Source organism: Humulus lupulus, chromosome 6, assembly GCF_963169125.1.
Source record: "Humulus lupulus chromosome 6, drHumLupu1.1, whole genome shotgun sequence".
Lineage (NCBI taxonomy): Eukaryota > Viridiplantae > Streptophyta > Magnoliopsida > Rosales > Cannabaceae > Humulus > Humulus lupulus.
The window spans coordinates 213,233,494-213,305,582 of record NC_084798.1 but is presented as its reverse complement, the minus strand read 5'-3'; the positions used below and the strand labels follow the sequence as shown (position 1 = coordinate 213,305,582).

At 31.7% G+C, this 72,089-nt stretch overlaps 4 protein-coding genes and 1 long non-coding RNA gene across 5 annotated transcripts in view; 4 read left to right on the top strand and 1 right to left on the bottom strand.

Moving 5' to 3' along the window:
• The window catches only part of LOC133785995 (receptor-like protein 50), a 2,991-nt gene extending 2,019 nt beyond the window's left edge, over positions 1-972 (top strand). The window contains exon 2 of the mRNA XM_062225205.1: positions 1-972. This exon is cut by the window's left edge and continues 1,171 nt beyond it. Coding sequence (XP_062081189.1) covers positions 1-972 — 972 coding nt within the window.
• Positions 973-3,866: 2,894 nt separating this feature from the next.
• Positions 3,867-7,372, bottom strand: LOC133783177 (uncharacterized). The gene is made up of 5 exons (XR_009870793.1): positions 6,979-7,372; positions 6,384-6,447; positions 6,125-6,233; positions 4,300-4,386; positions 3,867-4,195 (listed from the first exon to the last, which is right to left on the bottom strand). It is a non-coding gene; the product is annotated as an uncharacterized LOC133783177 (long non-coding RNA).
• A 30,484-nt stretch (positions 7,373-37,856) lies between these two features.
• LOC133783175 (receptor-like protein 6) lies at positions 37,857-41,441 on the top strand. The gene has a single exon (XM_062222721.1). The coding sequence runs from the start codon at positions 38,251-38,253 to the stop codon at positions 41,203-41,205; it is 2,955 nt and encodes a 984-aa protein (XP_062078705.1). The 5' UTR covers positions 37,857-38,250; the 3' UTR covers positions 41,206-41,441.
• Positions 41,442-54,334: 12,893 nt separating this feature from the next.
• On the top strand, positions 54,335-58,594 carry LOC133785993 (UPF0481 protein At3g47200-like). The gene is made up of 4 exons (XM_062225204.1): positions 54,335-54,667; positions 54,714-54,746; positions 55,153-55,268; positions 56,024-58,594. The coding sequence occupies exons 1-4, from the start codon at positions 54,335-54,337 to the stop codon at positions 56,556-56,558; spliced, it is 1,017 nt and encodes a 338-aa protein (XP_062081188.1). The 3' UTR covers positions 56,559-58,594.
• Positions 58,595-59,632: 1,038 nt separating this feature from the next.
• On the top strand, positions 59,633-61,693 carry LOC133785992 (receptor-like protein 32). Its single transcript, XM_062225203.1, has one exon. The coding sequence runs from the start codon at positions 59,633-59,635 to the stop codon at positions 61,691-61,693; it is 2,061 nt and encodes a 686-aa protein (XP_062081187.1).
• The last annotated feature ends 10,396 nt before the right edge of the window (positions 61,694-72,089 follow it).

Below are 72,089 nucleotides of genomic sequence, written 5' to 3'. Positions count from 1 at the left end.
AAGAAAATTGCTTTGAGGAATTTAAACCTCAATGGAAATCAATTGGAAGGTTCCCTTCCTTTGTCATTGTTCAACTGTAAAAAGTTGGAAATTTTGGATGTTGGGAACAACAAGATACATGGATCATTTCCCCATTGGTTGGAATCTCTCCCAAACTTACAAGTGCTTATCTTAAGATCCAATAGATTTCATGGTCCAATAAGTAAACCAAGTGTTAGATTTCCCTTTCAACGGTTGAGAATCATGGATGTATCTAACAATGAATTCATGGGCCTCTTGCCAAAAGAATATTTTGAGAATTTTGTGGGCGTGATGAATGCCTATTCAAAAGACTTGCAATACATGGGAAGGTTCATAGGACCATCCTATTATCATGATTTTGTTTCGGTGGCAGTAAAAGGTTTCTATGTTGAGTTGGTGAAAATTCAATCCATGTTTATAACCATTGATTTCTCAAGAAATAACTTCATAGGGGAGATTCCAAACATGATTATTGGAAAGCTATATTCACTCAAAGGGCTTAATCTTTCGCACAACAAGCTATCTGGTAATATTCCACCATCATTGGGAAATTTGAGCAATCTCGAATGGTTAGATCTCTCCTCGAACGAGTTTGTTGGGACGATTCCATGGCAATTGGCAACAAATCTAAATCAACTTGAATTTCTAAAACTTTCCATGAACAAATTGGAGGGACAAATACCTTGCGGCTCCCAATTCAACATATTCAATGATGATTCGTATAATGGAAATTTGGGGTTATGTGGATTTCCACTTTCTAAATCATGCAACGATGGCAAGATAAACAAAACATCTTCTCCGGAGGATCAAGGGAATGGTGTTTTCTGGAAAGTTGTGCTGATGGGATATGGAACTGGAATAGTGATTGGAAGTTTAATAGGATATGTTGTCCTTACAAATAAAGATGTTGATCAGATAAAGAAAAGCTTTAGAAGCTACAGTGGCATCTAAAACTATTTCGTGAAAATGGTGGAATTTGAAGAAGATAGTAGTTGATATGATGATCAGCGTTTTGTGGAGTCTATTGCATGTTTCGAAATAAGTCATATGTTGCTTAGCTTGTACCAATATATAATCCATGCAATAAGTTCTTGTTAAATTAATTTTACTCAACATTGTAGATTGATATATTATGTTATGAATAAAGAGAATTTTTGTGATGCGTTTTTGATAGAATAGAGGACAGAGGCAAAGAATAACGCGTATGAAAGAAGACTATAAAGAAAGTAAACTGAGAAGAAATGAATGTGAAATATCTGGAAGAGTTGTAGAGGAAATGAGTGAATGATAACAAGCTCAAAATGTTCAGAGGTCAGAGTCTTGCTTTTATATATTGATTAGAAAAGTTTGTTGCAAAGCATATCAACACTACTAACAGAAAAGTAAAGTTGTTACAAAAGACTGAGAGACAAACATTACTTAACTATTAATACAACTAACTAGGGGTTTGGTGTATAGTTAACATCCCCCTCAAGTGGCACGAGGAACTTGAAGGGTCAATTTGGAACATAAACTTTGAAACTGAGCAATTTGCAATGGTTTAGTTAGCTAATCAGCAAACTGAAGATGCGAAGGAACATAACGAACTTCTAGTGCTTTGGCCAGACTTTGATCACACACAAAATGGATATCAATCTCTATATGTTTGGTTCTTGCGTGAAAAACTGGATTAGAGGCAAGGGAGCTTGCACCTAAATTATCACACCTAAGAATAGGACATTGAGTTGCTGAAATTTGAAGCTCAGAAAGTAACGACTAAAGCCACATGATTTCAGCAGTTGCCAAAGCAAGTGAGCGATACTCAGATTTGGTGCTAGAGCGAGACACCACATGTTGTTTCTTTGAAGACCACCTGACAAGATTGCCACCAAAAAATATACAATAACCAGAGGTAGAGCGACGATCATCAATAGAACTAGCCCACTTAGCATCTGTGAAGCCTTGGATCTCTAAATACTTTGTTGGTGCAAAGCAAAGACCCCATGTTGGTGTTCCAGCAAGATATCGTAGCACTCTCTAGCAAGCACTCCGATGATTTGTAGTAGGAGCTTTTAGAAATTGGCTCAACTTGTTTACCATAAATGTTATGTCTGGTCGAGTCATAGTAAGGTACTGAAGAGCACCAATCACACTCCTGTAAATAAAAGGGTCAGCAAGAGGGGCACCTTGTTCTAGTGAAAGTTGCACATTTTGACACATAGGAGTAGGAGTTGAGTTGGCTGTGATCATGTTTGTCTTGTTCAATAGATCCCTTGTATATTTACTTTGAGTAAGATACAACCCGGAGTCATTTCGGAATACTTCAAAACCCAAAATATAGCTCACAGGACCAAGAACTTTGAGAGCAAATTGTAGATGTCTATGAATGGAGGCAGCATCTTCTCGTGATATTAGAATATCATCAACGTAAACTAGGAGAAGAATAAGTTAACCATTCTTGCGAGTGTAAAAAAGAGAAGTATCTGATTTAGAATAAGTAAAACCCCATTGCAAGAGAGAGGACTGGAGCTTGTCATACCAAGCTCTTAGCGCTTGTTTGAGCCCATATAAGTCTTTGTTGAGCTTGCACACATGTGATGGATATTGCTCATTTTCAAATCCTTGTGGCCGGTGCATATATATTGTTTCTTGAAGTTCACCATTGAGGAAGGCATTATTGACATCTACTTGTTGAACTTCCCTTCCAAAAGTGACGACAATAGTAAACATAATTCAAATAGTAGAAGGCTTCACCACAGGACTATAAGTTTCAAATAAATCAATACCTGTAGTTTTTTGGAAGCCTTTCGCCACAAAGCATGCTTTGTAACGCTCCACAGCCCCATATGCTCTATATTAAACCTGGAAGAATCACTTGTTGCTCACAATAGGCATGTAACTAGGACATGGAGGAACGAAAGTCCATAAAGTTGTCTTGGCTTTAATTTAATTTGGGTCCCATAATTAGATCCACTCCTCAGTCATGGCTTTAATCTAATTTGGGTCCCGTAAAGTTGTCTCGACAGATCTTGGTTCTAGTGATATATCACAAATTGAAGTTGTCAAAGCTTTTGGCTTAAAAATTCTTGCTTTAGATCTTGTGACCATTGAGTGTTTATTTGTGGGTTGTGAATGAGGTGGAGGAGCAGGAAGGTCAAGTGGAATTTGAGCAACAGGTACTAGGGGTGGAGAGTCGTCTGAGACTTAGGGATGGTGAAAATTGGTCAGGGATAGACTGGGAAAGACCACGGCTGGAGTTGGTATCATTTGCTAGAGGTGAGGTGTTATTAGATGACCTAGTCCTTCCGTTAGGTTACGTTCCATTTTGTCGTTTAAACACTGACGTGCCATTGTATATTTTTGATAAATTAGCATTTCCCCCCTGAATTTCAACAACTACCAAATCGTGCTCATTTTATTAGAAAAACGAATTAAATTTTTTTTTAAAAAATCTACTTCTTGTATTAATTAATTAAAACATAATAATTTTTTTAAAAAAATTCAAAAATTAAAATCAAAATAAAATAAAAGTAAAACAGCACTACTACAAAAACAGGATTTCCCGACAGTTTTTAACTATCGCTATTGAGCAACGACAACAGTCGACTAACTGTCGTATTTGCCTATGGCGTAGGGATAGCTACGCCGACAATTATTAAGTATCATCGTTACTACACCGACAATTATTAGGTGTCGCCGTTACTGGCAACGCCGACAGTTATTAAGTGTCGCCATTGCTGACAACGCCGACAGTTATTAGGTGTCGTCGTTGCTGGCAACGCCGACAGTTTTTAGGTGTCGTAATTGCTTGCAAAAAAAATTATTTATTTTTATTTTAAATTAAAAATTACGATTTAAATGAAATATTTATATACAAATCTAAAAATTTTAGATTAAAATAACAAAACTTATACAAAATATTTATCTAATAAAACAAATTTTGGACAAATATAACACTACTACTTAACTTAAAAATCAGTCATATTTATATACATAATAATCCTTACCTTCAAAAATATATAACTAGACTTACAAAATAAATAATTAACCACTAAAAAAAAAAAAATTTATTCTAATAAAAATTACAAATAAAATAAAACACAAAATTCATTGTCTAACAACATATATTTCTTCTTGTCCTTGTACTTAACCTCGTTACCAATAGTCTTTTCAAAGTAAGAATTGGTACTACTTCCTACAACAATTTAAAAAAAAAAGAGTTAGTATTCTCAATAGTTCAGACTATAATTAGTTTGACAGTCATAGCTGCGAGAAAGACAAAAAGAAATAGAGATATACCTTTGCCCTATGTTGTAAAAACAAACTTGTTTCAACAGTCTCACGCATCCCTGAGGTGCTACTTGTTACCTTCTGCCGTGAACTTACCTGGAAGCAAAAAAAATCAATAAATAGTCACCCTACAGGATACTAGATGAACCATAAGTCACGAGATAAAAAAACTAAAACAGAACCACAGAAAGGCAACAACAAGCACCCTCAGCTCACCACCACAGACGCAGAGAAAGGTTAATAGTTTCAACAGAACATATATACTCTAATTCAACATAATTGAATACATTAATTCATTATTAAAAGATTCAAGAATTCATGTATATTTAAGTAGTGTTGTTAATATCTTGTCTGTTTTGTAGAGCCAGAGATATCACAATATATTGGGGTGCAAAATCACAACACATTCTATATTTCTATTCCTCTACCATTCACACTTGGGTCCTGCCAAACAATGTATTCAGGCTAATCTTCTAGCTTATTTTAGGAAATCATAAATCTTAGTTCATACAAAAACCTATATTAATTATACTTTGTATATTTCAGATGAATAAAACTAATTGAGTTAAAAAAAAACTGTACATATATATATCATGAATGAGCGCTATTAGATTTAATGACCCAAAAGATAAAAAATTGCGAAAACACAAGAGATGGTATTGTACCATTGGTTTTACATTTATTGGTTGGTTCCTAAAACTATAATCACAACAGAGTTAAACATTAAGTAGAGTCTAATGAGAAAGAAAAAAGAAAATATAAACAACAATATGAATAATAGAGTGAAGCAAAACTAAATAAAGTTTCAACAGCCAATGCCAATGAGAAACCCCAATTAAATAAAGTTTACTCATCACAACTCAGTTAACAATTCTCGTATCTTGGATACAGGAAAAAAAATTGAATCACATGATCAGTAGTAGAGTTTAGATATCTTTTTTTTTTTAATAACTGGTGCCAAACATAGCAACCAAATAGATTAATAACACAACAGAGATATCTGAACCAGCCAACAAGAACTAGAACAGAAAAAATACACCAGGACCTACACCTGGGAATTACACTGAAAAGAAAGTGAACTAACAGAATACAAAGACTAACGGAACAGAGAAATAAACAACAATACAAAGACATAGTGCAAACACTTAACACCCTACCACACCAGACATAGTTATAGCTCCTTGAAATGTACTGAACTTCCACCATAGTATATGCCATAAGTTCATAACAATACATTTCATAGTAAATTTTGTAGAAATTTACAGAAAAAAGTAGGCTTCCAATGACAATTAATCTCCATGACCATCAATCTACAACAATGAGTTAATGGAGGGAAAAAATGGTTCAAGAATCATAATAAATGCAAGTTGATACAGTACCTTAATTCAGGGATTACTTGTGTGATTGTGTGTCCTAAATATATACAACAATCAATATATATATATATATAAATATATTCTGTGATCCCTCTTATATGATGTAACAATTAATTATGTTGGTTAGCCAATTGTAGATGTGACTGGTGGGTCATTTCTTGTACTATAGATAACCAAGATTAAATGGTTATAGGGTGTGCCTATAATTAAAGGTCTTGGGTTGATAGGGTGAAGCTTTGGGTGTGCCTAGTAGTAATCTTAGATGGTTCAAATTTATCTGAATAGAACACATGCCTATATTTATGTATAATATATTTATATATATATGTATATATATTAAGATATATATGAGAGAACACTTTTCAAAAGGAGATCTTTCCTAATAATCAAAACACATTCACAAATAAAAGTCATAATAAGAGCAGCCACAACAATGATGGCTGCAAAAAGAATAATACCATCCTTAGTAACTCGAGTCCTTCTAAATCTAGATTGGTCAACTGTCGTTAATTATATGGAACCATAAGTAATTGGTTTCATAGCTCCACTGGCCTCATTTGAATGGAACTGTCAAAAGGGAAAACAAATAGAAGATAACTAACATGTAAGAGAAACAAAATAGATAAGCAGAAAATAAATTAACCCAAAAAATAGACAGTGAATTGGAAGGAGCTTTCAGTTCCCCAAATTTTGAGACTAGACTGGAAGCTCACTCACATATATAGGGTGGAAATCAACTATACCCCTCTCATGTGGATGAACATGACATTTAGAACCTGGTCTGCAACAGGGAATAATAAGGTAATGAGAATGAATCTTTTGTTATTTTTGATGTAGAGAATGAATCTAGTATAGAGTATATTCCTTACTAGTTTTGACTGATTATATATACCCCAATTGTGTAAGGAAACACACATAACTGAATAAGTGAAAAAAAAAAAAACCAAAACCCCCTTTGTTTTCTTTCTTTTTATTAAGCATGAATTAGAAGTAATTAATTTAGAGACCTAATAGATATTGGATATAACAAGTACTGCAATAGTTTTATTCTTACTTTATATTTATTTGAACCGGGAAACATCTAATTCTACAAAAATTGAGTACTCAGAACTATAGCAATTGGTACTCAAGATAGATTTGAGCAGACTTTGTAGTAGCAAATCACAGACCTAATTATTTGAGCTATTCCCATTGAGTACACTCCTTTTATTTTCAGCTCTTCAAAATGTTTACATATGGAAAGAGTCCTAAATCATAAACCCGCCATAAAATCAGTTAGAAAAGGCAACATTAGAGACAAACAAGAACTCACCTTAAGAAGAAGACTACGAGCAGCAAATGGAGAGCTGATTCCGTCTCCTTCGGTCACTTAAAAGCCCGATCCTTGCCTGGGCTTTGTTCGTCTTGATACACTGAGTTCACCCATGCTACCCTTCGCCTGAGACGATGTTAGAGGAGGCCAGAAATTGGCCTTGAAGCCACGGCAGTGACGTACGAGCCTGGAGGCTTCTGCTCGCGGCGGAGAACGGCAACGAAGGGCTCGCGAGGCTGGAGTTTCGGCGGTGTCTGGTACTCCTGATCCGGTGTCTACACGGCGGCGACCATCGGAGGGCAGCCGTTCGGGTCTAGCAGAGAGCATGCGGGAGAGAGAGAGAGGGAGAAGGGAAAGTGTGGATCGGGTAGGGTGGGAGTGAGAAATGGATTTGGCACTTATATTTTTTTTATTTTTTCTTTTATAAATAAAAATCAGATTATATTATTTTAGATAAAAAAAAATATGTGACTATAAAACTCCAATTTTATACTTCAAATACTATAAAAAATAATTTTAAAAATTACAACTATACAAATTCTCTTAAAACTTATAATAATTATTATTTGTAACTTAAACTGACTAGGTAAAAGTGCACTTTAGTTAAGTTTATTTTAAAAATATATTAATTTATTTTTATTAATATTTTTTTAATTTTCATATAAAATTTAAATAAATAGACAATATCATATATTATAAAAATTATAACTAATAAATTTATATATTAAAATTATTTTACAATATTTTTCCAATTAATAAAACAACTCATTTTTAACTAATACTAATTTTATAAATATGCTAAACAATAATATAGTTAAATTAAATTAAAGTATTGTTATTCTTAATATCATAATTAATTTAAATTTTGATATAAAAATTATTATAAATACAAAATTTAATAATATGAAAAATTTAGAAACAAAAAAATATAGTTTTAAAAGTTTTTAATAAATACATAATTTTTATAATTTAATTTATTTTTAAAATTATACTATTCATTAATTATAATTTTAGATTTTTTATTTGAATTTTAGAAACATTTTATGACTGTCAGCATTTGACTTTTATTAACTATCGGCGTTGGGGTCAATAGTGACACCTTTTAACTGTCGGCATTGGTCTCGAATTAACTGTCGGTGTTGGAGTCAATAGCAACACATTTTAACTGTCGACATTGGTCTCGAATTAACTGTCAGCGTTGGGGTCAATAGCGACAGTTAAAAGCAACGGTAACAGTTATTAGCAGTCGGCGTTGGTCTTTATGCCTGCAGTTTTTAACTGTCAGCGTAGAGTCCCGCTCGTGGTTGGGTGTTGGGAAAGCCCAGTTTTGTAGTAGTGCAGTACCATTAAAAAGAAAACTGTTAAATCTTTGAAAAAAAATCTTAGTATTATTTCGAACTTATAATAATTTAATATATAAAATTCAAAGTTAAATGAAACTAAAACCTAAATAACAAACTAAATGTACAATTTTTGTCCAAAAAAAATATAAATATACATTCAAATTCAAATCACACTATATATATCTTCTTTCTTTTTTTTTTTTTTAAAAAAAGAAAAATTATAAGAAAATGAAACAGTTGGAGTCGCGCAACTCAAAACCCAGGATGGAGGAATCGTTTCTTTTTAATTTATAACAAAAATAAATAGGTTACTAATATAGGTCTACTGAATTAGTTAAGATTTAATTTGTATTTAATTTGTTTATTTCATTCATATTTGATTTTTTAATAACTAGAGTGAATTTTAATTTAATATTTGATTTTTTATTTAATTCATATTTGTTAGATATTTGATTTTTTTGTTTAAATCTAGAGTGAATTTTAAAGATTTTATTAGAGTTTAAATGACTTTTATTTAATTTTTTAAGATTTTAATTAATATTTGAATTATTTTTATAAGAATTAATAAAAAATATTTTTTTTCTAATTTTAATTTATTTTTTTAATAAAAAATGGCACAATTTGGTAGTAATCAAAGTTCAGGGACAAAAATGTTAATTTTCCACATACAGGATTGACATGACAATGTCGGGAGAGTGTTAATTATTCTAAATATAAATATATGAAAATATGTGGTTCTTCTCATTTATTTGTTGTTTTTCTCATATAATTTAATTTTAATAATATTGAATTTGTCAAAAATAGAGAATAATTAACATTAGTTTAGAAGTTGGTCATTACTCCTCTACTTTGGTCAAAGTTAATATGTATGATAATTTGACTGTACTATTACTTATGATTTTCAACATTGCTACAACAACTGCTAAATTCCCTTCAATTATCATATTTATTTTGCATGAAAACTTATATGTACATTCATATCTCCTTTATATTATCGGTTGAATATTGATCTCGACGTTTGTAGTTTAAAATGATTTTTTAATACTTTTGCAAGAATTGATTACTTTGAAAAATGATTCTACATTGCTTAAATAGGGAGGAATATAGGTATTGATTATTTAAGAAAATTGATTATCTTTATAGTTTTGATTGTAATTAAACTTTTTTTCTAGAATGCCTTTCTTTGTGATGCCAAAAGTCTTTCTTTATGTGATTCCTAATTCTTTGCTTGTAAGTTGTATCCATTGTTAGGTAAACAAATCTAGAAAACCACGAGACCACCACCTCCACCACCACAACCACAACCACCTCCACCATCGCGACCACCACCTCCTCCACCTCCGCGACCAACCCATTCAAGACACCATCAATCGGGTCCACCAAAGCAAATGCGGTCACGCCCACCATCACAACCGCCATTGAAACTAAGTGGGAGCTTTGGAAAGATTTGAAATATTTGAGACATCACAAAAGGTTTGTTAAGATTTTGCTCTTGCCTATTTTCTAATAACTAGTTATATTGTGTTTGATATAATGCCCTTATAAGAGAATTAAATGTACTGTGATAAGTTGTTTTAATAGCGGAGATTAGTATTTTTGTTGCACTGCATTTGCTTCCTAGTCATATCATCATATATAAATGCTCTTTTTGATGCTGATTGTTTCTCTGCATAATTATTTAAAACTTATAAATTTTCTTCATATGATTTTGGTTGTTTTCAGTTTTGCAAAAATATGATGGAAGCAAAATTGCTCTATTTCTCATATACTTGGTCAAATTTTGCATCTCTACCTTGGCTGATTTTTCTTTATCTAGGCACCTATGATTGCAAAATTAGATTATGTGATTTGATTAGTGTGAATGTTGTGTACAATGTTGCTTGCTAGCTTGTTTTCAAAATAATATTGGAAGTTATATGTTAAAATGTTTTGTTGTAAATGTTCCCTGTGTAGATGGAAAATATTGAAGAGACATAAATCAATTTGTCGATTGGCACTAAAAAATTCTTAAATGGACTGATGATATGGATGATTTTTTGGTCCATTCATTAACTGACCAAATGCACAAAGGCCAAATAAAATAGAAGGAGCTTTTACAAAGACGACTTTAGCAACTGTTTCTCATCTGGTTAGCAAACAGTTTCAGCAATTTTGCATTCTAATCATGTCAATAATAGAATGAAGACTTTGAAGATGAATTTATCTCGTTGTAGCCAAAGAATTATTGAACACCATTGGATTTAGTTTAAACTATTCTACACAAATGATTGAAGCAGTTGTCAATGTTTGGGAAACTTATATTAAGGTAAAATTATTAAATATTATTTTATTGATAAATTTCATATAATAATATAATGTGTTCTTATATTTATTTTTCTTGGTCAAAATAGGCACATCCAAAAGAGTCTCAATTTTGGTACAAACCCATTATGAATTATGAAAACTTGACAAACTAATTAATATAAATAAATAATATTAAATCAATTTTCAAATTATAATGAGTTAATTTGAATAAGGATTTAGTAAATTAATTGATTGAGAGCTAAATAAATAAATAAAAAGATTTTGAATTTGGGCCCATTTGGGATTTAAATTCAAAGCAAAGAGATTGAGCCCAAATCCATTTGTGGGAGCCCAAGACTTTGATTTTTTGTTGAGAAAATTACATTTTATATGAGATTATTATTAGAGTGTGCAAAAATATGGCTTTTTTAAAAAAAAAATTAGTTTATGACTTTTTTTAAGAATTTTTACTTTTATGGATTTATTTTCTCATATTTTTGTATAAAAGTTGGTTTATGTCATAGTTTTACTCTTAATCAAATTTTATTAATTTGGAATGGTATGTTTGTAGTTTGATTATTACTTTTTTTAGCTTATTTGTTTTTTTTTATATATTATTTTTGTATAACTAATTTTATATTAAATTTTTCTTTGGTTGCTTTGCAAATTTTTTTTTTTAATATCAATTGTGTTTAAATTTATTTTTATTTATTATAAACACTTTTTCTTTTTTTTTTAGATTGTACGTTTTTTTTTTTCAAATCCTGGGTAAGGTAACCAATTACTTGATTGATCTTTGACAGTTATGTAAAAAAAATCATAGAGCTAGTTAAATAACATGTACCAGGAGGGGTAACCAGTTATCCTAAGAGGAGTAAATTTTTTCCATAAGAGGGGTAACCAGTAACCATAAGGGGGGTGACATGTTACTATATTAAATATGAAAAGAAGCATCAAATTTGAAGGAAAAAAAGGAAGAACACTTCATTAAAAAATGAAGAAGTAATTATGATTTTAGTAACATGGGTAACCAGTTACCATAAAAAACCTAGATATATACACATATCAGAACATGAAGGTAACCAATTACCCCCATAAATATATAGACAAAGAACGTGAAGGTAACCAGTTACCCTCAGAAATATACACACAAAGAACGGGAAGGTAACCAGTTACCACGAATCTAAAGATAGAAAAAAAATCAGATCCACTCCCTTTTTTTCTCTTCCATCTTCTTCATATAATTTTTTTTCTAGATTTAAATGTTCCCATCAGGGTAACTGGTTACTCATTCACGTTTTCATATTTTTATTAGTTTTCTTTCCAAATTTTGGTATTCCTATAAGGGTTACAGTAAAAAGAAAATGCTAAAAAAATTGATTTGAATTTTTTTACATAGTGGAAAAAACTATAAAAAAAATTACAATAATAAAAGATAATAAATAAAAAAAATAGTAAAATAATTATGTAATGTTAACATATGTGTGAAAAAAAAGGAAAAAAAATGGAATGAGAAAAGAATAAGTACAAAAATGAAAAAAAAAACTTAAGAAAGAAAACTTAAAAAATATGAAGAAAAAAAAAACAGAAGAAAAGAAATGATGAAGGAAAAAAAATAGATGAATGAATAAAAATAAAAAGAAGAAGGAGAAGAAAAAGAAAAACAATGGAAAATGGAAAGAAAAAAATATGAACGAAAAAATTTGTATAAAAATTTGTTAAAAAAAAAATAAAAATTGAAGAAGAAAAAAGAAAGAAAAAAAGCTCATATGTGTAAAAAGAAAAAAAATGGAAAGAGAAAATATTAAATACAAAAATGAAGGAAAAAATAGAAGGAAAAAAAATAAAAAGGAAAAGGAAAGAAAATTGAACAAATATGAAAAAAAAAACAATATAAATGAAAAAAAAATAGATAAATGAATGAAATTGAAAAGAAGAAGAATGAAAAAATGGAAAGAAAAAAAATGAAGGAAAAAATTGGTAAAAAACATGGAAAATAAAATAAGTAAGGAAAAAAATAACGGAAAAAATAATTTAAAAGTGAAAGAAAAATTTTAAAATTGAAAAAAAAATAAAAAAAAATAACCTTTAAAATCAAAGATAACAAAAATATGATAAAAAAATATGGCATTTCCATATTTTTGTTAGCTACTAATTATATATCTCATACTTTAATTTTTCTTTAATAAATTTTCCCATACAAATTAAGAAAAGTATAATTCTCATATTTTTACACAATGATGGTATAAAATCAATATTTTTTAAAAATCCCCCCTTAAATATGAATATGTGATTCCATTGTACAAATGTCACTTCTATTTTTTGGGCTTCTTTCCCTAAAAATGTCATTTTTCTGTGGGCTTTTAATTTTAAAAAATGTCAATTTCTCTTTCAAAGCTTGCATCTTTATTGCTTTTTAATTTATTTCTTTATATTTGCCACAATGCATTATTATTTATGCAAAATAAACATAAATTCAAATCAAATCAAATATTTTCAATAATAAAATATATTATATTAATTTCATAAAAATATTAATTAAAACTTAATTATTTTAACACTTAAGAACATTAAAAATACATTTTCAAGAACTAATCAAGAACCTTCACAGCTATCAAATTGATTATGTAAAATCAAAGACAATCACAAAATAGGCAATATTTCAAGAAAACATGATTTGCCTGAGCAACTCACTCAGTTGACCCAGCAAACCAATCACCAACTTAGTTCAACACATGAACCATATTCATTTTCAAAAATTTTAATTCTTGCATTGATTAGTGAGATATATGAAATATGCATATCAGATAATTAATCACACAGTAAGATTATTTTGCAATATTTAAAGGAATCATGATTGATGCATTTGCAAAAGTTATTTAACTCACAAGATCACACAAGTTAATAAATAGATAAAATTGTGTTCCGTGATTGTTGTAACATGATGCAATCCTGTCGGAGCAACTTGAACTTTTAATGAAAACTCAAATTCTTCTAAAAGAATGTTAATTCATAGTTTTACATATTCTTTTACTTTATTTACTCAATTAAGATAATTTATTATGATTAATTATTCATCATTCAATTTTCGTTTGTCAAATAGTATAGATATAAGGATATTGGTGATTAGTAAACAATCTCTTTGAAAAATGATAATTTTACTTCATTATTTGATTACAATTGTATATACTTGCATGTATATTTTCATAACAATTAGTAAATAGTGAATATATATGTAATAGTGGTGTACCACGGAACTAACGTTGGAAAGTCCTTTAGATATTTAAAATGTATGTGGAGGCCAGTTTCATTACTTCTACACCACATAATATACCTCGGGCTCTGGGATTTACTTCTCGAAAATGTGCAAGCAAATCCCTCGGGTTCTGAGATTTACTTCTCGAAAAGAAAAATATATGATTTCATGTATTAAATGTAATGATCAATTAGTAATTAAGAGAATATATTGTAATTATGGGTAGTTGCATTTTGATAGTATACAAGGAGTTGTAATGGAGCCCAGAAGCAAAGAATCCATTGACATTTTGCTTGAACCATAGAACTTTCTCAGTTCATTTATACCCAATAAAAGAAAAAGATGGTGATGGTGATGATGATTCTAAGTCTCATTTGATGAATCTGAGTTCTGGTTTTTTCAAAGATTTAATTTTGGACAGGTGGAGTGAGTGAAATGTGTGTGAAAGAGTGAAGTTATAGTGAGAGTAACTTCTCTTCTAAATGATCGAGCCTCTGTATTTAGACAGTCTCATTGACCCAATATTTTTGTTTGTTATTCCCTTTAAATATTCAATTTTTTGTTAGATTTTAATAATTAATAAATAAATAAATAAAACTAAATCCAATAGTTGAAAGACCAAAAACAAACTATTAAAAAATAAATAAAGTTTTATTTGTATGTTCATTAATTATTTATGTTTGAGAATATATTATTCAATGGAATATATAGGAATCAACATACAACTCAAAGAATCAAATACAATAGATAAGATGCTTGATTAAAACAAATGTTACAATTCAATTGCTAAAAATACAAATAAATAGAAAGGATGTAGAAGAAGTAGAGGAAAAGAAAATTACAAACTCATAACAAAATAGTACATGTCAATATAAAGAACGAAGAAGAGAACTTGAAGAAAAAAAAATAAGAATAATAGGAAATAGAAAACAAAGTAAAAATAACAAGAACACTCTAACACTCACACAACCAAAGTGTAGAGTAGTGGGGATCATTAAAGTGTCAAAAAACTTATTACCCCCTATTCGCTAAGCACTAAGAGACTCTCAAGTTTGGAAAAAACTATCTGGAATTGTCAAGCATTTTGGTGTATTTTCCAGCCAAGTCTTTTGTAGATAGAAAATTGTGTGTCATACAAGTGAGCATTATTATGCTCCTATTTATAGAGTTTTAAGACATCCCTTAAATTTCAAATTCCACCAACCCCTTGGTTGTTACCAATGTTTAATTGGATGTTTATGGAATTAAAATGAAGATTTATGAGTTACTTGAGATGTTAAAACTTTTCAAAATTGAAAAACGAAAAATTGGGATTTGGCTGTCAGCACACCTGGCTGCGGCCTAGGACCAGCGTGCTATTTCAGGTTGCGGTCTGGGATGCTGGTAGGCGCGACTGATGGACCCAACACGGGTATGTTTTAAATATTTATACTCGCAAGCGCACGAATCGTATTTATAGAATAGTGTTCGTGTAAACACGAGATCGAACCCAAATGAGTTGTCTAAAATTGAAAAGAAAACTATTTTAAACCAAAATTAATAAATTCTAACCTAGTTCTAAAGATTGATGAGAATTTTGAATAATGAAAATAAAATAAAAGACAATAATATAGAAATTAAAGACAATATATATTACTAAATTGATAATAGAAATCAAGATAGTAAAATAATATTATTAAGGATTAGAATCCATAAAATATAAGTTCAATAATATTTATAAGTACATTGACTCCCAAATTTTAGTGATAGTTAAAATAATTCAAACTATCATTTTCCAAATATATTTATAATTTTAAGCACAAATTACTTCTAAAAAGATAGGATTTTTCTTCACTTTTCAAAATTATAATTTCAAAGCATTTAGTATAAATCAATCTAATGAAATAACAAATAAATCAATGAACATTATTTATAAGGCAAAACATAATATTTTTGTTCTAAGCATGGATGTGTACAATTTAATGACACATCTTACACAAAGAATATTATGTTTTTGCACTAATGAAGAACAAAGTGTAAATATGTGCTAATAATCCAAAATACATGATATTTAAGATGAAAGAAGATATTTGAAGAAGAAAATTTCATAAACTTTGTTGCACAAAATGGGAAATCAACATACAAAATAAACACTATCTAGTTACAAATTGCTTCATCTTCACCTTAATAATCTTAAAAAGATTAGAAACACATAACTAGAATAGCAAATACAAACTAAAAATTACAAACATAAATAGGAAAATTTGGAGGATGAACCCCCAAATTTTTCCTCTAAAAATACATAGAAAATAACCAAAAAGAAGAAGAAGATGAAGAGAATAGAGAGGTTTGAAAGTGGTAAGAATTTTTTGTATGGCAACCTCCCCTTAAAATGGACACCAAACTCCCTTATTTATAGCCAAAAAATGATAATTAAAATAATCAATTTAAATTAATTAAATTTATTAAATTAATTTAATTAATTATAATAAAGCAAATAGGGGTAAATTATAGGGTGTAATAATGATGTTTTGGGAGTAAAATGTGTAGAAAGTAGGGTAAAAAGTGGTATTTTTGAATATAGGGAACAAGAGTACAAATTGTGGGCTCAAGGAATTTGAAGCATGCATGTGGGTGGCTGTTGGAGGCTCATGGAAGTAGGCGTGGGTGCATCAAGTGGCAGCTGGAGTGTATCAGGTGATTGGGCCGAAATGGGGCAGGAGGCAAGTGCTGAAGGAGAAATGGGCTGGCCTTGACTTGTTGGTGTAAGGTTGGAGTCAGGCGGCTAAGATTGAAGCAGCTTAAGGCAATGTGGTGCTTTGGTTGAAGAGGGCAGCTGGTAGGCGTGAGGTAGGAGTGAGCATCGGTCGGTTTGGGCGGTTTTTTCATAACACAAAATCCAGAATTCGGTTTTCGATCCGGATTGGTGCAATTCAAAAACCGACCGACCAAACTAGTTAAAAGAAAAAACCAACCATTTTGGACCGCAGTTTGGTCGGTTAAACCGACCAAATCGAATTTTTTTTTATTTTTTTTTTAAAGTTTTAGTTAAAATACTAAAATTTTTGGATTGTTGGAATCCATTTTTGTGCATTTTTAAAACATAAATATATAGAACATAATTTCATATATTTTTTATTTTTATTTAATAATTTTAATAATTAATAATTATATAATATTATATTATTATATATTATATTGTTCGGTCGGTTTCGGTTTCGCCGGTCGGTCCGAACAAAATTTTCAAACCAACCGAACAGTGGCGGTTTGCGCCGTTGGCGGTTTTTTCGGTGTTCGGTTTAATCGGTTTCAGTTTTTTCGGTGTTCGGAAGGTCGGTGTATACGGTTTTTTCGATTTTTCGGATTTTATGCTCAGCCCTAGCGTGAGGTGGCAGCAGCTGGAAGTGCTGAAGGAGGTGGAGGAAATGGGCCTGGCACGGGCCCAGGAAGTGGCTGCAAGGAGCTGGAGCTTCGGGCCTAAAGGCTGGGCAGGCCCACAGCTGGGAAAATGTCAATTTCCTTTGCTATTCTTCACAAAAATGCCATTTTTTTCATCATTTTCATTGCTTTTCAAGAGCATAAATTCCCTACAAAATAAATATAAAATAAATCATAATACAATATTTTCAATTATAAAATAAATCAATTTAATTCTTTGAAAATATTAATTATAACTTAATTATATTTTACATTTAAGTTTGTTGACGCCGCTTTTCGTCAACAGTGAAAGGAGAGCACGTAAACAATAACTGATAATGGCCAATTAAAACATGACAACACAAACACACGATTTTTACATGGTTCAGCAGTTAAATCTGCCTAGTCCACGAGTCTCTGTTATTAAACTTAAGATTATCTCTGAAAATTCTTAAGCATGAATTCTTTAGAGTTTTCTCTCAAGGTTCAGAATTTCGATCCATTACAATGGTGCATGACCTCTCTATTTATAGAGAAGGTTGCAGAATACTATCCCACATATTTTGGATGGTTACTCTTTTTGTATAAATAAAATAAATGGCTTTAAATGCCTATAATCAGATATAAAAGGAAACGTCCCCTAATGACCAGGGGGCGTATAACTAACCAAATAATATCCCACGATTTTAGGGGATTTACAGTAATAAATGTAGACTGCGTCTCTTGTGGATAACACTTGTAGATATTCAAAGTTATTATCATATATCTCCGGGGCTTTATTCTCCCAGGTCTCACATCATCGTTCGAGCTAACGACATCTACCGAGGCCACATGTCTTTCAAGACCGTATGCGCGTCAGGCTCGGAACCCCTGATCCGAGGTCATCCCTGAGGATAGATGCGTCTCGGAAGCTACCTTTCGAGATCGTGAATATTTCGAGGTCACCACAATCGAGGTCGTCTCAGTTTTGCAGGCTCGATGTTTAATCCTGGAACATACTTCAAACTGTACGAGTTCATTCGCTGCGAATCCAGCTTTCGAGGTCACATTTAACATGGCTCGAAAACTGGGTACAACATCTTGCCCCCTCAAAAGTATTTGTTCGAATCCTAAGAGAAGGAAACTTTTGAACTACTTTCCTCGGGAACCATACCGTCATACACTTTTTGAAAATGGACACGCGTCAGCCAGGTATTGCTCATTTTTGGTACTTGAGTACCTTGGAAACATGCCCACGATCATCCGTCTGCCACCTTTTCGGCGCCATCTTGTCGTTGACCCCTGACCGTTGGATTTTACAAGGATTTCGTTCAACGCCCCATATTAATCCCCTTTTTCCATCTATATATGTGAGACCCCATTCATCATCTTCTTTTTTATTTTCGTTCATCAGGAGCAACAGAAGAAAAGGACGAAACCAGAGGCCATCCTATAAAACTTCTATCCCGTGCATGTTCTCTCAGCCGAAGAAGCAAAGAAACCCTGGTTTGTTCGAGTCCGTGAGCTCTTACTTGCAGCCTCTCCTTCAGTCAATGATCTCTCTGCAATCGTCATTATTGTGTAAGTGTGCAATCTTTGTTTTCCCTTTTGCCAGTTTGGTTCATATTGTTCTTGCTGTGTCTTTGTAGGTACTAGTTTACTTTCTTAGCATAATACGACAGGAGATTTCTATCCGATAGGCTCTTATGTTTTTTTTTTTAGATTTCCATACTGAATTAGCATCACTGGTTCACACCCAGTTGTGATGTTTGAGCAAGATTCCTGTTTTCTGGGGTTTTTTTTTTTTTTTTTTAAATTTTAAGAGACGTTTCTTGTACACCAAGATTTCGGGTAAAAAACATTGGCTTTGATAAATGCACGAAACCCAAGGCTGCCCTATCTGGTTATCCGCCACTCTTTTTTCCCTTGATTTTCGGGATTTTCAAAAAATTATCCACTCTCCTCTCTTTTTCGTGGAATGCACGCCCTGACTCTTTAACAAGGGTCTTAACATATAGCTTGTTTTGTTCCTAAACTCCGAGCTCGTTCTATCGAACTCGTAATTCTTGCATGCATGGCCCTCACCATTTTTTCTTTCTCGCTAGATGTCACAGAATCTGGAAAGACGGTGGGGGTCGTTGCTGGCAATCCCTTACGAGCCAAAAACCCCGAGCCCAGAAACGCTGTTCGCTCGGAATCAACGTTCGATACGGGAGTACGAGCTTGCGCGCGAGCAGAAGGATATTTGAGCTCATTATCGCCGTCAGATAGACGAGGTTATAGAGAAGAAGAGGAGAACTCTTCGGGAGGCCCTCTATCCAAAATCCAATTTGGGGCCTAGTAAAGGTGATGACTTTTGAGTATCTCTGGAATCAAGAATAAGACAATGAATTGGTCATTGTAATCTGGGCAGACCCTGAGGTTTCAGCAGGGTTGCGGTGTAAACAAGAAGCTATCAAGGTATGGCTATTAGACGAGATCTTGCGGGGCAAGATTGTTACTTCTGAAAGAGTGTTGTTGGGAACTAAAGTAAGGCAATGGACCTTGGAGATTATGGTCAGATTGCGGGTTGCTGACTGATGTGTTTGGGTAAATTTCGAGGATGAAATTTTTATGAGGAGGGGATAGTTGTAACGACCCAAAATCGCTAATAAGGCTTAAGGGCCTTGATTAGTGTGCCTGGAGGGCATAATGGAATTTATGTGTGATTTTATGAGTTAAATGCATGGTTATGATTTTAAGCATGTTATATGACTAATTGAACATTTGAGATGCATGACTACGTGGTTAGTATGCATGTTAGGTGAAATAAATATGCATGTGGACCCCGTTTGCATGATAGGGGTAAATTGGCAATTTTAGCCCGCTGAGGGCATATATGTGATAATTGTATTCTGTGGATTGTACCACGTGAGTGTGGTGTTATTATTGTGATGCACGTGCCGAGACGGTCCTAGAGAGCAAATTAACTTAAGAGTCACAACGGGATTTCTATACCCGGCTCGGGAGGAGCCTAGGGGTACCTCGGGAATTTTATGGTTAAGTTGAGATTTAGCGGGTAATGGTTATTGGAGATTTAGTAACCTGGGTAACCATTAGTTACTGCTGAGAGTAACAAGTTAGGTGAAAGAAATGGTAGAATTACAATATAGGAGAAAGGACTAGAGTGCCCTTGAGGTGTAGTTAGCAAAGGGTTTTGATGAAGGGGTAATATGGTCATTTGGCTAGGAAATTGATATATTGCAGCTGGGTATTAAGGGGTACACGGTTTGGGGGCTTGGTCATTTGATGCTTTGATAAATTGAAGAGAAGAAAAAGGAGAAGGAAAAGCTAGGGCATGAAGAAGAAGAAGATGAGTGGAGGAGCTGAAATTGGAGACTTAGGAGATGAAGGAAGCTTAGGGTTGGATTCTCTACTTAAGGTAAGGAATTTATGCATAATTAAGTTTGATTTATGTTTTGATTTGTGAAATTTGAAGCATGGTTTAAGCTTTTCAAGCTTTGGTTTATGTTTTTGGTTTATGGGTTTAGATTTCTTAAGTTGAGATCAAATGGGTGGATTTTGAGTATGATTGTGTTATTGAGTTGGGTTATGATGTTTATGGGTTGATGTATGGTCTATTTGAAGTTTGAAATTGATTTTGGGGCTTAGGTGTGAGGTTGGGATGATTTGGGAGTGTTTTGGATGATGAAATGCAGAGGAAAAACCCAGTTTTTCTGGGTTCGCGAAGGAGCGCCGCGGCCCTGTTCTTGGGCGCCGCGGCACGAGGCTGTTTTCAGTCAGGGGAGCTTTCTGACTTCGCTGGGCGCCGCGGCCCTTGCGGGTAGCGCCACGGCGCTACGCCTTTTTCAGGATGGGAAATTTTGCATTTTTGGGCATTTGTTCCAAGGGCTCGGGGGATGTTTCCGATGAATTGTTTTAGGAATTTGGGAGTCCCGAGAGTGTGGGATTGGTCCCGGGAAGTGGTTATGAATTGATTAGTATTAAAGGATGTTTCATGTGTGTTGTGACTAGGATATTGGAGAGGCTCGTGCTAGAGGACCGTGCTCGCGGCTTGAGTGCATCAGGAGGCTCGGAATACAGGTAAGAAAACTATAACACCGGTAGGATATGGCATGGGCCCATAGTGTGATTGCGGGGCACGGCCCTATATTGCACGATGAGATGATTGCAGGGCACGGCCCTATATTGCATTACATGTTAGGGTGCAGAGTTAAATAAATTGGTATTTGTTTGAATGTTGCTTGATTTATGCTATATATGTTTATAATGAAATGAACGGCTATGGCCGAGGGCGGCAAGGCCGAGAACGGCAGCGGGGCCGGAAGTAACACTTAACACATGGGATGCTTATAGTCAGGGTAGGGCCCGGTGGATACATGTGATATCCTTACGGTGAGGACCGAGACCCCAGGCTTCGGTAAGGCTTCTGGGGCGGCATGGCCGTGTTTGCTTAGTCTAATGGTTGACTTGTTTATCTGTGGACTATCTGATATGATTAACTGTATATTTGCATATGTTATGTTTTGCATGAGTTTTCTTGCTGGGCTTCGGCTCACGGGTGCTCCGTGTTGCAGGTAAGGGCAAAGACTGAGTCAACCAACCATGAGTACGGAGAGCGTGAAGCGACGCGTACATGTTTGGCCTGCCCGACTGCTTTGGTTGGGGGTTTATTCGAAAATGGCTGTAATAATCTATGATTTTTAGTACTGATCAACTGTAAACTTATTTCAAGATGTAAATAGTTTTCAACCTTATTTTGGGATCCCAAATGTTTATTACTAAAAGTTTTTATTGAAACAACGCATTTTCAAAGGTTACAGCCTTAACTTTTAATTAGTCACACTTTCGTTTCAAAACCTCGGTTAGCGAGATCATTGCACACTGTTATGTCTTAAAACTCACTTAGTAACGGCTCTAAGGAAGTAGGGCGTTGCAACTTGGTATCATAGCGAGCCAAGGTTTATTGGTTCTGGAGATTGACCGAACATGTACGCTCGCTGTCAGTGACAAGCTCGACTCAGGGTTGGTTGGTATGAATGATTAATATGCTTGAATATATGTTTGATTGCCCTGTTTGCCTGCTTATCTATATGGAGCATGAGGAATAAGTTGACATATGCAGGAGATACTGTTGGGCTGGGCCCTTGACTATTGCATGTTGAGATTAATGCATGCTGAATGACATTATTATGTATGTGGATGAATATTGGCATAATGGTTCGTGTTTTGAGTGTATGTGATTAATTTTCTGAATTTAAATTCATAAGTAATATCCATTTATTTGCTTGTGTGAAGCATGTTGAGACCTGGGTATACTTAGTGATGATAAATCTGGTAGCTAAATGTATATCATCGTGGATTTGGCCTATGTATGCTTTGTGTGTGCATGATAACTGTGGCCAGTTGGATCTAGTCGTGGTTTGGTTCAGGGTATGAACCACAGAGTTCAGGAGTTTGGTTAGTTTTGACAGATGAACTCGTGTTGGTTGTTCCTAGAAGGGTTTTGTGGACCTGATATTGTGTTGAAAGGGGGATTCTAGATATAAGTTGGAGTTGAGATCTCTAGTTATTCCTGAAAGCAGCAGCAAAGGGTCACTAGTGTGTGAGTAAGCTGTGGAGTTTGTTAGTTGAGATGGGATAGAAGAACAGCGGATTTCTCTGGGGAAATAGTTGATTTCGATGTTTTAACAGTAAGGTTACCAGTGTTGGTTTACTGTGAGGGTATGGACAGATAAGGGTATTACATGAAAGGTTTAAAGGGTGTTATCCTCGGGTTTTGAGGAGAGTTCGAGTTGACAAAGAATTTATCAATAGATGAGCAGAGTTAATTCCACCCTTGGTTAAGAGGATGAGAGATCCTGATTAGAGGGTTGTGTTAAATGTTGAGGCAGAGAGATGCCCGGATTTGGTACTCGGGCTGAGGTACTGGCTTATTGGGTTGGAAAGAACCTAGATGATGAATGGTTAGAAGAGACTTTTTAGACATGGTTAGAACTGTGGAGATTGGTGGGCTCATAAGTTTGGTTTGGACTGATAGGGTAACAACAGTGTAAATCAGTGGGTTTGGTGAATTGGGTAATTCATTTCAGAAATTTATACTGATGGATGTATCTGGAATTGACGGCGACCCATTCAAGGATATGAGATCTGGAATAGTCTAAGGTATTTGGGCCGCTTTGATGTAAGGACTTATCGTCTGTATGTAGATGGCGGAGAGGGCCATGCTGTTCGAGGAACTGATGGTTGATGTATAGAGTATGAGTGCTAGAGCCACATTGGCAGTGCTTCCTTTGATGGAGCTAGTAAAGATAGATTCGTGATAATCGAGTTAAAAGAACCCCGGATAGTTCTGTGGCTTCTGGTCTTGCCAGAAAGGGGGAAAAGTCTGATTGATAAGATGGTACTTTTATTGATAGAGCGCAGCAAGGTCAGACTCTCAATTTTGAGGTAGAAGGACCCCAGATAGTGCTAGGGCACCTAATTGTGATTGGAAAGAAGCCGATTGAAAAGGCAGTTATCAAGATGGTGACAGGAACCAAGGAGGTTATTTGGTATGTACATGAGGGAGAGGATGCCACCTGAGAGGAGGTCAGGTGAGGGCATGACTTCTACATAGGATGACTCGATATGTTAGGATGGATTTCCCATGGAGGGGTTCTCCGTGGCAGGCTTTAGAGCTGCTGGGTCAGCCGAGGTTGAGGCAGAGTTGATGTTTATCGTTGTAGTTTCGGACTGGGAAGTCGCTTTGAGCGTCGACCTCGCTTCCTCTACATTGACAAACCTCTGCGCTCGTCTGTTAAACTCGGTTATTGACCTTACCGGTTTCCCTTGCATGTTGTCCCAAAGGGCACTTCCCGGTAATACACCAGCTCGGATAGCCATTAGGTGCCCACTGTCATCCACGTCCCGAGCTTGGGCGACTTCCAGATTAAATCTTGTTAGGTAACTTTTTAGTGTTTCGCCCGGCTGTTGTCGGACGTTAGTTAAGGTGGATGCCTCTGGTCTAACCCCCATCATTGCTCTGAACTGCTTCTTAAAGTCTTTAGACAACTGTTCCCAAGAAGTTATTGAGTGTCTCTTATACTTTTCGAACCAACTTTTGGCAGGTCCTGCCAATGATGTTGGAAACAACATGCACCTGAGCTCGTAACCCACGTTACTGGCTCTCATGATAGTGTTGAACGTGCTCAGGTGACTACACGAGTCGGTCTTTCCTTCAAACGTTGGGACGTGAGGAATCCGAAACCCTTGAGGAAATTGAGTGTTGGAAATATGGGGAGCAGACGGCTTGAGCTCCTTGTCAGAGTCCTCATATCGACTATTTCCTCGTTCATTCTTCAAAAGCCTAAAGGCTTTTTCAAGCTGATCGATTCTTTCTTGGACTGGGTCCGCAGAAGGTACTGTCTGGAATCGATTGTCATTGATCGTGATTCCAGGCTCGCGTCTCCGCAGGGGATCTCTACGCCTATTCAAGCGATCCCTCAAGTCCGGATTTGTTTGATCTCCATTACCCCGACTCTGATTCAGGTGATTTCGCAGGTCGGGACGATTCTTGCGGCTTCCAGTATTCTTACGACCTCGGTCATGCTTACTGACCGACCTGGTATCTCCAGAATTTTCACTGGTAAAACTCGTTGCTTGGTTATTTCGTGATGGATTCTTCCCTCGTCGCCTCGTCTCCGCAATGCGAGACCGAGACGTCTGACTTTTCTCAGATGGGGCGCCTCTCTGCTCCTAGAAAGTCTCTTCATTTCCTTGCCTTCCCCCCACACGCCCTTCATCCTGACCTCGAACGGGTTGAGCGTTTCTGCGGGTGGGGGGGGGGGGGGGGGGGCGAAGGATATCTTATGGGTGATGGAGGGAACCGTATAGGCGATGGTGGCTACCACCCTTGTCGCAGCCTGGAGGGTCCAGAATTTGCCCGAGATGGGTCGGTCGCATTTGGTGCGCTCCCAGGTATCTGAGTTCGAGCCTCTGCAGGGGTTCGGTTATTCTCAGTTCCTGCAGGCACTTCCACAGGCGGGTTAGCTGGAGCCCGAGCCCGAGTACTTCTCTGGGGCCTAGGTGGAGCGGATGGCTCTGCTGGTGCCGGAGGTTGAGCCGGCCTCCTTGTGGCAGCATCTTTTCGTGGACGCCCACGGAGTCTACGGGGAGGAACATGCACGTCCCTTGGAGGAGGGACTTGGTTTTCGCGCGGAGGCGGGGGCTGAGCCACCTGCGCCTCTGCGGCTATCCTTGCCAACTCCTCATTCCATTTGTTGGCCTCTGCCAATAGCTGTTTCAACTGCCGGTTTTCAAGTTCCACAATAGGAACGTACCGCTCAGGATTGTAGTACATATCCTCATCTCTTGGTGGAGGAGGTGGTCCCTGGGAATCAGAAGACCCACTTCTCTCTTCAACATCCGGGTTCTCCATTGGCTGTTTTCCAGGACGTCTTGGGTAATTTTCTTCAGGTGTGTTCTGATTGTTAGTGGCCATGATTTTTTCAGGGATGAATGCTTAAGGCTCTCAATGAAAGTACCAAACTGTTGACGCCATTTTTCGTCAACAGTGAAAGGAGAGCACGTAAACAATAACTGATAATGGCCAATTAAAACATGACAACACAAACACACGATTTTTACGTGGTTCAGCAGTTAAATCTGCCTAGTCCACGAGTCTCTGTTATTAAACTTAAGATTATCTCTGAAAATTCTTAAGCATGAATTCTTCAGAGTTTTCTCTCAAGGTTCAGAATTTCGGTCCATTACAATGGTGCATGACCTCTCTATTTATAGAGAAGGTTACAGAATATTATCCCACATATTTTGGGTAGTTACTCTTTTTGTATAAATAAAATAAATGGTTTTAAATGCCTATAATCAGATATAAAAGGAAACGTCCCCAGATGACCAGGGGCGTATAACTAACCAAATAATATCCCATGATTTTAGGGGATTTACAGTAATAAATGTAGACTGCGTCTCTTGTGTATAACACTTGTAGATATTCAAAGTTATTATCATATATCTCCGAGGCTTTATTCTCCCAGGTCTCACATCATCGTTCGAGCTAACAACATCTCCCGAGGTCACATGTCTTTCAAGACCGTATGCGCGTCAGGCTCGGAACCCCTGATCCGAGGTCATCCCTGAGGATAGATGCATCTCGGAAGCTACCTTTCGAGATCGTGAATATTTCGAGGTCACCACAATCGAGGTCGTCTCAGTTTTGCAGGCTCGATGTTTAATCCTGGAACATACTTCAAACTGTACGAGTTCATTCGCTGCGAATCCAGCTTTCGAGGTCACATTTAACATGGCTCGAAAACTGGGTACAACAAAGTTCAATAATACAACATTTTTTTACCACTAATAATTCAAATAATTAACTACAACATTTTACAACAAAATAATTATAAAAACACACAAAAGTATATAAAATCATGATAAGACTAATAAATTCAAAATTACTTAAAAACTTAATAAATTATTTAAAAACTCAAGAATTAAGCAACAATTAGCAAATAAAAAGTGGTAAAATAACTCTATTTTGTAGAGTTATCAGCGACCAACGTGCTATTTCAGCCTCCCAAATTTTCCACTTTTTCCAAAACGCGAAAAAACTTAATTGGGATGTTAAAACTTTTCAAAATTGAAAAACGGAAAATTGGGATTTGGCACACCCGACTGCGGCTTGGGACCAGCGTGCTATTTCTGCCTCCCAAATTTTCCACTTTTTCAAAAACGTGAAAAACTCTTTCCCACTTGAATTTGTAACCTCCTACACATAATGAGAGTTAGAATCATATTTTCAACAACCATATCACCTTATGGCTTTTCGAAATTCAAACAACATGTGTAACTCTCAATCTATACATTATTGGGTAATATTTAGAAGTTACAAATTTGTAACTGATTTTGTAACTCCAAATATATTACACTTGGACACACACATATGTCCAATTTTGTAACTCTCAATATTATATTACAAGGTATGACAAATCATATCTGTGTGACAAATCATATTTTATCATATTATTTAATCTAACATTATATTATATAAAATAATATAACAATTTATACCGATTTACTCATAACAAGAGGTTCTCATGATATGAGTAAGTAACTAATCACCATTTACGTTAAAAACTTTGTTTTCTTTTTTATTTAATGAATTTTTTTATATTTCTTTTTCTTTTTCTTTTTTTCTTTTTCGAAAAGATTTATATTTCATTTTCATGCATATCAAAAAGGTAAAAAAAAAATACTATCCCAATAAAGGGAAAAAATTACATTTAAAACTTTTAAAAGAACCGTAACCAACAAATACATATATTGATTTAGTTTTGATAGAAAATATCATTTATTGTAATTTTAGAAATACGCCACTAAATCATTTAAGAGCTTTTTTTTTTAAAAAAAGTTAAAAAATAAATTTTAAAGAGAAATTATAAGAAATGACTCAAAAAAATAGCACCAAAAAGTTAATGTCCTCATTTTTAAAATTGTAGAGAAATGACTTTTTTACATTGTTGATTACCTAAATTGTCATTTTATATAATTTTATTTATTTATTTAAGAGCGTATGACTTTAATATAGTAGTATATGTATATTAATTTTATTTAATTAGTTTTTATTTTTAAGTTATATTAATTTTTTAAGTTTTTTATGGGTTGTTTGTATATTATTTTCCAACTAGTGTATATATTTTTTATAGTTTAGTATTTTTTTTTTTATGATATATAGTTTCTATCTTATTATACATAATAGTAGTATATAATTTTGTATTATGGTATATACAATTTAATAGTAGTATATACTTTTGTTAGTATAGTATATATATTTTTGAGTAATAATTTTGTAAGTTTTGTTGGTATATTATTTTTCAACTCAGTATATGTATTTTGTGGTATGGTATATCATTCAACAACTCATAAAAAAAGAAAAAAAAAATCCAAATAACTTTAAAATAAAAACTAATTAAACAAAACTAATATACATATACCATAATATTAAAATATTTAGAATAAAATAGTAATTTGCTAAAGGGCATATTTGGTAATATATAATATTAAAAAGGTGGTTAGGCTATTTTACTACAAAATTAAAAACATGGACATTTACTTACTTCCACATACCATTAAATGTTATTTTGCACCAAGACCCAATTTTAAAAGCATTAAATATTAAAACAACTCTAAGTTTTGAAATTCATGCCAAACTGGCCTTAAATATAGATATGGGGATCCATTGTACAAATGCCACTTCTATTTTTTGAGCTTCTTTCCCTAAAAATGCCAATTCTTCTGTGGGCTTTTAATTTTCAAAAATACCAAAATCTCTTTCAAAGCTTGCATCTTTATTTCTTTCTTTATATTTTCCACAATGCATTATTATTTATGCAAAATAAACATAAATTCAATTCAAATCAAATCAAATATTTTCAATAATAAAATATATTACACTAATTTCATAAAAATATTGATTAAAACTTAATTATTTTAACACTTAAGAACATTAAACATAGATTTTTAAGAACTAATCAAGAACTTTCACAACTATCAAATTGATTATGTAAAATCAAAGGCAATCACAAAATAGGCAATATTTCAAGAAAACATGATTTGCCTAAGCAACTCACTCAGCTGACTCAGCAAACCAATCACGAACCTAGTTCACCACATGAACAATATTCATTTTTGAAAATTTTAATTCCTGGGTGTATATTTTCCATAACAATTAGTAAATAGTGAAATAGGTAAAGTGAATCTTATATATATATATACTATGTAGAAACAATGTGTAATGCACGTTTGCTTAGTTTTAAATTTGTAAACATAGTCTATAATTTTAATAGAAACTGGTTCACTGTTTTTTTAAATATATATATATATATAATAGAATTAATTATAATTCTATAGTATATATAAATATTCATATTAATAATCTCTACATATATGACATCTAAACACAATGTTGACATAAATATATATATATATTTACATGACATATATATAAAATACAATAATATTAAAAAAAATTAATAATAGAAATAAAATAAGAATAGAAAAAATCATAGTGTACGTAGACACTAATATAAATGCATCAACTATTTTTAGTTTCTAATGTATCTCACAATGTCCTTTGGTGAATTTGATGAAAAAAAAGAGCTTCAATCACTTGATAAAAAATAAACTATCACACAAATTTATAAGATAAAATAAAATTATGTATGACTTTATTATTTTTAAATAAATATGATTTAATTATTTAAATTATTATAAAATATTTTTAAAATATCATTTTTCAATTAATTAATTAATTTATTTTTGTGTAAGTTTATATTTCTTCTAGTTTAAGTTTAATATAATATTAAGTTTAAATTTAATTAAATTTTATTTAAGTTATAAAATATATTGTTTTATTATTTTTAAATAATCATTATTGTAAAATATCTAAAAAAAATATCATATTTTGATTTGTTTAATTAATTAGTTTTTTATTTTATTTTATTTAAATTTAAGTCATGTTTACAATCTACCATTAAATATAAGAATATTATGTTAAATATAATAATATTCCGTTAAAGTTAACGGAAAAAAAATAAAAAACTGTTGAAAACAAGAATTTCCATTATCTACACACTTATTATATAGGAGATATATATATATATATATATTTATAGGGGAATTCTCCTATAGGGGCTTCACTTTAAGTCCTACTGGTGGGGCCCTCAGTGTTCTCGACTCGTGAACAGTTTTCGGCGCAATTTTTTTATGACTGTGTACATTGTAGCTATTTAGGGAATCCTGTAAATTTTCAGAAAATTCCGAATAGTTTACAGTACCGAAAACTAGGTTCAAACATGTGGTTGCACGCGTGACTAATTTTTTTTATGCGCGTGGAAAGCAACATGTTTGAACCTAGTTTTTGGTACTGTAAACTATTCAGAATTTTCTAAAATTTTGCAGGATGCTCTAAATAGCTACAGTATACACGGTCATAAAAAAAATACCGCGCCAAAAATTGTTCAGAGGTCAAGAAACAGTGAGAGCCCTACCGGTAGGGCTTAAAACGAAGCCCCTATAGGAGAATTGTCATATATATATATGCAACAAGGGTGCACCATGAAACTAACTTTGGAAAGTCCTTTAGACATTTAAAATGTATGTGGAGGTCAGTTTTATTATTTCTACACCACATAATACTCGTCCAAATTAGCATTCAGACACAAGAATTTTCCAACCCAAAATATAAGGCTAGAAGATTCATATAATTGATGAGATGATCAAGTCATATTGTTATGTCCCGATGGACAATGATAATACTTTTGTTTTACTTGAAAAGACTTTGACAAATTCATAACTAATTAATATGGAATGAAAATTCAAAGCCAAAAAGTAAATGTTGAAAGAGCTAAGTAATAGATGTGTGCATATTATGCCAAAAAGAGTGGTCATTTGAAGCAAATACTTCGTTGGATGAGCCTTATCATTTCTAGCATAAATTATAAAATTGTTAGGTTTGAAGTAGCGTAAGCAAATTCAATCCTTATTAATTATATTTGTAATAATTTTCTATAATAACACACATAAATAAAAAAAAATTAAAAACTGACCGAGTCCTTTGTGGTTAGAAAATGGTATGTCATGCAAGTGAACATTATGCTCATATTTATAGAGTTTTGAGACATCCTTTGAATTTCAAATTCCACCAACCCCTTGGTTGTTACCAATGTTTAATTTGATATTTATGAAATTAAAATGAAGATTTGAAAGTTACTTTGGATGTTAAAATCATTCAAAATTGAAAAACAGAAAATTGGGATTTGGCTATCAACACACCCGGCTGCGACCAAGGACATTCACGGCCACGGCCGCTAGTCCCCGACTCTCAGGGCGCGGTCTGGGATGCTGGTGGCCGCGGCCAGCATGCTATTTCAGCCTCCCAAATTTTCCACTTTTTAAAAAACGTCTCAAACTCTTTTTCACTTGATTTTGTAACCTCTAACACATAGTGAAAGTTAGAATCATCTCTTCAACAACCATATCACCGACTTTGTGAAATTCAAACAAAATGTGTAACTCTCAATCTACACATCATTGGATAATATTTTAGAGTTACAAACTTTTAACTGATTTTGTAACTCCAAATATGTTATACTTGGACACACACATATGTCCAATTTTGTAACTCTCAATATTATGTTACAAGGTGTGACAAATCATATTTGTATGAAAAATCACATTTTATCATATTGTTTAATCTAACGTTATATTATATAAAATAATATAACAATTTATATCGTGTTTTGCTCATAAGGTTCTCGTGATATGAGTAAGTAACTAATCACCATTTACATTAAAAAAAAAAAATTCTTTTTTATTTAATGAATTTTTTTTATATTTCTTTTTCTTTTTTGGAAAGACTTATATTTTATTTTCATGCATATCAAAAAGGTAACAAGAAAATACTATCCCAATAAAGGGAAAAAAATTACATTTAAAACTTATAAAAGAACCGTAACCAACAAAAACATATATTGATTTAGTTTTGATAGAAAATATGTAATTTTAGAAATACGCCACTAAATCATTTAAGAGCTTTTTTTTTTAAAAAAAAAAGTTAAAAAAGAAATTTCAAAAGCATTAAATATTAAAACAACTCTAAGTTTTGAAATTCATGCCAAACTTGCCTTAAATATGAATATGGGGATCCATTGTACAAATGTCACTTCTATTTTTTAGCCTTCTTTCCCTAAAAATATCATTTTTCTGTGGGCTTTTAATTTTCAAAATGTCAATTTCTCTTTCAAAGCTTACGTCTTTATTTCTTTCTTTATATTTGCCACAATGCATTATTATTTATGCAAAATAAACATAAATTCAAATCAAATCAAATATTTTCAATAATAAAATATATTACATTAATTTCATAAAAATATTGATTAAAACTTAATTATTTTAACACTTAAGAACATTAAATATACATTTTCAAGAACTAATCAAGAAACTTCACAGCTATCAAATTGTTTATATAAAATCAAAGACAATCACAAAATAAGCAATATTTCAAGAAAACATGATTTGCCTGAGCAACTCACTCAGTTGACTCAGCACGAACAATTTTAATTCATGAATGTATATATATATATATTGATATAATAATGGTGTACCATTGAGGTTAATTTCATTACTTCTACACTACATAATACTCATCCAAATTAGCATTCATATACAAGAATTTTCCAACCCAAAATATAAGCTTACGAGATTCATATAATTGATGATATGATCAAGTAATATTGTTATATCCCAATCAACAATGATAATTATTTTGTTTTACTTGAAAAGACTTTGACAAATTCATAACTAATTATTATGGAATGAAAATTCAAAGTATCCAAAAAGTAAATGTTGAAAAGTCAAGTAATAGTTGTGCATATTATGCCAAAAGAGTCACCTTTTTTAAGCAAATACTTCTTTAGATGAGCCTTATCATTTCTAGCATAAATTATTAAATTGTTAGGTTTGAAGTAGCATAAACAAATTCAATCCTTATGTAGAGTCCAATAACTTTACTTAGCTAATTGTTTAGTAGTATTATAGTATGTTTAGTGTTATCATTGTTACTTTGGATTTTTGGTTCAGACCGGGAGTTATTTGGACACTCATAGTAGTACTTATAGATTTTCTAAGTTTAACCTATAGTTTAAGAATATTAAGTATAACCTAAGGTTTGATTAATGTGTCTGATATTAAGGAATATATTATTATATTATAAGGTTTAGACATCAACCAATAGGATTTTAAGCACATGTTTTGAATGGTAATTAAGGATTTAGTATTTTTGAGGATTAAATTAAATAAGGGTAAAAGTTTGAATGTATAGGGTCAGTCAGCAGCTTTGAGCACGTTGAGGGCTTAGTCAAGGCTGTTTACTCCATTCAAACTCAGCTAAAAATGTGTAAATTCGTGTTTAAATATTCAGCGTATGCCGATATATCGCAGCTATAGGGGGCGATATGTCGCAGCACGTAGATACGGAAAACACGAATCGATGCACGGTCGCCTCGGGAACAAAGGTCCAGGCGATATATCGCCTATAGGGGGCGATATATCGCCTCCACCAGCATGAATTCAAATACATTTGAATTCTTTTCCCTTCAGCCATTCAAACTCCTTCAACAGTCCAGCATCTTCTGAACGAGTCTTCAGCCTCTGCTGAACGATTATTCAAATGATTTTCACCTAAAAAGCCATTATTTTTATTCAAGTAAAATCAAGATATTTTCATTCCCAAACTCTATAAATAGGACCTAGTACCCAGCCATTATTCACCATTTGCTCTAAGTTCAGAGGCTGCTAGTGTTAAGTGAGTGAGAGAGTGTAAACACTTGGTTTGGGGAAAAACTATAAGCTTAAACATCATAAGCTTATCAAACACTTGGGAAGTAAGTGAGTGCTATAGTATTTCGGTGGATGTTAGATTGATCTTGCAATCTTTGAGGTAAACCCAAAACTCTAGTCCTTTCTGTATTCTATGTTATTTCTTTTCTCAAAACCTTCTACTCAGTCCCCTAACCTTATTCTTATTTTTGGTTAGGGAATCCAAGTTCTTAAGCACTTAAGTGGTGGTAAGCATATTTTCGTTTAATGGTTTAGTCTTCCTATTCTCTTTCATTTCATCTCCTTTCTTTAGACTCACCCTTGTTCATTGTGGTTTTAGGAGTGTTCCAAAAGTCCTAACTCAGTCCATTTTATCCCGGTAACTTTGGTAAGGAAAATAGGCTAGAATTAATATGTTATGTGCTTATGTTATCTATATGTTTATGTTATTAAAAGTGTTATGATATGTATATGTGTATGTAGGCTTGGGCATATGACCCATATGACTAACAAGACCCCAAATGGGTTATGGGCATATGACCTACTTAGCTAGTAGGACCCCATTAACCCCATGGGCATATGCTTGTTTAGTCTATGGGACCCCAAGTAATAATGGCCATTATAATAAGTGTATGTTATATGTATTATGTTAAGTCTTTATGTTTTCTTATGAAATTGTGTATATGACTATGTGTTAGGTTTTTCCTTGCTGGGCATTAGGCTCACTCCTTTCTGTTTATGTGCAGGAAAATAAGCTTAGAGGCGGTAAGATTCGTGATGCTTGGGAGGATGTGTATCGATGATGAATGGAGTCAAGGGGCCGAGCGTTATCGATTCGAGGATGTAGTCTCCTTTTATGTTTTTTATGGTTTTACATGTATTTTCCGCATTATTATGTAATGTCTTTTATTTTAAATCTTATTTTGTTTTAAAGACAATGGGATCCCAAAATCCTTCTTAGTATTCGTTTTTTTGTAAATAACTCTTATTTTCAAGTTACTCAATAAATTATGGTATTTTCGTAAAATGTAAGTTTTTATGTATAGTTTCGATAATGGTCCAATTAGTCTAGATTAGTGGGTCATTACACCTTAATAATTATACTTGTAATAAGTTTCTTTATAACACATTTAAATAAAATAAAAATAAAAAAGCTGACCAAATTCTTTCAGCAAAAAATAGTTATGGAGAATAGTGATTACTAATTGAAGTGATCATGATATCAAAATATCAATGGTAAGAAACTTTTTGAAAACAATTCATGCTTTTTTTTATATATATAAATTCATTTAAAAAATACAGAAAACAAAAAACTTATCTATATATATATATGTCCTTGCAATGGAACTGGAAAGTAAAATTTTATGTAAAAATTAAAAAATCTTATTAAACAAAGTGTTTAACCAATTGGAAAATCAGTAGCTACAGCAAAAAGTAAAGAACTTACTTCAAAGGTAATTTTATAATTTTTTTTGTTAATCTTTTATTCTATGTGACTGCCAAATTTTAACATGTTTACTCCAAATTTTATATATAAATCAATACTTACTTAACAAGAACATGCACAAATTAAAATGATGACAACCCTATTTCTCATTCGATTTTTATTTAATAAAAAAGTGCTAATTAGAGGTAAAAAAAAAAAATCCATTCAAATAATTTTGATCAAGTAAACAGTGAGATCGATGGATAGAGTGAAAGTAACTATCGCAAACTAAGAAAATTTAGATAACAAAACTTCATACAGTCAAGTTTGGAAAGAAAAAACTATACATCAAAGTCTTTAATGCAAGTCACGTCTCAGACCATAGCAATATTTATACAATCAATAAATGTGTTAAAAAATCTAGGATAGAAGATAGGATGAATCCAGATTTCCAAACCCCAAAAAAAAGTTTAGAAGATCAATTATTAAAGTAGTTATGTTATGTATACTTTTGTTTTACATGGAAGACTTTGAGATGTTTAATAATGAGGTACATAGTGTCTAATAAATACATTGCAGATCATCCATTCTTATTCAAGTTTTTACACTTATTTTTTTAAAAAAAAAGTAATTAAATCACCATAAATAGAATTGTAGAGAACAAACTAAATGGGTGTATCATTTCCATCCAATTAGCTTATTATCTAGCCAAAAGACATATAAACAAATCTATTTGCTACTTTTTAATAAAGCAACCAACAAAAGAGAGAATTATCCCAAGAAAATTAGACAAAATAATTACACAATTGAGAAAACAAAAACATAAATATGTAAAAAGCCGAGAAACTTGAGTCCCAAAAAAGTCTCTCTAATACGGCAAGAGCTTCCACTTGACACAATCAATCACTTGAGTCCCATAAAATAAAAGTCCTAGAAAAGCACAATCGATCAAAAAATTGGCTTATAGACCACATAAAAGACAAATAAGATTAAAGGTAAATTTTCTTATACAAGTTAAATAAAAAAACCAACAAACTCTTTCAACCGAGATTATAAGTCAAAAAAATATAGCAAAAAAATCAAACCATAAATAGTCACTAAACTTATAACATCAATTTTTTTTAAAAAAATACTAAAAACATAACAAAGTCAAATAAATATGGACACAAGACAAAATCAAAAATAAAGTTGACACAAAGATAAAACTAAGTTAAAATTGGCACAAGACAAAGCTAAAACCAAAATAGCACCAAGATTTCGATTTTATTTATTTTACTTGAAAGACTTTGAGATTTCTTCTTTTATCTATTTTATCATTATAATTTTGTTTATTTCTTATTGTGCAGTTAGTCCTTATAGGTAATTAATTGTGAAATGAAGAAAAAGTTTGTTAAATAAAAAAAGTCTTCTTTTATAGAGAAATTTTGTTTGAGCTACTTTCTTTTATTACAATTACGAGATATATTATTTTAAGTTTATAATTTATATTACCATTGAAAAGCTTCCCATGTTAACTCCTCACAATTAGATAGATTTCATTCAAAATTCATATACTATTAATGTAGCGAAAAATGAGACTATTAATGTAGCGAAAAATGAGTTCTGACAATGTCTTAATTAAACAAAAATAACAATAAAGTTCTATAAACTACTGATGTGGCAAAATAAGTGTAGGAACTTGCATGAGTAACCTTAAAGTACGAGCACTCCTAATAGTGATCTATTATATCCTTTAAATTACATTATTAAAATTTACTTTTATATTTTATCTCAAATTTTTACATTACATTATATATCAGTTTCTTTATATTTTTTCTTTAAATTATTTAAATATTATATTTTTAAATATCTTTATTAATTGAAATAATAAAAAAAAAAAGATAAAAAATAAACAACTAATTAATTTAGAAAGAGAGAATAAAAATGACTAAAATAATAATAAAAAATATTTGAAAGAGAAGTAAACCTTAATTACATGTGGAGTTGAAAATATAGTGAGCTAGCTAAAATAGATGAGTAATTTAACTCATCTATATATATTTTAAAAGATTGTATTACTTGGATTCGAGATAATTAGTATATATATATATATATATATAACGAAAATAAAATTACAAGATTTCCAACCCAAAACATAAGTTAATAGCCTGAATCATACACATTCCCACTTGCTGAAATAGAATTGTGAATTGTAGAAAATTTGTTGACTTGGAATAATTATTCAATTAATTATTACTTTTATTCTATACCACACACACTATAAGTATATGACCAACCCAAAATACAAGTTGAGGTGACCTATTATTATTATTGAAGTTGAGGTTTTTTTTTTTTTGAAATTTTATTGAAATTGAGATTCCTTTTCTGTCTATTTTTTGTATTATTATTGTGATATAGGTCATGTTTAGAATGTAAAATATATAGCATTAGATTGTTGAATTATATGAATTTTGTGTGAGTTATTATTTAATAAATTAAATAGTATGGGATTGTTTTAAAGAGAAATTTGTTACAATTTTATAATTGTGTAGTGTAAATACCTCTTAAATTTTATTTTATACTTTTTTGTTATTTGGAAACCTTATCCCTAAAAAATTTTATGTTGCAATTAAGAGTGAGTTTTACAAAGTGTAATAATTATGTTTTAATAATTTAAAATTTTTAACATTAAGTAGATTTCTTTTTTTTTTAAATCACGTCATTGATTATATTATATTTATATAAACTTTCATCTTTGTTTTTTTTCAACACTATAAAATATCAATAATATAATTAAGTCTGATGTTTCATAATTAATTATATTTATATTTATATATATTACCATCAATTAAAATATAAAAATAAGAGAAAGAACACTGCACATAAGGACTGATGTCCTAGAATTATTTAATTTCAGTTTTTTTTTCAAAACTAGGAGAATGAGATCTGTAGGTAGTTTCTAATATAATTCTTTTTCAACATTATTTTCTCGACTAATAAATACATGTCATCAGCTAAGTGAAATTAAGTCAAGTAAATTTCCATTCCTGTGTTTTATTATTTCAACTAATTAACTCTCTTTCCATAGAATACTTCAGCCCGTTAAGATGGTTGGGTACCTCTCTCTCTCTATATATATATATATATGGATGATGAGCCAATATATAACATACAACTCATCCAACATTAGTATTTGAATCTCTGCTTCTCTTCCATTATAGTTGATTTGGGTGAAAATGATGGGTCTGTTTTCATGGCTCTACTCTCTCATCATTCTCTTCTTTTTCTTCTTTGTTACTTCTTTGTCTTCTCCTTCTCCACCTCCATTGTGCCATCCCCATGAAAGCTCTGCTTTGCTCCACTTTAAGAACTCTTTCACCTTTTATAACGATACATGGTTCTGTATGGTGGCCTATGGGATTAATAATCCTAATAATACAATTTCATGGAACAAAAACATGGATTGCTGCAGATGGAGTGGAGTCACATGTGATGAGGTCACAGCTCATGTCATCCGTCTTGACCTTACATGCAGTGGCCTTCAAGGCATTCTTCACTCCAACAACACTCTTTTCTCTCTTGCTCATCTCCAATCTCTTATTCTCTCTCACAATTTTTTTTATGATTCCCAAATTTCATCTAAATTTGGTAAGTTTTCAAAAATGGTTCACCTTGACCTTTCTGACTCAGGTTTCACTGGCCATGCCCCTCTCCAATTGTCTCAATTGTCCAACTTGGTTACACTTGACTTGAGTTGGAATGATGGTTTGAAACTAGAGACATCTAGCTGGAAAAGAACTATAGCAAACCTAACAAGTCTCAGAGAATTGTTTCTTAGTGATGTCAATATGTCTTCTACTTCACCTGATTCCTTTATGAATCTGTCAACTTCTTTGACATCTCTTGATCTTAGTAGGAGTCAATTGCAGGGGAAACTTCCAGAAAATGTTCTCAGTTTGCCAAACCTTCAACAACTTGATTTGAGTTCCAACTCATATCTCAATGGTTCTTTTCCACAATATAATTGGAGCAGCCCACTTAAAGTATTGAATCTTTCTCGATCTGAAGTCATGATAGATCTACCTCATCTTTGTAGAAAGTTGAAGTATTTACACATTTTGTCTCTATGGAATTACAATTTCTTAAAACTTTCTCCCACATTGCTTGACAACTGCACACAAATCACTTCCTTAGACCTTTCTTTTAATAAGTTTGGTGGTTATATCCCATGGTCCTCCATTTTAAATCTACAACAATTAACCCGTTTGTATCTTTCAGGGAATAATTTCGTAGGTCCAATTCCACAAATTTGTAGTAACTCAACAAAAAATTCATTTTCGTGTGTCTCTTCAAAACATCAATTAGTGGGTTCTCCTCCATTGAATTTAAAATATCTAGATTTATTTATGAATGAGCTTAATGGGACAATACCATCTTGGTTATATTCCCTTCCATCTTTACAATATTTAGATCTAAGTTCCAACAAATTCAGTGGTAGCATTCAGGAATTCCAACATAATTCTTTGGTATCTCTTTCTTTATATTCTAATAACTTACAAGGCTCTTTCCCAAGATCAATTTTTCAGCAAGTCAATCTCTCGTTTTTGTATCTTTTCTCAAATAACTTGAGTGGTGTTGTGCAATTTGATCAATTTTCAAAGTTAAAAAATCTCCAACATCTTTCTCTTTCTGATAATAGCTTATCATTGATATCTAACAGTAAAAATAATGATACTTTGCCCAATACTCTTTTTGATTTATATTTGTCTTCATGTGGTATAAGTGAGTTCCCGTACTCCTTAAGAAGCTTAGAAAATTTAAGAGACTTGGATCTCTCCAACAATCAAATTGAAGGCAGTGTTCCCCAATGGCTGTGGAATATGGGTAAGGATTCATTGCATTTCCTAGATATTTCTCACAACTCTTTAACGCAAATAGATCAGATTCCATGGAATAATCTAGAATACATTAACCTCCGCTCCAACCGACTTCAAGGTCATCTTCCAATTCCACCACCATATACGATGTATTTTTCAATCTCAAACAATACATTGGATGGGGAAATATCACATCTGATTTGCAATCTCAGTTTGCTTGAAGTCCTTGATTTGTCAAATAACAATTTGAGTGGGAACATTCCTCCATGCTTAGGAAATTCAAGTCTCTCTGTGCTAGATTTGCACAAGAATAAGCTTCATGGCATCATTCCTTCACATTTTGCAAAGGGAAACCAACTATCAGTTTTGAATCTCAACGAAAATCAATTGGAAGGGTCATTACCAAAGTCTTTGTTCAATTGTAAAGAGCTGGAATTTTTAGATATTGGAAACAACAAGATAAATGGATCATTTCCCTGGTGGTTGGAATCTCTTCCGAATCTCCAAGTTCTTATCTTGAGATCTAATAGATTTCAAGGTCCAATAGGCAATCCCAAGGTGAGACATCCCTTTCACAATTTGAGAATTATGGATCTCTCTGGCAATGAATTCACTGATCATTTGCCCCAAAAATATTTTAAGAATTTTGTGGGAATGGTGAATGCTACTTCAGATTACTTGAGATACATGAAAAAACTTTCACCTGGTGGTAACTATTATGAAATCAGCTCATTGACAATAAAAGGATATTATGCTGAGTTGGAGAAAATCCAAACCATGCTTATAGTCATTGACTTCTCAAGAAATAACTTCACAGGAGAGATCCCAGAATTGCTTGGTAAGCTCAACTCACTCAAAGGGCTCAATTTTTCACATAACAAGATCTCTGGTAGTATTCCACCATCTTTGGGAAATCTGACCAATCTGGAATGGTTAGATCTCTCCTCAAACAAGCTTGTGGGGAAGATTCCATGGCAATTGGCAGCAAATCTAAATCAACTCCAATTTTTAAATCTTTCTGTGAACCAATTGGAGGGGCTTATACCTCGCAGTCGACAATTTGATACATTCACAAACGATTCATACAAAGAGAATTTGGGCTTATGTGGGTTTCCAATTTCAGAATCATGCAACAAGAACACCACACCCCAATTTCAGCAAGAAGACGATGAGGAGCATGTGAATGGATTTTATTGGAAAATTGTGTTAATGGGATTTAGAAGTGGAATGGTTATTGGAATTTCGGTGGGATACATGTTCCTTTCAGATAAAATTATTGATGGACTTGTCAAAACAGTGAAAGGAGAACAATAACATCTTTTGGCAAAAAGATCAAAGCAGAGCGAGGCTCATCAAAATGTTGGAAATTGAGAGAAGAGATTAGTTTACATTTTTAGTCTATTGTGTTTCATTTTGTTTAAATGTATGTTGTTTGTTATTGTAGCTCGTTATTATGTAAGTTATTTTTAAATGAATTTTAGTCAACTTTACAAAAACTATGTTGTTTAAATGAACTTTTTTTTTTTTTGTTTCATTTTTCTCTATACACTTATAAAGTCTCCCAAATGATGATAAAAATGGTTGTTTCTTAAATAAGACAAGAATATGTATAACTCAAATACAATTACAAAATTAATTTATGGTTTGGACATACATTTCTTCCCATTGCAATATATTCCTCTTTTTTGTTTTCAATAACAATACTTTGCTTGAATGAAAAATAAAACTAAAAATAAAGAGATGATGTGCATTACAATAAGATAGAGAATTTTTATTTTAAATTTCTGGTAAGAATCTAGGATAAGAAAAAAAAATGTCATATTAATTACTTGATTAATTCATCCAAATAATAATACAAATGTTTGGTTTACGTTCATGTTAATCATAATACTTAGAGAGCATATCTATTCTATATGCTTACCTTTTAAGGAAGTTTTTTTTTAAAAATAAATTAAGTAAATGATTGTGTTTTTTGAAAAGTATAAAAAAAAAAAAAAAAAAACAAACATAATAAGACCATATAGAAGATTTGGGTCGAATAAATCTTATGATTATCTCACATTGTACATTGAACTATTATTAGTATTCTCAATAAAAGTTTTTATTTCTACTTTAACAAAATTATAAATACAATGGCAGACCATAGATCTCTTTTTATTGAATGCATGATATAAAGCAATTTGTTAATATATGAAACACTTATCACTAAACAAGATTTCTTTATACATCATTTTATAGATCAACCAATTAATATCCACCAAGATATAATTTTTAAATACAAGTGACTAATAATTTATTCATTCATTATAAAAAAAATTATATTTTTAATTATATAATATTGAAACTATCATTTAAAAGTCATAATAAATTAGGATATATAAACCCATTTCAACATGGATTGAGGAAGAGTTTATATAAGTGTAAATTCATTTATCGAATTAATATTTTTGTGACAAAAAAAAAAATTAAAATTTCCTCACGACAGACAACCAAATAAAGCATGTTAGATTAAAAAAATATCCTAAAATCAATACAACAAATGACAATGACTAGTATTCAACCTTTAAGGGTATTCATTTCATAGAAATTTTCTCCAAAACATGAAAGGCCAATAATATTTACACTCTAATAATCTATATAGGCACCCCATATATTAAAAAAATTAAAATAAATTATTTTCTTAATTATTTTTATATTCTTTAATTTTTTATTTTTTTGTGTTAATTTAATCCACTTTATTTTCTTATTTTCATAATATTTTAGAAAATAATGTTCAATATTTTTTTACAACTTTTACATTAATTCATATATTTTTTTGTTTTGATTTTTTATGTCTAAATATTTAAATTATATTTTATTTATATGTATTTTTAGAATATGCATTTATTTTTTTTAAAAAAAGCATAAGTTAATAAAAAAAGATATATTTTATATTAATTTTTAATAAAAATAGAGTGTCTTAATCAAATTTTGGGATGTTAATATAATGCCCCTAGATGAAATTGAAAAGATAAATGACAATTTATAATCACAAACACAACTAAGAGATAGAGTAAGATGGAGGTACCATAATTTTTTTTTTTTTAATTCATTACATGTTAAAATTCATGATGCATATAGCACAAAACATGTCAATGAATAATTTGATATAATAATAAATTTTAGCAAACAATAAATATTTTTACAAATGAATCATGAATTCATAACGAATAACATTACTCTTTGAGGAGAATGCTTTGTAGAAATGACATTAATTAATGAGAAAATTTATTTGTAAAATAATTTTCAAGAAAACTATTTGCAAACTAGTTTTCTTAAGGATGGTTAAAGGCTTATGTTGATATATTATTTGCAAAGTAATTTACTCAACAACACTAAAGATTATTTTGTAATAGCATGTTATTTTGGCAAGTTGAAGTTTTAAAAGTCCATTTTCACCAAATGGATTTTCTTTTTTGCCATTACAAAATAATTTTCAAGATCGATTAAGCAACCCTACACGTCATTCAATATAAAAACAAGATTATTATGCTAATTTCACTTTCTCACATCATCAAATCAAATCAAATCAAGCTAACTGAAAAACACTACACATCATGCCAATCCCTTAACCATAAAGAGTCCTAAAATTCCTATTTCTATGAAAAATAGATTATAATTCAGATTTCTAAAAGTCCTATAAAGATTTCATGAGATATCTTTTCATGTTTTAACTCTTTAACATTTTAATGTCAATTGATGTGGCATATTAGTTGCAACATTGGAATTTTTGGATTTATAGCATTCATGATTCATCGAATGAATGTATGACAAACTCATCTGTTGCATCACTTGTTATTAAAGGTCGAGTTCTTTAGCATTATTCGTAGTAAAAATAACATCGAAACATTAAGTATTTATCACTTTTTTAAGTGGTCAAATGCTTGAATAAATGGATTCATATGTCTTATACCATTTTTTTGTCTCCTCTATATCCCACCAATCAATAGCAGCCAACTCATTTAAAATGACAATCAATGCACATGTAAAAATAAATAAAAAGAAATATCATTCAACGATGGAACATAAAAGGGATTGAGAAAATGGGAATAAGAGATTTGCATTTTGAATCAATGCAATTTGAGAGTCAATACACAAAAATTTAGGGGATGCCCAAGAATAAGTGTTAAACAAAGTAAGTTTGGCACCATAGTTACTTACCTTCCATATGAACATGTAAAAAGATGTTACTGCAGCAAAGTTTTGCTGCTTAAATCAACTGACTTGGCATTAGTCCAAAGTATTGAAGCCAAGATTGTGTGTCCCAATACCTAAACAAGGAAACATACATATAATAAGTCAACACTCATACAACCTATCACTATTTATTGAGCCCTTAACATTGTAGCAAGCGGAAAAAACAACAAAGATAGTGATATTTATGTCAATAAACCCAAAAAGAATAAAGAGCATTATTTCCTACAGAATTAACAACTCAAATATTACTCAAATGCTCCCTCTAAAAGTGCAAATGTATAAGCAATTTCAAGTAGTGAAAATGCATATCCAAAACACCTACACAATATGATTTAGTATGGAAAGAAAACAAGGTTTCCATTTTAAGCGCACAGTAAATGATAGGATGTCGTATATGTCCTATCTCCATTAATATCAGGTATATCCTATACATTATTTACCAACGAATAAAAATAAGCTATTTTATTTACGACCGAGTTACATGTGCCCAAACCAAAAGCATAAACATATTTTGAAAGCAAACAACTTAAAAGTTCAATAGAAATAGAGAAAAAGAAGTTGATACTTTAAATAATGTTATAACAACAACTAAGAAGAAGCTCATAAATTTAGTTGCAAAGATGATAGGCCTTGAGAAAGCATCTGGTCTCATAAAGACATGGGTCTGAAAAGCAATCCATATTTCAGTAGTTGAAAAACCATTGAAATTTGAAAGTGCATTGACCTTACCACATATCTAATATAGTTTACATGATACCCAAAATAAACATTATTCCTTACCCTTCTATTTTTATCCTACATGATCCATATCTTTTGCTTATATTTATACAGTAAATGACATTGTGAAAACTTATACAGTAAATGACACAAGAAATAAGAATGTTTGGATTGTGTAGAAAGAGACATCGAAAGTTCAACTTGGTTAACAAGGCAAGAGGAATAGATAAAACAACAAGGATGCACATTGCTGTAACTAAAGCAAATCTCTTCCAAGTGAGAAACAAAGTCTGTAAAGTTTTCCTCATTATATGACAATAAAACTAAGTCAATTATTTCAGAAAATCCATTTATTATGCATTGTGTATGAAAATTCATATGAGACTAAATCAACTCACATTGATTGAATAAGCAGTTCCTAATATAATAGTGATGAAGAGGACCAAAATAATGGTCATGACCCAACGATCCATCCAAGGCCAAAATTCTTAAAAATAACATGTGTTATCCCCATTTCCTGGAAGGGCTTTGGGCCTTCGCCCGGGCCCACGGTCAGAGGTCCGGCTCGGCATATGGGCCTAGCCCAAGATCCCTTGGTTTGAATATCGCCCAAGGGAATTGGTACGGACCAGGGACTCTAGACTGGGCCCGTCTGGAGGGTTCCGGGACGTCCCTCCGGGTTCGTCTTCATCTTGAACGGTCCCAGCGATGTCCAGAGCGCCCGGACCCATCGCGGCCTACGCGTCCCTATCCCAGAGCCTGGTATGGTTCGGGCCCGAGGTAAACGGAGCGGGCCAATGGTAAACGGACCTGGATCACCTCCTCCCCGGTTGAAGGGCCAGGCGTCCAGGATCCTGAAATCCCCTCATTTCGCATGGGCATTGTCCCCCACTTTTCGCCTGCAGAAAAGGTCGCCTCGGGATTGCCCACTGGTGTGTCAGGACTGCGCAGCCAAGCACCCTGACCAGTCTTGTCTCCTGAATCAGCCTCGTGACTCGAAATGGTCAGAGCCAAAGCGTCGTTTTGTCGGGCGAAGGCTTGTATCTCAGGTCAACCAATTGGGCCTTAGCTGGTCTAAATTTTGTGTATTGTATACCTTTTTGTATTGGGCCTCCACTAGAGAGGCCCCTTGTACCCATTTCTCTGATGGGCCCGGGTCGGGTCCGGCCCGGACCCGGTGTTCCCTTCAGCTTATAAATATAAGCTGTAGAACAAAGTACAGAAAAAGAAAGGGAGGAAAAAAAGGCAGAAACTCTGTTCAGATAGAGTTAGAAAACTCCATTGTAAAAGCTTCTTATAGCTCTAATATATAGACTCGTGGACTAAGGCTAGTTAACGCCCCAACCACGTAAAAACCTCGTGTCGATCTTCTACTTTCATTATTATTATCAGTAAATATTATTCATTAATATAGTTGCCGAAAATCTCGGTTAACAACATGATAGCTAGGTTGGATTATAATAGGCTGCAAATACAAAATGATAAGTTTGTGATACCCAAATTAACATTATTCTTATTTGAACCATATTAGATATGTGGTAAGGTCAATGCCTGCTTCTGAAAACAAAAATCAAACGAACCTCCAAAACTTGATAAGAAACAATATTATCAATAAATTGATGCTCAAATGAATTAGATTAATATAATGAACAACTAGCTGGGGCTGCCCCATTAAATTTTAACTTATTGGTGGCCGAGAAAACCTATAGAAAACATCCAAGGCGTCTTTAGTAGAGTTCTGTTTTCTCAAAAATAGAAACAAAAATTCTTACCATAGACTTTACAAGCGGTACATTGGAATTGTTAATTTAAATCCAATAAACCATCCCAATCAACAGAACTCTTCTTTCAAAATCAAAGACAAAGATATATCAAAAGCAATGGTAAGAAAGCTTCAAGAAAAAAAAAAGTAATGCCTTTATATGAGGAAAACAAAATATCTACTCTATTTGACCTGATTATATAAAATAATATGTTGAACCCATGTCTCAGCAGTGAGAGGGAAAGTTTTATGTCAAAAATCTTATCAAACTAAGTGTTTAACCAACAGGAAAATATGTTGATGCAACACAAGCACAAAAGCAGCAAAGAAGTTACACTTCAACATCAATCATTTTTCAACTTCTCTAGTTAAGAATATATGTGAGCAGTAAACAGGGCAACTCATCCAATTTTATTTCATTTTGCCTAAGTAAAGCACTTACAGGGAGAAAATTAAGTGATTGGATAATTAAAGATTTTCCATGAAAAGGAAGAAAAAAAAGACAAAAAGGAAAAAACAAATATGACATTCTATTTGTTTCTAAAATGATTGTTAAATCCCTCAGCCTAATCAAATGCTAAAAATAAGAAGAAAGGGTGAAATAATAAAAAAATGCAGTGCAATAATAGACAAAAAAGTCTTAGATGAAAACGTATGAACAAATTCAAGTTTTTTACATTAAAAATATAAATAACAAATTTTGAGTAGAGTTACAATTAAGTAACCCAAAACCCACAAAATAAAAATCAATCAAACAACAGTGATACAAATCTATGAGTCCAAAATAACCCATTTTTGTCCAAAATAAATAAATAAAGGCTAAAACCAAATAAAGTAGTGCATCAACAAATGGACAGTAGTGGGAAAAACAAACCTTTTGCTAATATATAGAAGGAGTGGTAAAGGAGCTCAGAAGCAAAGAATCCATTGGCATTTTGCTTGAACCACAAATTTCCTCAGTTCATTTACACCCAAAAAAAAAAGAGAAAAAGATGGCGATGGTGATGATGATTCTAAGTCTCATTTGATGAATATGAGTTCTGGGTTTTTTCAACGATTCAATTTTGGAACAAGAGGAGTGAGTGAAGTGGGTGTGAAAGAGTAGAGTTACAGAGTAAAAGCAAGTCTTACTGACCTAATTTTTTCTTTTTGTTTATTTATTCCCTTTAAATATTCATTTTTCCATTTGATTTTAATGTTTAATAAATAAATAAAACTAAATCCAATGACAAAAATAAAATAATAAATAAAGAAAGAAAGTTTTATTTTAATTTTCTTTAATAATTTATACTGTTTCACTTTTGTCCAAAAAAAAAATTATACTACTGTTTCACCCATCACGAGAGGTTGAGTAATTAATCACAATTTACGTTAAAATTTTTGTTTTCTTTTTTATTTATTGAATTTTTATATTTTGAAAAAAAATTATATATCATTTTCATAGATATCAAAAAGGTTAAAAAATAACTATCATAAAGGGAAAATTACATTTAAGATTTTTAAGATAAACGTAACTAACAAAAACATATATTGATTTACCTTTTAAAGAAAATATCATTTTCTGTAATTTTATAAATATGTCACTAAATCAAGTAAGGCCTCTCTAAAAAAAAGTTAAAAAATAAGTTTTAAACAAAATATTAAAACAACTTTAAGTTTTGAAATACATCCCAAACTTGACATTAAATATAAATATCAAATTAGTACTAAAAAAATCATTAGATTGAAAATAAATAATAACAAAAACTTATCTATTTTAAATAAAATAAAAGTATACAATAAACAATAATTCCTGAGACTACTTTGCACGCTTTGTGGGGTTGTTCGTTGCTTTAGAATACCAAAAAGCAATCCTCAATTTGGTGAGTTTTCCTCACGGCCATAGTGTCGATCTTTATAATTTGCTTCTGCGTATTTCCAATTTGATTCCTAGTGACAAGATTCAGGAAATCTTGACTATTATGTGGAGAATTTGGTTCAGATGTAATTCTTTTGTCAATAAGAATAAACTTGTTCATGACAAGTTGATTGTGTCCTTGGGCTTTTAACTATTACCAGTCTTATGTAATTGCTAATTTCTCTCAATCAAGTATTGAACTGTAGTGCAGCCCAACTGTCAACAAATGGTGGCACCCACTTGCCCATTGTCAAAGTCAACAATGATGCTGCAATCTCCAATCAACAAGGCAAAATGGGTCTTAGTATGGTTCTGCGTGACTATGAGAGCTCTTCAGTTGCCTCGGCCACTTGACCTCTTTTGGCTTCTTATAAACCTCTCATGGCAGAGGCAATGGAGATTCTTCACAACCTTCACCTATGTCACAGCCTAGGTTACTTGTCCATAGTTGTTGATTCTGTCTTCCCATCTTTAAAGCTATCCTCAACAAGAGACAGGACTTCTCTTATCTAGATTGCATTGTTAGAGATATCATTGTAACAAATAATGCTTTTGTTGATATTACTTTTAGACATTGTCCTAGAGAAGCTAATGGAGCAACTCATTGTTTGGCAAATTAGCTCTCTCTATGGATTCTCATCATGTTTGGTGGTCTGACCACTCCCATTATATTAATGTTATTATCTGGTTTGATACCTCTAATCAATCATATCTCAATTGCACTCTTTCCTGCCCTAGAGTTTTTTCCCACTAGGTTTTGCTCGTGAGGTTTTAACGAGGCCAAATTTTCTCCAAAAAAAAACAATAATTTAAAACATATATGTGGTTCATCATTCTTTCTAATTGTAAGAGAAAGTTTTTTTTATGAGTAGGAATATAAGAAAGTGATTTATTATGTGGTTTTAAATATAAAATTTGTTAAAAAATAAATAATTTTGGAATTACTTTTAAATAGAGTCTTGTTGTTACCTATCTCTATAAAGCAAATTTATCTACCATTATCTTACTAGATTTATACATTTTTTTAGTTATATAAATTTGTGGATTAATTATTTTATTGTTTGACATTTCAAATCAATAATTTCATTTTATGTGAGATGTTTACATAGATATGGGAAAAATAAATATAATTTCTATATTAATGGTAAGTTCCGAAAAAAAATTAAAACATGGTAATTCCATAAAATATAAAAAGTAAATTACCATAAACCTAATTACACAACTCTCTCTCACTCTCTCCTTTCTCCCTTGAGATATCTCTCTGTCTCTTCTCCTTTCTTCCTCTCTCCTCCCCCATTCGGTTCCCTCATCTCAGACCTCTGCCGGCGATGCCACCTCCCATCGCTGCCCCGACAGCGACTCACCTCACCCCTATTCTTCTTCTTCTTCTTCTTTTTTCTTTCTTTCTTTCTTTTTTCTTCTTTCTTTCCTCTTCTTTTCCTTTTCTTCAAATTTGGTTTTGTTCTTCTTCTTCATCTTCTTATTTTTCACATCATATTTTTCCATTTTAAATCTGATTTCACACTTTATATTTGATTTTGTTGTTTTTTTTCTTCAAATCTGTTTAAGTATCCAGGTATCATGATGACTGATTCATTTTATTCATATATGATTTTTTTTAGACCTACCTGTAACCAGTTACGATAATGATTCATTTAGATTCTTTTGTTTATATTTGATTTTGTTTTCATACCTGACTAAGTAACCAGGTACAATGGCGACTGTGTTTTTTTTAGTTGTGGTTTTTTTCTTTTAATCCTACCTGTAACCAGTTACGATTATGATCAGTTTAGATTTTTTGTTTGGATCTTATTTTGTTCCAGGCCTGGCTAAGTAACCGGTTACCATCGCAAATGATTTTTTTTTTCATTTTTTTTTCAGACTTAGCTGTAATCAGTTACCTTCACGATCAATTTAGTTTATTTTTTTCATATCAATTTTTTTTCCAAATCTCACTAAGTAATCAGTTACAATTCAGTTAATATTTTGATAATGGTACATTACCAAAAAAATCAAAATTTTTTTTTATAGTTGTGACCAATTACTACAACACCACTTAAAAATAAAAAATGATTTTATAGTTGTAACCAGTTTCCACACATAACTAATAAAAAAAATTGACGGTGGCATATGATTACTATCACAAAAAAATCAAATTTATTTTGATAGTGGTAACCAATTACTGTGGATAAAATACTGATTAAAGAATATAAAAAAATGGAAGAAAATAATAAGAAATGAGAATAAAAAGTATAGTGATGAAGGTCTAAGTTTTTTTTTTCTTGAAAGAATTATGTAAATTTATTTTTTATAAAATATAAATGATAAAAAACAATACAAATAGATTAAAATTATAAAAATAATTTCAAAACATATCAAAGCCACTAAAAGTGTATAAAAAAGTTAAAATATTGTATACAAATAAAATTTTACAAATATATGAGAGAAAAACATCCATAAAAATGTGAACAAAAAAAATATGTGATATAAACTTAAGGAAAAAAACTGCCATATTTTTTAAAGTTTGAAAAAAAATCCCATGTTGTCTTACAATTTGGCTTTTATTAATTAGTATCTTGGTAGCTTTTAGTTGATAATTGGATGGATGAAATTATTGTTGGACATACCATGTATTTTGTATATTACAGTATTGTTATTCTCATTAAAATTTTGGCATACCAAAATATTCTTTCAAATTGATAAGATATAAATAGATAAAATAATTTAAAGTTAATCAAACAACATCTTTGTTTTCTTTCGTAATTGTTGATTTTCTTTTGATTTAATAATTTTAATTTTGCTGAAAATTTTACTTAGGACAAAATATTTGCCCCCAACTACTCACAACTATTGTTCAAAGTTGTACTTAACCAAACTTTTTTGTAATTTTTCTCTTGCGTCCAAATTGGGGGAGAAAATAGTTATACCATTCTTTTTTGGCAATACTCCAACTATGTTTTCATATGTGACATTATTCTAATTGTATTTTAATAATATAACTTATTTATATATTTTTTTAATACATCACCTTTTTTAACCAACTAGAAATATTTGATTGGGTAAATTCATATAAAAGAAAAATTACAATTGAAATATTCAAGAACGACAACCATTGACTAAGATGAAATAGATACAACTCTAAGGATGAAATATTTTCAATCTTGATAATTACATATTCACTTTTATAATTCCATTTCGGCTATAAAAATAGAATATTTTTTAAGCACTTTTAGAAAAATAATATATTTCAAACACAATTAGAATAATGACATATTAAAATATATATAGAAGTTTACATAAATATGGGAAAAAGAAGATGAGTTTTTATATTTATAGACAAAAAAGAAATGCTACAAAATATGATGAATTTAAAAAAAAAAAGTTTAAAACATGGGAATTCCATAGAATATAAAAATTAAATTAACATATTTTTACAAAAAAGTCTCTCAAACTTTCTCATCCTCTCATTTCTCTCTCACATTTATCTCTCTTCCTTTTCTCATTTCTTTATCTCTCATTCCCCACTTGGTTCTTTCTTCTCAGCCCTCTGTTGAAGACACCACCTCCGCCTTGGTTCTTCTTCTTCTTCTTCTTTTGCTTGTGGTGGTGGTTTTAATGTTATTCTTTTGGTTGTTTTTGTTGCTCTTCTTCTTTTCACATTTGATTTTGCATTTTAAATCTAATTTTACACTTTAGATATGATTTTTTTCTTCCAGGCCAAACTGTAACCGGTTATCATCACAATTTGTTTAGGTTTTTTGTTCAAATCTGATTTTTTTTTTAACCTGTTTAAGTAACCAGGTACTATGAAGACTGATTTTTTTTTTCGTATTTGATTTTTTTTATATAGATCCGATTTTCTTTCCAGGTCTAGATAAGTAACCAGTTACCATTGTAATTGTTTTTTTTTCAGATTTGATTTTTTTTTCAAACGTAGTTGTAATCAGTTACGATTATGATCATTTTAAATTTTTGTTTTGATCCTATTTATTTTCAGATTTGGCTAAGTAACCGGTTACCATGACAACTAGTTTTTTTCAAACCTAATTGTAACCAATTACCTTCACCATTAATTTAGTTTGTTTTTTTCATATCAATTTTTTTTCTCAAAATCTCACTAAGTAACCAGTTACAATTTAGCTACTATTTTGATAATAGTATATTACTAAAAAATCAAAATTGTTCTGATAGTGGTAACCGGTTACAGCAGAGAAAATATTGATTGAAGATGATAAAAAATAAAAGAAAATAAGAAAACAAAAGATTTTTCAATATCTGAATAAAAAAATTAATTAAAAATAATACCTACAATTATTGAAATACCCTTACAAAAAGTTAAGAATTAGCCAAAATAATCTTATATAATTAAATACGGTAAAACTAATAATTTATTACATAAATATGAGAAAACAAATCTCATAAAAAAAGTTAGAAAACATAAAATACCATATAAAATGCACATAAAAAAATGTTATATTTATTAAAGTTTAGAAAATTTTCTCAGGTAAATCCCTCGTGTATATATATATATATATCAAAACGGTGCCGTATGAAGACAAAATGGGGCATATGAGAAGAAATACAATAATCAGAGAGTCGAAATCTCTCTTAACAAAAGCGGTAAGTCGGTTTTTTTTCCTAAATTTTGTAAGTATATTTTAGTAAAATTAATGGTCAAAAGTGGTATTTCTCTTAAAAATGGTATAAATTTGTGTCTAACCAAAATTAAAGGTACGTATATATATTAAAAAACAATATGAGCAAAGATTTTGTGATAATATTCATTGCAGACTAAGCATACCTTCGTTTTTTTTTTCCTTTCCATTTTCATTATTTTTATTACTATTTTTTAGTTGAATTAGTTACTACAATTTTAATTGAAATAAAATTCTTCGATTTCAATTTATAAACAAATTCACTTTTGACTAAAAATTAATTAAAAAACATGTAAATAACAAGATTAACTCCAACTTTAGAGCACTCAGAATAGACATTCTACTTTTTTTTTTCAAATATAGTTCAAAAATCTTACTTTTTTTTATTTTACATCAAACATTTATATTATACTATACATACTTTTTTTATTTCTTTTCTATATTTTCTCTACATCATTTAAATATTATTTTTTTATTAATTAAAATACTAAAATATAAAAGAGAAGGAAACAAAACAAAATAAAATATGATTAATAAAGAAAAAATAATAATAAAATAATTTTAACTCAATAAATAATTCTCTACATGTAAAGTGATACTATTCATTAAGATAAAAAAATATATAAAATAACTCAAATTTAACTCACTCATTTGGAGCTCATTTTTATAATTCTTCTATGTATTTTTTAAAATTAGTTGATGTAGCTCTTGTGAGTGCTCTCATACAAACACCACACCACTTCAATTTTGGAATAAGTCCTAGTTTCACCTTTTCTTTTTCTTAACCATTAATTTTACATTTTTTTTATTAAATTAAATATAAAAATAAATTTTGTATTAGTTTAACTTAAGAAGTACTTACTTAAACCACCTATCTCCATTCAATATCATACCAAAAAAAAAAATTAATAAAATCATTTCACTTTGAAACCCATTATTTGTATGTATATTATATGCTTATTACCAAATTTTTAGTATTAATAAAACTACCATTTATTATACTCTTGTCTCTTCTCTGAAGAAAATAAAAAACCAGTCTTTCTATCCAAAATTCGATCTTGAATCAACACCAATCATCTCTATCTCACTCTCATCAAAATGCAACCTTTCTTTCATTCTCACATTTTCCACTTCTACCTCTTCCCATAACCAAAGCTTTGAACACTATCATCATCAATGGAGGGTTCCCTCTTCCCCTCAAGACCTGTATATCCCACCCCTTCAAATAAACCAACCCAACCAAACTTCCCGCCATGGAAGCTCAATCCAACAACAGCCCAACCTCCACCTCCACCACCTCCTCCTACTCAATCCCCATCTCCATCCTCATTCCCCATTGATTCTCTCCTCCAACACCTTCTACACCTTTCTTCGTCTCCAAAAACTCCTCACACTGTTAAACCTGTGAAGCCACATCATTTCAGCAATACCCATTTGCGTTCTCTTAAACTTTCGGTTGATTCTACTCAGAAACAGCTTGAAAATGGCGGTTACGAAAAACCCACATCGGTTTTAGTCTCTCAGCTGGAGGAGGACGAAGAAGAAGGTCGCTTAGAAACTGGGTTCCTTGAGTTTCTCACAACAAAGGGTAAGATGCTGTTTAATTCGATTGTAGAGTTGCCTTTGGATGATTTGAATGGTTATTTTGATTCTGTAAAGGTTGAGTTGGTTGAGGTTGATTTGATTAGTCTGTTGAAAGCTTTGGACCTTTCTGGGAATTGGGAAAGATCCCTTTTGTTGTTTGAATGGGTTTTATCGAATTTGTGGCAACAGAGTTCTACTTCCTCCCCCCTGCGAGACCGGCCCTCACCTCCATGGATGGCAACAGAGCAAGGCATTGCAACCCATTTTTTATTTTATGATTTTAATCTGTAAAAATATGATATGTATGTGTTTTATAGTTCTTTTGACATATTATTTTATAGTTTCATGAAGTAGGAGATAGCTGTGATTTTATACATTTTTTCTAATCTGCATTTCTTCTGGCAATGAAGGTCACCGTTACAGCCTCTTCCTCTTTGTACCAAGTTCCCCTTTTCTCTATCAATGGAGGAGCCTCTTCTATTCTGAGAAATACCTCAAACCCACCAGCTGTTTCACTCATTCTCAGGTACACAAATTAGGCACCTTTACTGTATTTTTTTAAACTTCCGTTTTCATGTAGCTTGATACTAGTACTTCAGCAACAACCCATTTTTATTAGCTTTGATTCTTTATTTTTTTAGGTTATTAAGCTTATCGATGAGTTTTCTATCTTCTGAGTATATGAGAAATAAAAATTATGTTTTTTGTTTTTTTAATATCCTCCATGTTTGCATCAAACTCTGTTTAGTCAGCTTTTTTAGTTGTACATTTCCTTTTTGATTTCGTGTAGTTTGGTACTATTACTTCATGAATAACCAATTTCTAATAGCATCAAAAGTTTGCTGTGAACTAGTAATGATTTCTTTTTATTTTTCCCCCAACATATGACTTAGTTATTAAGAGTTCGGGGTTTGGTATTTGGTGATTCATTAGAAAATTTGGAATATAACTAGGCAGGTAGTTTTTTGGCTGGTTTTAACTTATGGCTACATCTCTTTCTAGATTCATTAATAATTGAGTCTTGTAGGATAGACTTGTTAGGATATTGTTAGTAAGATTTTGTATTATCTTTTTCGTATCTGCAACTTGCATCCAGATTTATTCATAGGAGGCATGGGGCTGGAGTGATATGATCTTTTTTGTCCTTTTTTAGATAAGTTTTAGATATGTGTTTCAATGATTCTATTCTGTTGAAGACACATGTCCTGAAGACACATGTCCTCGTCTCTCTTGGCACCCAAGACCAGTGCCTTTTTTTAATACAAAGAGGAACTTTCGCAGTGCACAGGAGCTTAAATTAGCTGGGATAGAGTTTAAGCCAAGTGGTGCTGATATAGCTTATACTAGTAAACGTTTTAACTTCAAAGGGCATCTTAAACTTCCTCCATTAACTGTGGATGAATGGACAAAGCCTAAGTTGATGAATCTTGTCGCCTACGAGATGTGTCTTGGTGATGTTAGTTCTTATATCGTTACTTCATATGTAAAACTTATGGATTTTCTCATTGATAAAGAAGAAGATGTTAAGGAGCTAAGGGCGTCAAGAGTACTTTGGAACCATCTCAGCTGTGATAAAGATGTGGTCGATCTGTTCAATGATATGGGGTCTGAATGCTTTAAGCCACCCAAGGACTATTATTTTGATGTCATGGAAGAAATGGAAAATCATTGCCAGAGAAAGTGTGCGATTTGGATGGCCCAAGTCTATCAGACCCATTTCAGAAGCCCCTGGACTATGGTTGCTCTTTCGGCTGCTATAATAGCTCTTTTGTTGACTGCCATTCAAACATGGTACGCAATCAACCCAAATAAGTAGTTCAAAAACTAAACGTAATGGACTCTAAATTTTCGTTTTATGGTTATAAATGGGTGTGGCTTTTGCCTGAATTTTGTTGTGTGCATATATGTAGTTCTACATATATATGCTGTGTTGGAGAGGCTTAATGATAAGCCAGCTACTATGCATGATTGTCAGTTATTTATTACTACTAATTAGTTTTCTTCTTCCTTTTTGGTTTTCATATTTAATGAACGCTTAAATCAAAGCTATTCCAGTCAGTGTGCATATAAGAATCATGTTCTATATGAAGAGAACATAATGATTTGTCTAGGAATATCATAAATGGAATTCGTTTGTGGGAATTATAATCCACAGAAAACATATTTTAACAACTTGACAGTTAAAGTTGTTATGTTTGACTTTATTTTCGGTTAGATTAGTTTATGTGCACCAAGGTTATTTTAGTCTTTTCTGTAATAATTCTATTTAAGCCTTGTAATCTCTTGTAATGAGTGACAGCAAAAGAAAAAATTCACATTGAATTTGAGAGTGAGAGAAGTGTTCAGAGAGAAGAAAAGAGTGCAAGAGAGTTGGGGAAATCTGAATCCAAGATCAGTGTTATTGAAAGAAAACTCAAGCTGAGTTTTGAGGAGGGATTTCACCTAGGTTCTTGGTGGTGCACTAAACTAATCTTCAGCATTGTAATCTATTGATTGATGGAGAATACAACTCAGGGGAGTAACAAGAAGTAGGTCCTTAGTTTGGCCGAACCTGTATAAAATTTTGTGTTCTTTATTTTTCAGTTTTGTCCTTTTAATTTCTGGTTTATTGCTTGAATTGGTTTGATCAAATTAACTTGTTTACTTTGTATATGTGTTGAGTTTTGTGTTGTAAAGATATACAACAGTTATGGCATCTTTCGATTAAAATGATAAAGCACAAAACTTTTGTGTATTTTATTTGATTCCATCATGTACAATAGTAGTGTTATTCTTGATAACAAAGGGTGCATTTATGTATATGAAGGTTCTGTTCGTTTGTGTTCTATGTCATTTCTTTCTTAATAAGAATCACTAGTCGTGTGAGGCCTCACACACTCTGTGTATGGAGTTTCATTTGAACTCAAAGAATAAAGTTACGATAGGGGCAACTACCTGTAGAATCTGTTAATCCTAACTAAGCACTTGCTGTGATCTCAATCTTATGCAAATAGCTAATAATGAGTTTGACTCAGCATAGAGAGAAAACAGAGCAGTAATCGAAATGCTTTAATTTTGCATATAATATCTCTATTATTTTTCATGTCAACTATCTAACAAAATATAGCATTGTGGAACATTTTACATTATAAAATATCATCCTCAAGAGATTCACCAGGACTTGGTAAGGATTCACTAATGAAAGAGTAATAATCTCTAGATCTAGAGATGAGTAAGTTTACATTTTACAAGACTTGTAGTCTTTTGTTCTCTGCAGCCGATTTATGTAAGAAATTAACTGCACTTATTAGAGCCATGTTAATATAACATAAATGATAAAGCAATAAGACTGAAACAAAAAAATTGTACTTGTTTTCATAGTTCATTCCATAGGATTGGCAGAGTAATATAAGTCTATGAATCAACAATCTTTGTTTAGTAGTGCTTTTGCATTTTTATTTTCATGCTCAAATTAGCGCCATAGGCAACAAGTTGCTACTTCTACATTGCCCCTAAGATGATTTAGAGGTATACGTGTTGATCTTCGTCACAAGAAACATATCATGTTGAATCCCATACAAAACTCTTGTGATGATCTTTCTTGGTGAAACCTGTTAGAGTTATTATTTGAGGGCATTTTAGTCTTTTCTTAATTATTGTTATTTTATATCTTTTGCCTTATATAAAATGCTTGGCTTATTAGTTTTGTAACTTAGAATACATTATTCTCTATATTTTGCAATTCTATCTAGCCTCCCTTTTCTCTCTTCATCTTTTTGCTATCTCTCTTATTGGGTTTTATGGATTGTGTCTTTGCATAATTATCATGGTATCAGAGAATGGTTTATGGAATTGAATTTCTTAAGCGTAATCATAGCTTTTGCAGATCCAACTCCGCTGTGAGTTGGCTGGGGGGTTGCAGGGGGGGCAGTGCGCTACCTTGCCCGGGGTTCGAGGCGGAGCCCCGAAATTTTTTTGGCTTGGGTCTCCTTCGTATTGCAGCAAACTGGGTCGAAGCATCTTTGCAGTAACTCGGTATGTGATTTTCGTGTTCATTATGAAATTTTAGGGTTTCATCAGATTGCAGAATTTGGGAACTTTTGTCTGAGATAGCATTTGGAAATTTGTTTCTGAAATGGCAAGTAATAGAGATGATTCCCTTCAATCCATTAGTGTGAGGTTAGATGGAAAGAATTATTCTTATTGGAACTATGTGATGAAAAAAAATTTGAAAGGGAAAAAGATGTGGGGTTATGTTTCTGGAACTTTGGTTAAACCAACAAATGACAAAGCGGATTATGCAACTTTGCTAGAAAATTGGGAAGTGGATAATTCAAAAATTATTACTTGGATAAACAACTCTGTAGAACACTCCATAGGTACCTAACTAGCCAAGTATGAAACAGCGAATGAAGTTTGGGACCATCTTGCAAGGCTGTATACTCAGTCTAACTTTGCAAAGCAATATCAATTAGAATCAGATATTAGAGCTCTTGAACAGAAAGATATGAGTATTCAAGAGTTCTATTCAGTTATGACAGATCTATGGGATCAATTGGCCCTTACTGAATCTGCAGAATTACGAGCTTTTGCACCATATATTGCTCGTAGGGAGGAACAACGATTGGTTCAGTTTTTTATGGCACTTCGTGATGACTTTGAGGGACTCCGTGGCTCTATTTTGCATCGTTCTCCACTTCCTTCGGTTGATTCAGTAGTTAGTGAATTGTTGGCAGATGAAATTCGTCTTAAGTCTCAAGCAGGAAAAGGCATCCTCCCAGCACCCAGTCCCTCTGTTTTGGTAGTTCCTCCTCGACACTTTACTCACCATGAGAATAAACCTCACACAAAGGTTGGAGTTGATGAATGCAGCTTTGTAGAAATTTGAAGTATTTACAAATTTTATCTCTAATGAATTACAATTTCTTAAAACTTTCTCCCACATTATTTGACAACTGCACACAAATCACTTCCTTAGACCTTTCTAGTAATAATTTTGGTGGTTATATCCCATGGTCATCCATTTTCAATCTACAACAACTAACCTATTTGGATCTTTCAGGGAATAATTTCGTAGGCCCAATTCCAGAAATTTGTAGTAACTCAACAAAAAATTCATTTTCGTGTGTCTCTTCGAAAGATCAATTAGTGGGTTCTCCTCCATTGAATTTAAAATCTCTAGATTTATCTTATAATGAGCTTAATGGGACAATACCATTTTGGTTATATTCCCTTCCATCTTTACAATATTTAGATCTAAGTTCTAACAAATTCAGTGGTAGCATTCAGGAATTCCAACATAATTCTTTGGAGTATCTTTCTTTATCTTCTAATAACTTACAAGGCTCTTTCCCAAGATCAATTTTTCAGCAAGTCAATCTCTCGTTTTTGTATCTTTTCTCAAGTAATTTGAGTGGTGTCGTGCAATTTGATCAATTTTCAAAGTTAAAAAAGCTCCAAGTTCTTTATCTTTCTAATAATAGCTTATCATTACTATCTAACAGTAATAATAATGATACTTTGCCCAATACTCTTTCTTATTTATTTTTGTCTTCATGTAGTATAAGTGAGTTCCCGTACTCCTTAAGAAGCTTAGAAAATTTAGGAGTCTTGGATCTCTCCAACAATCAAATTGAAGGCAGTGTTCCCCAATGGCTGTGGAATATGGGTAAGGATTCATTGTATTTCCTAGATATTTCTCACAACTCTTTAACGCAAATAGATCAGATTCCATGGAAGAAACTAGTATTCATTAACCTCCGCTCCAACCGACTTCAAGGTCATCTTCCAATTCCACCACCTAAAACGATGTATTTTTCAATCTCAAACAATACATTGGATGGGGAAATATCACATTTGATTTGCAATCTCAGTTTGCTTCAAGTCCTTGATTTGTTAAATAACAATTTGAGTGGGAACATTCCTCCATGCTTGGGAAATTCAAGTCTCTCTGTGCTAGATTTGCACAAAAATAAGATTCATGGCATCATTCCTTCACATTTTGCAAATGACAGCATCCTACAGGTTTTGAATCTCAACGAAAATCAATTGGAAGGGTCCTTACCAAAGTCTTTGCTCAATTGTAAATGGTTGAATTTTTTGGATATTGGAAACAACAAGATAAATGGATCATTTCCCTGGTGGTTGGAATCTCTTCCGAATCTCCAAGTTCTTATCTTGAGATCTAATAGATTTCAAGGTCCAATAGGCAATCCTAAGGTGAGACATCCTTTTCAAAATTTGAGAATTATGGATCTCTCTGGCAATGAATTCACTGGTCATTTGCCCCAAAAGTATTTTAAGAATTTTGTGGGAATGATGAATGCTACTTCAGATTACTTGAGCTACATGGAAGCAGCTTTGGAATCATTTCAATATTATGAAATCAGTTCATTGACAATAAAAGGATATTATGTTGAGTTGGAGAAAATCCAAACCATGCTTATAGTCATTGACTTCTCAAGAAATAACTTCACAGGAGAGATCCCAAAATTGATTGGTAAGCTCAACTCACTCAAAGGGCTCAATTTTTCACATAACAAGATCTCTGGTAGTATTCCACCATCTTTGGGAAATTTGACCAATCTAGAATGGTTAGATCTCTCCTCGAACAAGCTTGTGGGGAAGATTCCATGGCAATTGGCAGCAAATCTAAATCAACTCCAATTTTTAAATCTTTCTGTGAACCAATTGGAGGGGCTTATACCTCGCAGTCGACAATTTGATACATTCACAAACGATTCATACAAAAAGAATTTGGGCTTATGTGGGTTTCCAATTTCAGAATCATGCAACGAGAACACCACACCCCAATTTCAGCAAGAAGACGATGAGGAGCATGTGAATGGATTTGATTGGAAAATTGTGTTAATGGGATTTGGAAGTGGAATGGTTATTGGAATTTCGGTGGGATACATGTTCCTTTCAGATAAAATCATTGATGGGCTTGTCAAAACAGTGAAAGGAGAATAATGACATCTTTTGGCAAAAAGATCAAAGCAGAGGAGGGCTCTTCAAAATGTTGGAATTGAGAGAAGACATTAGTTTACATTTTTAGTATATTTTGTTTCATTTTGTTTAAATGTATGTTGTTTGTTATTGCAGCTTGTTATTATGTAAGTTTGTGTTTAACTAAATTTTAGTCAACTTTACAAAAACTCACCTGAACTTTTTTTTTTTTTTTTATTGTTTCATTTTTCTCTATACACTTATAAAGTTTCCCAAATGATGATAAAATTGGTTGTTTCTTAAATAAGACAAGAAAATGTATAACTCAAATACAATTACAAAATTAATTTATGGTTTTGACATACATTTCATCCCATTGCAATATGTTCCTCTTTTTTGTTTTCAATAAAAATACTTTACTTGAATGAAAAATAAAACTAAAAATAAAGAGATGATGTGCATTACAATAAGATAGAGAGTTTCTTTTTAATTTCTTTTGTAAGAAACTAGGATAAGAAAAGAAAAAAGCCATACAAATTACTTGATTAATTCATCCAAATAATAATACAAATGTTTGGTTTGTGTTCATGTTAATCATAATATATCTATATGCTCACCTTTTAAGGAAGTTTTTTTTTTTTTTTTGCATAAATTAAGTAAATGATTGTGTTTTTTGAAAAGTATAAAAAATAAAAAAACAAAAACAAACATAATAAGACCAATACTATTTTATGTATACTAGACCACGTGATAGAAGATTTGGGTCGAATAAATTTTATCATTATCTCACACTGTACTATTGAACTATTATTAGTATTCTCAATAAAAGTTTTTATTTCTACTTTAACAAAATTACAAATAAAATGGCAGACCATAGATCTCTTTTTATTGAATGCATTACATATAAGGATCTCTAAACAAGATTTGTTAATATATGAAACACTTAGCACTAAACAAGATTTCAGTATACATCATTTTATAGATTAATCAATTTATATCCACCAAGAAATCATTTTTAAATACTCAACATAAAATAATTATAAAAAAACACAAGTGAGTAATAATAAATTTATTCATTATAAAAAAAATTATATTTTTAATTATATATTATTGAGACTATCATTTAAAAGTTATAATAAATTAGGATATATCAACCCAATTCAAAAATGACCACTTCAAAATAAAGAAAAGAAAAAAAAATCGAAAATGACAACATGGATTGAGGAAGAGTTTACATAAGTGTATATTCATTTATCAAATTAATATATTTGTGATAAAAAATAAAAATAAAATTTACTCACAACTGACAACCAAATCCAACCTAATAATTTTGTCAAAAAAAAAAAATCCAATGAAATTTTGTTAAAAAAATATCCTAAAATCAACATCCCTCTCTCATGTACACACACTAGTATCAACCTTTAAGGGTATCATTGTCATTTCATTGAAATTTCCTCCAAAACATGAAATACCAATGATATTTACACTCTAATAATCTATATAGGCATCTCATATATTAAAAAGAATTAAAATAAATTATTTTCTTAATTTTTTAATTTTTTTGTGTTAATTTCAATCACTTTATTTTCTTATTTTCATAATATTTTAGAAAATAATGTTCAATATTTTTTAAAACTTTTACTTTAATTCATATATTTTTGTGTTTTGATTTTTTATGTCTAAATATTTAAATTATATTTTATTCATATGTATTTTTAGAATATGAAAAAGAAGATTTTTTAAAAAAAAAAAAAATAAGCATAAGTTAATAAAATATATATATTTTATATTAATTTTTAATAAAAATAAAGTGCCTTAATCAAATTGTGGGGTGTTAATATAATACCCCTAGATGAAATTGAAAAGATAAATGACAATTTATAATCACAAACACAACTAAGAGATAGAGTAAGAGGGAGGTACCATAATTTTTTTTTATTTCTTTACATGTTAAAATTCATGATGTATATAGCACAAAAACATGTCAATGAATAATTTGATATAACTAAAATTTTTAGCAAACAATAAATATTTTTACAAATGAATCATGAATTCATAATGAATAGCATTACTCTTTGAGGTGAATGCTTTGTAGAAATAACATTAATTAATGAGAAAATTTATTTGTAAAATAATTTTCAAGAAAACTATTTGCAAACTAGTTTTTTTTTAAGGAGGGTTAAAGGCTTATGTTGATATATTATTTGCAAAGTAATTTTCTCAACAAGACTAAAGATTATTTTGTAATAGCAGGTTATTTTGGTAAGTTGAAGTTTTAAAAGTCTATTTTCACCAAATATTTTTTCTTTTTTGCCATTACAAAATAATTTTCAAGATCGACTAAGCAACCCTACTAGTCATTCAATATAAAAAACGAGATTAGCATGCTGATTTCACTTTCTCAATTCAGTAAGTCAATTCCAATGTCTGTTATAACAAAAAGTAAAGTTTCCTAAAGCTAACTGAAAAACACTACACATCATGTCAATCCCTTAACAATAAAGAGTCCTAAAGTTCTTATTTCTACGACAAATAGATTATAATTCAGATTTCTAAAAATCCTATAAAGATTTCATGAGATATCTATTCATGTTAAAAGAAAGGATATGCTAGATATTTTAACTCTTTAACATTTTAATGTCAATTGATGTGCCATATTAGTTGCAACATTAGAATTGGTGGATTTATAGCATTCATGATTCATCGAATGAATGTATGACAAACTCATCTGTTGCATCAATTGTTATTAAAGGTCGAGATCTTTAGCATTATTCGTAGTTAAAATAACATTGAAACATTAAGTATTTTTCACTTTTGTAAGTGGTCAAATGCTTGAATCAATGGATTCATATGTCTTATCCCATTTTTTGTATCCTCTATATCCCACCACTCAATAGCAGCCAACTCATTTAAAGTGACAATCAATGCACATATGAAAGTAAATAAAAAAGAATTGCCATTTTAATGAGTTAATTGTTATTCTATGATCCAACATAAAAGGGATTGAGAAAATGGGAACAAGAGATTTGAATTTTGAATCAATGCAATTCTCGAGTCAAGACACAAAAATTTAGGGGATGCCCAAGAATAAGTGTTAAACAAAGTAAGTTTGGCACATGGTTACTTACCTTTCATATGAACATTTAAAAAGATGTTATTGCAGCTTTGCTGCTCAAATCAACTGACTTGGCATTAGTCCAAAGTATTGAAGCCAAAATTGTGTGTCCCAATACCTAAATAAGGAAATATACATATAATAAGTCAACATTCATGCAACCTATCACTATTGAGCCCTTAACAACAAACACCTACACAATAAACCCAATAAGAATAAAAGAGCATTATTCCTACAGTAGCAACTCAAATATTATTGTAACAACTTTGCTCCACAGGAAGTCGGATGTAATGACCCAACTATTCTAGACTCTTGGACCATTAACGAAACTATACATACAAATTCTTACTAAAACTTACATTTGCGAAAATACCATAATTTTATTAGAAAACTTATAGAAATAAGAGTTACTTACATAAATACCAAAAAGGATATGGGATCCCATTGTTTGAAAAACAAAACATAACATGATTTATAAAATAAAGGGATTACATAGTAAGTGCGGAAAATACATATAAAGACCATAAATAAATGACTACATCCTCGAAAATCTAACTCTCGACTCCTTGAATCCATTCACCGCCGATGCACAATCCCAAGCACCCACGAACCTTACCGCCACTAAAGCTATTTTCCTGCACATAAAACAAAAAGGAATGAGCCTAATGCCCAGTAAGTAAAATCTAACACATACATCATGTACATAAATTTCATAATAATCATAAAGACATAACATAACACTTAATACATACACATACTATAATGGCCATTATTACTTGGGGTCCCATAGACTAAACAAGTCATATGCCCATGAGATTAGTGGGGTCCTACTAGCTAAGTAGGTCATATGCCCATAATCTATTTGGGGTCTTGTTAGTCATATGGGTCATATGCCCAAGCCTACATACATACATACATATCATAACATATTTAATAACATAAAACATAAGATAACATATAGAACATATAACATATGCATTTCTATCCTATTTTCCTTACCAAAGTTACCGGGATATGTGGACAGCGTTGGGACTTTGGAACACTCCTAATAACCATTATGAAAAAGAGTGAGTCTAATGAAGAAAAAGAGATGAAAAGGAATGGGAAGACTAAACCATTGAGAAACATACTTACCGAAACTTATGTGCTCAAGAACTTAGATTTCCTAACCAAAATAAGAATGAGGTTAGAAGACTAAGTGGAAGGCTATGAGAAAGAAAATAACATAAAACCAATGAACTAGAGTTTTGGGTTACCTTAAAGACTTGTAAGACCAATCTACACCACAAACTGAAATACTATAGAACCTTACTTCCCAAAGTGTTTGATAAGCTTATGAGGATCAAGCTTATGATTTCCCCAAACCAGGCGTTTACACTCTCACACTCACTTAGCACTTGCAGCCTCTGAACTTAGAGCAAAAGATGAATAATGGCTGGGTACTAGGTCCTATTTATAGAGTTTGGGAATGAAAAGATCTAAATTTTACTTGAATAAAAATAATAGCTTTTTAGGTGAAAATAATTTGAATAATCGTTCAGCAGAGGCTGAAGACTCGTTCAAAAAGATGCTGGACTTATCAAGAGGTTGAATGGCTGAATGGAAAAAGAATTCAAAAACTTTCAAAACATACTGATGGAGGCGATATATCGCCCCCTGTAGGCGATATATCACCTGGGCCAATATGCCCGAGGCAGTCGTGCATCGTCTCGTGTTTTCTGTATCTACGTGCTGCGATATATCGCCCCCTATAGTTACAAAGATAATACTATACATACTATAATACTGCTAAATAATTAGCTAAGTAAAGTTCTTGGACTATACATCGGATGATGCTCCCTCTAAAAGTGCAAATGTATAAGCAATTTCAAGTAGTGAAATGCATATCCAAAACACCTACACAATATATGATTTAAGTATTGGAAACAAAACAAGGTTTCCAATTTAAGCCTAACCCGCTTTTGACCTAAGCGCACTATAAATGATAGGATGTCGTATATCCTATACATTATTCACCAACAAATAAAAATAAGCTATTTTATTTATGACAGAGTTGCATGTGCCCAACCAAAAACACAGAGATTTGGAAAGCAAACAACTTAAAAGTTCAATAGAAATAGAGAAAAAGAAATTGATACTTTAAATAATGTTATAACAACAACAACTGAGAAGAAGATGATAGGCCTTGAGAAAAGCAATCCATATTTCAGTAGTTGAAACACCATTGAAATTTGAGAGTGCAATGACCTTACCACATATCTAATATACCACATATCTAATATAGTTTACATGATACCAAAATAAACATTATTCCTTACCCTTCTATTTTTATGCTACATGTTCCATATCATTTACATTCTTAAATATGGATCTATTGGATGCCAAGTCAGCTATGTCATGCACGATTTATTTATCTTGTGTAGAAAGAGACATCAAAAGTTCAACTTGGTTAAGAAGGCAAGAGGATCAGATAAAACAACAAGGATGCACATTGCTGTAACTAAAGCAAATCTCTTCCAAGTGAGAAAGGTGTTAAAGCTACCAAATGAGAAACAAAGTCTGTAAAGTTTTCCTCTTAGCCTTTACTCATTATATGACAATATAAAACTAAGTCAATTATTTCAGAAAATCCATTTATTATGCATTGTATATGAAAATTCATATGAGACTCAATTAACTCACATTGATTGAATAAGCAGTCCCTAATATAAAAGTGATGAAGAGGACCCAAAATAATGGCCATGACCCAACCATCCATCCAAGGCCAAAACTCTTAAAAATAACATTGCCTGCTTCCGAAAAAAAAATCAAACAAGCCTCCAAAACTTGATAAGAAACAATATTATCAATAAATTGATGCTCAAATGAATTAGATTAATATAATGAACAACTAACTAGGTATGCCCCATTAAATTTAAACTTACTGGTGGCCGAGAAAACCTATAGAAAACATCCAAGGCATCTTTAATGGGTATGCCCCATTAAATTGACGTGTGTCCATACTCGAGTGTGTGTGACGGTGTGGTTCCCGAAGAAAGTAGTTCAAAAGTTTCCTTCTCATAGGATTCGAAAAATACTTTTGAGGGGGCAAAATGTTACACCCAGATTTCGAGCCTTGAGAGTTGTGATCTCGAAAGCTGGATTCGTCAGGTATGAGCTCGCAATATCTAGAATACATGTTCGCAACCTAGGCGTCGAATCTTCATAGTTGGTGGCAACCTCGAAGATGGGTAACCTCGAAGTCCTTATAAGGTCGAAAGACAGAACATCGGAAGGCGTCCATTTTCGGGTGAACTCGGATCAAGAAGTCTGAGCTTGACATGAGTGTGAGCTCGAAACAAGGTGGTCTTGGTGATATTTTCCTAACTCCGAGATGATCTGGGGGAAAATAATATAACTCGTAAGTTACTCAGAGGCCTAAACTGGCATGATGCTGATGATGCTAATTGCTGATCTCGAACAGCTTAATAGGTCACTTGAAGAGACGCAGTCTACATTTATTGTTGTAACTTCCCTACAATAAAGGGATATTTACTAGTCGGTTACACGTCCCCTTGTAATGACCCACTACTCTAAACTCTTGGACCATTATCGAACTATACATACAAATTCTTACTAAAACGTACATTTGCGAAAATACCATAATTTATTATAAACTTGTAGAAACAAATGTTACTTTCATAAAAATAAGTAGGATATGGGTACCCATTGTCTTTAAAACAAAAATAACTTAAAGTAAAAAGAGTTACATAGAAAATGCGGAAAAATACATTTAAAACCATAAAAAAAAACATAAACAAGACTACATCCTCGAATCGAATAACGCTCGGCCCCCTTGACTCCATTCACCATCGATACACATCCTCTAAGCGTCACGAATCTTACCGCCTCTAAAGCTTATTTTCCTGCACATAAAACAGAAAGGAATGAGCCTAATGCCCAGCAAGGAAAATCTAACACATAGTCATACACATAAATTTCATAATGAACGTAAAGACATATCATAACACATAATACACTTATTATAATGGCCATTATTACTTGGGGTCCCATAGACTAAACAAGCATATGCCCATGGAATTAGTGGGGTCCTACTAGCTAAGTACGTCATATGCCCATAATCCATTTGGGGTCTTGTTAGTCATATGGGTCATATGTCCAAGCCTACAAACATACATACATTTATAACATATTCATAACATAACACATAAGATAACATAAACATAAACATATAGATTCTAGCCTATTTTCCTTACCAAAGTTACCGGGATATAATGGACTGAGTTGGGACTTTTGGAACACTCCTAAAACCATATGAGAAAGAGTGAGTCTTATGAAGAAGAAGAAATGAATAGGAAGGCTAAACCATTGAAAGTCACACTTACCAAACTTAAGTGCTCAAGAACTTAGATTCCCTAACCAAAATGAAGATTAAGGTTAGAGATTGAGTAGAAGACTATGAGAAAGAAAATAACATAATATAGAAATGAACTAGAGTTTTGGGTTTACCTCAAAGACTTGAAAGACCAATCTACACCTCAACCGAAATACTATAGATCCTCACTTCCCAAAGTGTTTGATAAGCTTATGATGTTTAAGCTTATGATTTTCCCAAACCAGGTGTTTACACTCTCACACTCACTTAACACTAGCAGCTTCTGAACTTAGAGCAAAAGGTGAATAATGGCTGGGTACTAGGTCCTATTTATAGAGTTTGAGAATGAAAGTATCTTGATTTTACTTGAATAAAAATAATGGCTTTTTAGGTGAAAATCATTTGAATAATCGTTCAGCAGAGGCTGAAGACTCGTTCAAAAGATGCTGGACTGTTGAAGGAGTTTGAATGGCTGAAAGGAAAAGAATTCAAAATTGTTTGAAAACATGCTGGTGAAGGCGATATATCGCCTGGACCATTGTTCCCGAGGCGACCGTGCATCGATTCGTGTTTTCCGTATCTACGTGCTGCGATATATCGCCTCTTATAGCTGCGATATATCGGCACACGCTGAATATTTAAACATGAAATTACACATTTTTAGCTAAGTTTGAATGGAGTAAACAGCCTTGACTAAGCCCTCAACGTATTCAAAGCTGCTGACTGACCCTATAACATTCAAACTTTACTCTATATTAAATTTAATCCTCAAAAATACTTAATCCTTAATCACCATTCATAACATGTGCTTAAAATCCTATTGGTTGATATCTAAACCTTATAGTATAATAAATATAATCCTTAATTATCAGTCATATAATCAAACCTTAGGTTATACTTAATATTCTTAAACTATAGATTAAACTTAGAAAATCTATAAGTACTACTATGAGTGTCCAAATAATTCCCGGTCTGAACCAAAAATCCACAGTTACAAAGATAATGCTATAAATACTATCATACTATTATCTATCTTAGCTAAGTAAAGTTCTTGGACTCTACACCCTTGGTCTTCAGGGGACGTTTCCTTGTATATAGGAGTTACAGGCTTTAAAGCTATTAAATTTATTAATATCGTGTGGGATAGTATTATGAGATCTTCTCTATAAATAGAGAAGTCATATACCTTTGTAAATGATCAGAATTTTTGTGATCTTGAGAGAAACTCTGGAGAATTCATCTCTGAAGGATTTCCAGAAAATTCTAAGTTCTAATAACAAAGACTCGTGGACTAGGCAGAGTTAACTGCTGAACCACGTAAAAAACTCTCCTTGCTTGTTTTATTGTTTTATTCTGGCCATAATTCTTTACTGTTTACGTGCTCTACATTTTAAGTTGACGAAAAACAGCGTCAACACTGATTTTGTAACTCCAAATATGTTACACTTGGACACACACATATGTCTAATTTTGTAAGAGTCATATTATGTTACAAATCATATTTGTGCGACAAATCACATTTTGTCATATTATTTAATCTAACATTATATTATATAAAATAATATAACAATTTATATCGTTTTACTCTTGTTAAGAGGTTCTCGTGATATGAGTAAGTAAATAATCACCATTTACATTAAAAAATTTGTTTTATTTTTTATTTAACGAATTTTTTTATATTTCTTTTTCAAAAAGATTTATATTTCATTTTCATGCATATCAAAAAGGTAAAAAAAAAATACTATCCCAATAAAGGGAAAAAAATTACATTTAAAACTTTTAAAAGAACCGTAACCAACAAAAACATATATTGATTTAGTTTGAGCTTTTTTCACTTTTGTAAAGAATTTACTATAATAATACCACATATATTATTTACAAGATTATATACAATATATACCATTTTATTAAACATAATTATACAAACACAATCCCACCAATTAAGCCACTTTCCTAATTTGTTATATATATATATATATATAACTTCCTATATTTAATATTATATGAATTCAATTTATAAATCAAATAGTAATTATATAATATTCAAGTTATTATCTCAATTAAATGAGATACCACAATTAACTGGCGGTAATTAATGAAATATTTGAATAACCATCTTCACAAAAACTACTATAAATTGATAAACTAATATAGTGAAAAAAAATAAACATAAAAGTATTTAATATAAAAGTACACATTGAACAATAAATTAACAAAATATTTATATAACTATAACATGTTATTTTAATGTATTATTTTATTTTTATTTTATCGATAAAGATTTTTTTTTAAAATTACTATGTATAATTACAATCTACCCGTCTAACTAAAATATTTTTGTTTATTTTACTATACCATGATAAAAATAAATGTAAACAATGTTTAACAATAACGTTATTGTCTAACATATACAATACTGTTTATTTTATTAAAACATAATAAACAAATATGACAATTGTGTACATTTACCACATCTACCAATTTAAAGCAAAAAATAACAATTAAAAAATAAACAAATCTTTTTAAAGTGCAATATATTCATTCACCATTGACAAAATAAACAATATTTTCCAAAAAATAAACATAAACTTAGCTGTATATTCATAGCAAGAAATATTCATAAAAATAAATATAAACATAACTTTATATTCATAAAAAGAAAAAATAAATTAACATACAAAACAATCCAAAAAATTAAAAATGACATCACAAGCATAAACATAAAAATAAACAAAATTGCTATTAATAATAACCAATATATTAAATTTAAAATAAAAATATACTATTGAGTTTATAAAAATAAACAAACAGTCACGTTAAAGAGTATCAATGACGAGTCTCCTTGGGGTCAGACTCAACCTCCATCTCTTCTTCCTTTTCCGGCGAGTCTATGGAAAGAGTATCACCGACGCTCCTCGTTAAGACCATCG

Excerpts from the sequence above, each read along its gene's own strand:
- LOC133783175 (XM_062222721.1), top strand. The coding sequence starts at position 38,251 with ATGATGGGTCTGTTTTCATGGCTCTACTCTCTCATCATTCTCTTCTTT.
- LOC133785993 (XM_062225204.1), top strand. The coding sequence starts at position 54,335 with ATGGAGGGTTCCCTCTTCCCCTCAAGACCTGTATATCCCACCCCTTCA. Across the intron at positions 54,668-54,713 it reads GTTACGAAAAACCCACATCG|AAACTGGGTTCCTTGAGTTT; the intron begins GTTTTAGTCTCT and ends AAGGTCGCTTAG. Across the intron at positions 54,747-55,152 it reads TGAGTTTCTCACAACAAAGG|GTCACCGTTACAGCCTCTTC; the intron begins GTAAGATGCTGT and ends CTGGCAATGAAG.
- LOC133785992 (XM_062225203.1), top strand. The coding sequence starts at position 59,633 with ATGAATTACAATTTCTTAAAACTTTCTCCCACATTATTTGACAACTGC.